We start from the raw sequence: 72,089 nt of genomic DNA on the forward strand, positions 1-72,089 counted from the left end.
TCATTATCAAAATGCACGAACCGTATGTGTATGTGCTTAAATTCTAAAAATGCTGCCATCCATATCCATGTCATTTCCAAAGCTTCTGAATTTCTAAATATTCTCCTAGAGAATACCTTGGTAAAAACAAAAGTAGAGAACTTCAGCGTCCAAAGCAGAACAGTGAAGTAAGAGTACTTGGTTGCACATGGGGTGTTGCAGCCTTGAAGTCATTGCTCTGTGACTCTGTATCACCTCGTGCATAAAGACCTGTACCAGAAAAGTGCTTAAGCACCTTCGATGCATCAGGTCTAGAAAACGTTGGATGCAAAGTGCTTTCAAATAATGCAGCATGTTTAGATGATTTCAAATAATGTAGGTCCAGTGGCTGCCTCTTGAGGTGGCTTTTAACAACAAGACTAGCATTCACCGCTCTATCCAAGCCATGACACTGTTTAGATGATTTCAGATCCTGAAGCAAGAGCACAAGGAGGAGCTCTCACCAAATCCTTCCGGATATACATTGATTAAGAGCCAGGTGTGTAGTCCTTGATTTGTTTCTGTTACTAGTTCTCCTGTCAATATGCTAGGTAGCTGGGTCGATGCAAAATTAAGCAGTTTTCCTTGCCATTACAAGCCAGGTATGGTGGTTGTTCTCTGGTTTTCCTTGTCTATTGAAAAAGTATACATCTGAAACATTATTTTCATCTTCACAAAAAAAAACATTATTTTCATCTTCGCAAAAAAAAACATTATTTTCATGCACATTAGACATTTTTCAACTACATGATGTACATTTTCTTAAATACACATCTTGAAGTCTACTTCTTTTCATACACATATTATATTTTACATAAGCATCTGAAACATTATTTTATACATGTTTAACATTTTCCAAATATATGATTAACATGTTTTTCAAATACATTTTTGATATCTACTTTTTCAATAGATATTCTATGTTTTTCATATACATCTGAAACAATATTGATATACACATCTTTTTAAATACATGTTTTTTCAAATCACTTTTTTGATGTTTTTTTTCATACACATTTGAACATTTTTCGTATACATTTGAGACATTATTTTTATGCACGTTAGACATTTTTCAGTTACATGTTGTACATTTCTCTTCTTAAATACATGTTTTGATGTCCACTTCTTTTGACACCCACCGTATATTTTTTGCATAAATTTGAAACACTATTTCTATAGAAATTTGACATTTTTCAAATACATGATTAACTTATTTTTCAAATATATTATTTGATTTCTACTTTTTCAATAGACATTGTATATTATTAATATACATCCAAAACATTAACTTTATACACATTTAACGTGTTTCAAATACATGATTTGCTTTCCAAATAACTATTTTTTATGAGTGCTTTTTTCATACACGTTGTACATTTTTCCTATAGACCTGAAATATTATTTGATACACAGGAGAAAATTTTCATATACATAATTAACATTTTTTTTCAAATACATGCTTTAAATCTACTTCTTTTCATACACATTGTATAATTTATATACATCTGGAACATTATTTTTCTACATGTTTAACATTTTTCAAAAATATGATTAATATTTTTTTTGAAATATAGATTTTGAAGCCTACTTTTTTTAATAGACATTGTACATTTTCATATACATCTGAAATTTTATTTTTATACACATTTATCATTTTTCAAATACAAGATTTTTTAAATAAGTATTTTGGATGTGTACTTTTTCATACACATAGTAAATGTTTTGTATACATCTAAAACAGTATTTCTATGCACATTTAGTATCTTCAAATACATGTGTCTAATACACGTTAATTTTTTTTGTGAATACACAATGAAACAGTTTAGTAAATCATATGGAAAATTATAAAATTCATGAAAATCTTAAAATAAATTGGATCAAAAAAAACATAGTGACAAAAAATGAAAAGGAAACTGATCCCGCTTGTTGGCTTGGGGGACGCTTGCTCGCTTATCGTCGTTCGTCTAGGCCGATGTACGCGAGCGCTCGCTTGTGCGGGAGCGGAATCATGGGCGGCGCTCCCTTAGCTATCGCGTTAAACGACATATACTCATGATCTTGTTGGGGAACGTAGCAATAATTCAAAAATTTCCTACGTGTCACCAAGATCCATCTATGGAGTCATCTAGCAACGAGGGAGGAGCGGATCTACATACCCTTGTAGATCGCGCGCGGAAGCGTTTAAGAGAACGGGGTTGATGGAGTCGTACTCGTCGTGATCCAAATCACCGATGATCCGAGCGCCGAACGGATGGCACCTCCGCGTTCAACACACGTACGGAGCAGCGACGTCTCCTCCTTCTTGATCCAGTAAGGGGGAAGGAGAGGTTGATGGAGATCCAACAGCACGACGGCGTGGTGGTGGAAGTAGCGGGATTCCAACAGGGCTTCGCCAAGCGCTGCGGGAGAAGGGAGATGTGTCATGGGAGGGAGAGGGAGGTGCCAGGGCTTAGGTATGGTTGCCCTCCCTTCTCCCCACTATATATAGGGCCAAGGGAGAGGGGGGAGGCGCAGCCTTGGCCCTTCCTCCAAGGAAGGGTGCGGCCAGGGGAGGAGTCCCTCCTCCCCAAGGCACCTCGGAGGTGCCTTCCCCTTTTAGGACTCTTCCTTTCCCTTTTCTCTTGGCGCATGGGCCTCTTGGGGCTGGTGCCCTTGGCCCATATAGGCCAAGGCGCACCCCCTACAGCCCATGTGGCCCCCCGGGGCAGGTGTCCCCACCCGGTGGACCCCCGGGACCCTCCCAGTGGTCCCGGTACAATACCGGTGACCCCGAAACTTGTCCCGATGGCCGAAATAGCACTTCCTATATATAATTCTTTACCTCCGGACCATTCCGGAACTCCTCGTGACGTCCGGGATCTCATCCGGGACTCCAAACAACTTTCGGGTTACCGCATACTAATATCTCTATAACCCTAGCGTCACCGAACCTGAAGTGTGTAGACCCTACGGGTTTGGGAGACATGCAGACATGACCGAGATGACTCTCCGGTCAATAACCAACTGCGGGATCTGGATACCCATGTTGGCTCCCACATGTTCCACGATGATCTCATCGGATGAACCACGATGTCAAGGACTTAATCAATCCCGCATACAATTCCCTTTGTCTATCGGTATGTTACTTGCCCGAGATTCGATCATCAGTATCCCGATACCTTGTTCATTCTCGTTACCGGCAAGTCTATTTACTCGTTCCGTAACACATCATCCCGTGATCAACTCCTTGATCACATTGTGCACATTATGATGATGTCCTACCGAGTGGGCCCAGAGATACCTCTCCGTTTACACGGAGTGACAAATCCCAGTCTCGATTCGTGCCAACCCAACAGACACTTTCGGAGATACCTGTAATGTACCTTTATAGCCACCCAGTTACGTTGTGACGTTTGGCACACCCAAAGCACTCCTACGGTATCCGGGAGTTGCACAATCTCATGGTCTAAGGAAATGATACTTGACATTAGAAAAGCTTTAGCATACGAACTACATGATCTTGTGCTAGGCTTAGGATTGGGTCTTGTCCATCACATCATTCTCCTAATGATGTGATCCCATTATCAACGACATCCAATGTCCATGGTCAGGAAACCGTAACCATCTATTGATCAACGAGCTAGTCAACTAGAGGCTTACTAGGGACATGGTGTTGTCTATGTATCCACACATGTATCTGAGTTTCCTATCAATACAATTCTAGCATGGATAATAAACGATTATCATGAACAAGGAAATATAATAATAATCAATTTATTATTTCCTCTAGGGCATATTTCCAACAGTCTCCCACTTGCACTAGAGTCAATAATCTAGTTCACATCGATATGTGATTAACACTCAAGGTCACATCCTCATGTGACTAACACCCAAAGAGTTTACTAGTGTCACTAAACTAGTTCACATCATCATGTGATTAAGACTCAATGAGTTCTGGGTTTGATCATGTTTTGCTGGTGAGAGAGGTTTTAGTCAACGGGTCTGCAACATTCAGATACGTATGTACTTCGCAAATCTCTATGTCATCTTGTAGATGCGGCTACTACGCCACATTTGGAGCTATTCCAAACAACTGTTCTACTATACGAACCCAGTTTACTACTCAGAATAATCTGGATTAGTGTCAAAGTTTGCATCGGCGTAACCCTTTACGACGAACTCTTTTACCACCTCCATAATCGAGAAAATTCCTTAGTCCACTAGTTACTAAGGATAACTTTGACCGCTGTCCTGTGATCCATTCTTGGATCACTCTTGTACCCCTTGACTGACTCATGGCAAGGCACACTTCAGGTGCGGTACACAGCATAGCATACTGTAGAGCCTATGTCTTAAGCATAGGGGACGACCTTCGTCCTTTCTCTCTATTCTGCCGTGGTCGAGCTTTAAGTCTTAACTTCATACCTTACAACTCAGGCAAGAACTCCTTCTTTGACTGATCCATCTTGAACACCTTCAAGATCATGTCAAGGTATGTGCTCATTTGAAAGTACCATTAAGCGTTTTGATCTATCCTTATAGATCTTGATGCTCAATGTTCAAGTAGCTTAATCCAGGCTTTCCATTGAAAAACACTTTCCAAATAACCCTATATGCTTTCCAGAAATTCTACGTCATTTCTGATCAACAATATGTCAACAACATATATTCATCAGAAATTCTATAGTGCTCCCACTCACTTCTTTGGAAATACAAGTTTCTCATAAACTTTGTATACACCCAAAATCTTTGATCATCTCATCAAAGCATACATTCCAACTCCGAGATGCCTACTCCAGTCCTTAGAAGGACTGCTGGAGCTTTGCATACTTATTAGCATCTCTCAGGATTGACAAAATCTTCCGGTTGTATCACATACAACCTTTCCTCAAGAAAATCGTCGAGGAAACAATGTTTTTTGACATCCTATCTGCAAGATTTCATAAATAATGCAGTAATCGCTAATATAATTCTAACAGACTCTTAGCATCGCTACGAGTGAGGAAGTCTCATCGTAGTCAACTCCTTGAACTTGTCGGAAAACTTCTTAACAACAAGTCGAGCTTTCTTAATGGTGACATTTACCATCATTGTCCGTCTTCCTTTTAAAATCCATCTGCACTCAACAGCCTTACGACCATCGAGCTGTTCTACCAAAGTCTACACTTTGTTTTCATACATGGATCCTCTCTCGGATTTTATAGCCTCGAGCCATTTATCAGAATCCGGGCCCACCATTGCTTCTCCATAGCTCGTAGGTTCATTGTTGTCTAGCAACATGACTTCCAAGACAGGATTACGTACCACTCTGAAGTAGTATGCATCCTTGTCATCCCACAAGGTTTGGTAGTGACTTGATCTGAAGTTTCATGATCACTATCACAAGCTTCCACTTCAATTGGTGTAGGTGCCACAGGAACAACTTCCTGTGCCCTGCCACACACTAGTTGAAGAGACGGTTTAATAACCTCATCAAGTCTCCACCATCCTCCCACTCAATTCTTTCGAGAGAAACTTTTCCTCGAGAAAGGACCCGATTCTAGAAACAATCCCTTATTGCTTTCGGATCTGAGACAGGAGGTATACCCAACTGTTTTGGGTGTCCTATGAAGATGTATTTATCCGCTTTGGGTTCGAGCTTATCAGCCTGAAACTTTTTCACATAAGCGTCGCAGCCCCAAACCTTTAAGAAATGACAGCTTAGGTTTCTCTAAACCATAGTTCATACGGTGTCATCTCATCGGAATTACGTGGTGCCCTATTCAAAGTGAATGTGGTTGTCTCTAATGCCTAACCCATAAACTATTGTGGTAATTCGATAAGAGACATCATGGTATGCATCATATCCAATAGGGTGCAGTTATGATGTTCGGACACACCATCACACTATGGTGTTCCAGGCTGTATTAGTTGTGAAACAATTTCCACAATGTCTTAATTTTGTGCCAAACTCGTAATTCAAATATTCATCTCTATGATCATATCATAGATATTTTATCCTCTTGTCACGACGATCTTTCAACTTCACCCTGAAATTACTTGAACCTTTCAATAATTCAGACTCGTGATTCATCAAGTAAATATACTCAACATCTACTCAAATCATCTGTGAAGTAAGAACATAACGATATCCACTACATGCCTCAGCACTCATTGGACTGCACACATCAAAATGTATTACTTCCAACAAGTTGCTTTCTAGTTCCATTTTACTGAAAATGAGGCTTTCAATCATCTTGCCCATGTGGTATGATTTGCATGTCTCAAGTGATTCAAAATCAAGTGAGTCCAAACGCTCCATTTGCATGGAGTTTCTTCATGCATATACACCAATAGACATGGTTCGCATGTCTCAAACTTTTCAAAAACGAGTGAGCCCAAAGATCCATCAACATGGAGCTTCTTCATGTGTTTTATACCAATATGACTTACTTGGCAGTGCCACAAGTAGGTGGTACTATCATTACTATCTTATATCTTTTGGCATGAACATGTGTATCACTATGATCGAGATTCAATGAACCATTCATTTTAGGTGCAAGACCATTGAAGATATTATTCAAATAAACAGAGTAACCGTTATTCTCTTTAAATGAATAACCGTATTGCGATAGACATAATCCAATCATGTCTATGCTCAACGCAAACACCAATCTCGATGGTAGAGGGAGCGTGCGATGCTTGATCATATCAACATTGGAAACACTTCCAACACATATCGTCAGCTCACCTTTAGCTAGTCTCCGTTTATTCCGTAGCTATTATTTTGAGTTACTAACACTTAGCAACTGAACCGGTATCTAATACCCTGGTGCTACTAGGAGTACTAGTAAAGTACACATCAACACAATGTATATCCAATATACTTCTATCGACCTTGCCAACCTTCTTATCTACCAAGTATCTAGGGTAATTCTGTTCCAGTGGCTATTCCCCTTATTATAGAAGCACTTAGTCTCGAGTTTGGGTTCAACCTTGGGTTTTTTCACTAGAGCAGCAGCTGAATTGCCGTTTCATGAAGTATCCCTTTGTTCCCTTGCCCTTCTTGAAACTAGTGGTTTCACCAACCATTAACAATTGATGCTCCTTCTTGATTTCTACTTTCGCGGTGTCAAACATCGCGAATATCTCAAGGATCATCATATATGTCCGTGATATATCATAGTTCATCACGAAGCTCTAGCAGCTTGGTGGTAATGACTTCGGAGAACCATCACTATTTCATCTGGAAGATCAACTCCCACTCGATTCAAGCGATTGTTGTACTCAGACAATCTGAGCACAAGCTCAACAATTGAGCTTTTCTCCTTAGTTTGTAGGCTAAGAAAATCCTCGGAGGTCTTATACCTCTTGACGCGGGCACGAGCCTGAAATCCCAATTTCAGCCCTCGAAACATCTCATATGTTTCGCGATGTTTCAAAACGTCTTCGGTGCCTCAACTCTAAACCGTTTAACTGAACTATCACGTAGTTATCAAAATGTGTATGTCAGATGTTCGCAACATCCACATACAACGTTCGAGGTTCAGCACAGTGAGCGGTGCATTAAGGACATAAGCCTTCTATGAAGCAATGAGGACAATCCTCAGTTTACGGACCTAGTCCGCATAATTGCTACTATCAACTTTCAACTAAATTTTCTCTAGGAACATATCCAAATAGTAGAACTGAAATGCGAGCTACGACATAATTTGCGAAGATCTTTTGACTATGTTCAGGATAATTAAGTTCATCTTATGAACTCCCACTCAGATAGACATCCCTCTAGTCATCTAAGTGATTACATGATCCGAGTCAACTAGGCCGTGTCCGATCATCACGTGAGACGGACTAGTCAACATCGCTGAACATCTTCATGTTGATCGTATCTACCATACGACTCATGCTCGACCTTTCGGTCTCTTGTGTTCCGAGGCCATGTCTGTACATGCTAGGCTCGTCAAGTCAACCTAAGTGTTTTGCATGTGTAAATCTGTCTTACACCCGTTGTATGTGAACGTAAGAATCTATCACACCCGATCATCACGTGGTGCTTCGAAACGACGAACTTTCGCAACGGTGCACAGTTAGGGGGAACACCTTCTTGAAATTTTAGTGAGGGATCATCTTATTTACTACCGTCGTTCTAAGTAAACAAGATGTATAAACATGATAAACATCACATGCAATCAAATAATAGTGACATGATATGGCCAATATCATATAGCTCCTTTGATCTCCATCTTGGGGCTCCATGATCATCTTGTCACCGGCATGACACCATGATCTCCATCATCATGATCTCTATCACCGTGTCTTCATGAAGTTGTCTCGTCAACTATTACTTCTACTACTATAGCTAACGGTTAGCAATAAAGTAAAGTAATTACATGACGTTTATGTTGACACGCAGGTCATAAATAAATTAAGACAACTCATATGGCTCCTGCCGGTTGTCATACTCATCGACTTGCAAGTCGTGATTCCTATTACAAGAACATGATCAATCTCATACATCATATATATCATTCATCACATCATTTGGCCATATCACATCACATAGCATACCCTGCAAAAACAAGTTAGACGTCCTCTAATTGTTGTTTGCATGTTTTACGTGGCTACTATGAGTTTCTAGCAAGAACGTTTCTTACCTACGCAAAAAACCACAACGTGATATGTCAATTGCTATTTACCCTTCATAAGGACCCTTTTCATCGAATCCGATCCGACTAAAGTGGGAGAGACAGACACCCGCTAGCCACCTTATGCAACTAGTGCATGTCAGTCGGTGGAACCGGTCTCACGTAAGCGTACGTGTAAGGTTGGTCTGGGCCGCTTCATACCACAATGCCACTGAATCAAGATTGGACTAGTAACGGTAAGCATATTGAACAAAATCAACGCCCACAACTACTTTGTGTTCTACTCGTACATAGAAACTACGCATAGACCTAGCTCATGATGCCACTGTTGGGGAACGTAGCAATAATTCAAAATTTTCCTACGTGTCACCAAGATCCATCTATGGAGTCATCTAGCAACGAGGGAGGAGTGGATCTACATACCCTTGTAGATCGCGCGCGGAAGCGTTCAAGAGAATGGGGTTGATGGAGTCGTACTCGTCGTGATCCAAATCACCGATGATCCTAGCGCCGAACGGACGGCACCTCCGCGTTCAACACACGTACGGAGCAGCGACGTCTCCTCCTTCTTGATCCAGCAAGGGGGAAGGAGAGGTTGATGGAGATCCAACAGCACGACGGCATGGTGGTGGAAGTAGCGGGATTCCAACAGGGCTTCGCCAAGCGCTGCGGGAGGAGGGAGATGTGTCATGGGAGGGAGAGGGAGGCGCCAGGGCTTAGGTATGGTTGCCCTCCCTTCCCCCCACTATATATAGGGCCAAAGGAGAGGGGGGAGGCGCAGCCTTGGCCCTTCCTCCAAGGAAGGGTGCGGCCAGGGGAGGAGTCCCTCCTCCCCAAGGCACCTCGGAGGTGCCTTCCCCTTTTAGGACTCTTCCTTTCCCTCTTCTCTTGGCGCATGGGCCTCTTGGGGCTGGTGCCCTTGGCCCATATAGGCCAAGGCGCACCCCCTACAGCCCATGTGGCCCCCCGGGGCAGGTGGCCCCACCCGGTGGACCCCCGGGACCCTTCCGGTGGTCCCTGTACAATACCGGTGACCCCGAAACTTGTCCCGATGGCCGAAATAGCACTGCCTATATATAATTCTTTACCTTCGGACCATTCCGGAACTCCTCGCGACGTCCGGGATCTCATCCGGGACTCCGAACAACTTTCGGGTTACCGCATACTAATATCTCTATAACCCTAGCGTCACCGAACCTTAAGTGTGTAGACCCTACGGGTTCGGGAGACATGCAGACATGACCGAGATGACTCTCCGGTCAATAACCAACAGCGGGATCTGGATACCCATGTTGGCTCCCACATGTTCCACGATGATCTCATCGAATGAACCACGATGTCAAGGACTTAATCAATCCCGCATACAATTCCCTTTGTCTATCTGTATGTTATTTGCGCGAGATTCGATCATCAGTATCCCGATACCTTGTTCAATCTCGTTACCGGCAAGTCTCTTTACTCGTTCCGTAACACATCATCCCGTGATCAATTCCTTGATCACATTGTGCACATTATGATGATGTCCTACCGAGTGGGCCCAGAGATACCTCTCCGTTTACACGGAGTGACAAATCCCAGTTTCGATTCGTGCCAACCCAACAGACACTTTCGGAGATACCTGTAATGTACCTTTATAGCCACCCAGTTACGTTGTGACGTTTGGCACACCCAAAGCACTCCTACGGTATCCGGGAGTTGCACAATCTCATGGTCTAAGGAAATGATACTTGACATTAGAAAAGCTTTAGCATACGAACTACATGATCTTGTGCTAGGCTTAGGATTGGGTCTTGTCCATCACATCATTCTCCTAATGATGTGATCCCGTTATCAACGGCATCCAATGTCCATGGTCAGGAAACCGTAACCATCTATTGATCAACGAGCTAGTCAACTAGAGGCTTACTAGGGACATGGTGTTGTCTATGTATCCACACATGTATCTGAGTTTTCTATCAATACAATTCTAGCATGGATAATAAACGATTATCATGAACAAGGAAATATAATAATAATCAATTTATTATTGCCTCTAGGGCATATTTCCAACAGATCTATGATGCAGGACGACACAATTACAATGCTCAGGAGAAGGTGCGGAAGAGTCGAGCTTGACCAGTGGGCGCCCTACGGCTCGATGAGTAACACTGCCGTTAGGCTGGAACATGTAAAACGTCGATGTGTGTTTGATGAGGAGGCTAGAACCGGGGAACTGGCATGGTTCTATGTGACAAAAAGGGCCATCTCATGTTCTCTTCTTAGCCCTCTGGAAGCTGAGCTTGCCGCCTATATGGAGGGCATCGCAAAAAGCTACAAAACCTTTCATCGCCGAGAATGATTCCGGCTGCCCAAGCAATCATGCAAATTGAAGCTGGATCGCCAAATCCTAATATTGTTGGTGAGATCAAGTAACTCCTTCAATTAGATCATCAACATTTTATCACTGTGGTGCGCCATGGGTGCAACAATGTGGCTCATTGTCTTGCTTGGATAGAACACCCTAACATGAGAACTGTTGTGCCAGCGGCGGAGCTATGTGCACTGCTACAGGTGCTGTGCCCCCCCCCCCCCCCCCCAGCCCTCGCAAAAAAGTAGGAAGAATTTTTTTAGGGAGTGATTAGATTAGGAAAGTTATAGCCTTTGGCCCCCTCAAACATCCATGATTTATGTTTGGGACCCCCTGAGTATCTTGTCTAGCTCCACCATTGTGTTGTGCGGTTGGGTTCAGGCCAGAACGAGTGCAATTCCCATGGTTAAGTAATGAAGTTGTCGTTTCCTCACACAAATGTTTTCTTTTAGTTTAAATAAACTCTCCAGCTTGATTTTGGAGGAATCACTAATTAAGGTGTACCCTTTGCAAATGTCACCCCTATCTTTTTCGGCGTTGACAAGTAGCGCATTGCATGTGCGCCACTTGTGGCAATCTAGGTGTTTTCTTTTTTGTAGGTTCATTTATTTAAAAAAAATTATCTCCTAAACCAAGCACCTAAATCGTGAACTGTCTTCACCATTAGATTTTTCGTGTCGAGATGTTCGAAACTAGATCCATGTTAATAGGTTTCGACGAATTTTTTTCACAAAAAAACAAAAACAAAAAAGTACCTAAAAAGTATATCCGGTAAAAAAAATGAAAACTGAATGTACTGGCAACAAAAAAATGAATAATGAAAAAAATAAGAAAAAAAACAAAGCCCAAAAGCACGGTTGTGGTTTTTTTACTTTTTTCGAGAAGCACATTTTTTTTTGCATACTTGCGGAAGCAAATCTGTGCTTCTCCTGGAAGAACAATTTTTTTTTCAAGAAGCACAATGCAGAAACAAATCTATGGTTCCACAAGAAGTAAATATTTGCTTTCTCAGGGAAGCATTGTTTTTCTTTTCCTTTCCGAAAAGCAAATCTGCAAGCACATAAATTTCTCCTTTCCAAAAAGCGCAGTTGTGCTTTGGGGGAAAAATACTCCAATATCTAGTTATAACTAGAAAAAACTGAAAACACAAAAAACAAATAAAAACCATCTAATACCCATAAAATTACGTTAAAAAAATAAAAAACGAAATTCAGAAGAAGAGCCCAACACGCAAGGGGTAACCATTTGGGCCAGGGTTAACGATCTGACCCAACTAGGCTTGGGCCAGGCACTGAGGCACACCAACTTGGCCGGAGAGCGGGTCGACGGAGGGGCGAGGCAGGCGACTTTGCCGCCGGTGAGGGTTAGGGGTAGGACGATGCTTCGCCTCCCGCCCACCACCCACCGGCTGTACAGCGACTGGACCGCCCAGCCCGGCCAAGCCCCCACTCGCTTGCCGCGGCCACCACGAAGTGGATCCTCAGGCCCGGCGCCCGGCGGCGACGACGAGGTGAGCCAGCCATGATTTATCCTTGTAATCCATGGCAAATCTGAACCGAGTTTCTTTACCCATGAGCTCTACCTTGATTAAACACTCCCAAACAATTGCCATCCTGAGCTCCAATTGCCAGCGTCAGCCAAGGGAAATTGTTTGTTCTGATTTGATGCTGCTTCCACTGACGAAATGTGCGTGATTGCTTCTGGGGTTAGGAACAAGTGACATTGCTCAGATGCTTGTGACGTTGCTTTTGGGGTTAGGAACTCGGAACATTACTCAGAGGCTCCTGACATATATGATTGTTGCCCTTTGACATATTATTAATGATCCCTGCATCTTGTTACTAGTATTAGTGATGGTAGCTACCTGTGACAGATTCCAAATAAATGTACCTTTGACACATTTGGAATCCCTGAATGAATACATGTTTTTCTGCCCCTTCTTGTCAATATATGACCTCTGACAAAGGATAATTTCTTTGACCCTGTCTTTTATTTTCTTTGATTGATTGATGTTCTGTTTTCGAGTTTTATGTTTGGTCAGTCGACTCATGTTGGGCTCATAGCTAGATCTTTGACTTAATCATAACCGATAGCCTGCAAAGGGTTTCTCATTATTTGGTTGCGTAATAGGAAGCCCTGATGTTGAGCCTGCACCTGCACAGATGTGGTAGATTTTGACGCCATCATCACCGACACAAATGATGTGGCTCCGTTTACTGAAGAAAGAGCTTGAATTCTGGCTGTTGCTTGCCTCAAGCTGCTGTGGGTTACTGGAACCATGTTGCTGCCGAGCAGCCAGAGATCGTCTCATTGCTGTCACCCTTCACCTTGTGTGAAGTAGAGTGGCACCAACAATCGGCGCCATATCAGTGCCACCGACCTGCGACAATGCCTGCCCCCTCCCCCCGTTGTCCCGAATGGAAATCAGAGGTAGTTGCTGATATGCTTATTTTTATTTTTCTGTTCTGCCATTAACTAGTATATATATCAGATTTGATGAAGGATTAATTTAGAGATGCATTCATGTCATTCCGAAAATAAAGTGCGTAAAAATCTTTATACCCTTCCCAATTATTGCTCTCAAGTTGCCAGCAACCATACCTTGGATCAGCTAGCTGTAAGCTGTCCAGTCAATATTCTGAAGCAGGACACATTGCGTTTGTGTTATGGCAAATCGACTCTGAATTTCAGTCTCTCAAATGTAATCAAATTTGGGTCTCAGATTTCCACCATTTCTTTTGCTTTTGGATTCTGTATGTATATAGCTTAGTTCATTGCTCCTGCATACTTTTCTGAATATAGCCTTATTTACCTAACAGTGTGTAATTCAGAAATCCTTGTAAGCCTCCATTTCTACTGCTCCTCATGATCAATATAGCTTAATTATCCACTATTTGTGCATACGTTGCCAACCTTCAGAATCTCTAAATCTTCTCCTAGAAAACAAAACCAAAGGAGGGCCCACTATTTGAAGCAGAAAACTGAAGCAAGAGAACTTGGTTGCCCGGAATTGCACATGGGTAAGCTGTCCAAGGCTTGAAGCTATTCCTCTGTGATTCTGTATCAGTGTGTGCATGCCACAGTATGGATTGCACCTTTAACGCATCAATTTTAATGCAGAGGTCCATGAACGAAGTGATTGGTGGAATAATAATTGAGCTTCAGCCACCACGAGAAGACTGGCGTTGACTTGAGATGGCTTGCCTTCCCTGCTCTCTATCTCTCTCCAAGAAATTAAACTATTTTGATCATCTCATATCCTGAAGTGCACAAAATTGTGAGTCCATAGTCCATACTACTCTGAGATTTCCACCATACTCTTGCTATCGCAGGTGCTTGGCTGCTGGAATGATCGAAAAGAGACGGAGCAATAGACCAAGGAATTTATGTACAGAGAGGTGGGCAAGAATATAACCGTTCCTTTGAATTAATGGTTGCTCTGTCAAAGCATTCCTTTTAATCTCTGTGAGCATATATAGCTTAGTTTGCTGCTAGTGGGTTAGCTACTATACTGCTCAGGCATATCTGAATGTATCCTTATTATTGTTATTACTTAACAGTGGGTGTTTCACAAACTGTATGTGCATGTGCTTAAAATTCTAAACATGCTGCCATCCATGTTATTTCCAAACCTTCAGAATTACTAAATCTTCTCCTAGAGAATACCTTGTTAAAAACAAAACAAAACAAAACAAAAAAGTAGAGACACATTATGGACTCTGAAGCAAGCAGGCAGAACCTTGGTAGGCAGTAGGCTGTTGAAGGCTTGAAGGCATTGGCTCTGTGCCTCGCCTCTGTATCACTGTGTGCATGCCGTGCCACAGTCTGGAGACCTATATCATCACAGTGCTATGAAGCAGCACCTTTAATGCGTGGGGCCACGGGCACACGGGCGCAGAGCCGGAAAATAATTGAGCTTCAGCCACCACGAGAAGGCTAGCTTGCATTGACTTGACTTGGAGCTTCAGCTGGCTGCATCCCCTCTTGAGATGGCTTCCATTCTCTGCTCTCACCAAGCCATGGCTCTGCTCTCGTGATTTCAGATCCTGAAGCAAGCCCACAAGGAGGAGGCCACCAGCACCACAGGTCCAGATCTACATCGATTACAGGTCAGGTTCGTTGCCCTTAATTTCGTTTTCAGTGTTGCTCCTGGGTATCTTGATCGATGCAATAATCATCAGTTTTCCTTTGCCATTACAAGCCAGGTATGGTGGCTGTTCTTTAGATCTGATGGGTACCTCAAGTTGAAGATCGAAGCCAGCTACTCTACTTGTCATCAACAACAAGCCTAGCACACTCAGCCACACCAAGCCATGACTCCAGCTGCTCTCACCAATCCATGACTCCATGGTTAAGCTTCAATGACAACCTCAACAGCCCCAAGTCATTAGGTCTAGTTTTTTTGTGAGGATCCATGAGATTATTCTGATGGTTTCAGATTCGCAAATGCACAAGGAGGTCGCCAACATTTCGAGGCAGGTATGTCATCCTTCCTAATTTTCTCTCTATCTTAGGTTGCACTAAGAACGATATATCTCCCTTGGTGCAAGCAGAAAACACACCTGCTGCAACTTTTGTACTTAGCAAGCTTAGTATACTTTGTGACTAATGCATTGTCATTTATTCCAGCACCAGTAAGCACGATAAAGATTTCTCTTGGAAGGACGAGCTTCTTAATTTGTGACGACGCCAAGGTCTGGCGAGCGGGAAGGTATGTTCAGGTTTTAGTTACCGTCCATCATTTCCCTTGGATTCACAAATAATCTGGAATTAAATCTGTAGCATAGTTGTTCATAGTGCTCATTACTGGTGACATACTTAGCAGTTAGCACATTATATGCTCTTGCATTGTAGTTACCATAATGTTGGAATTTCTAGCCTTGCAAAGTCAACATTCTTGTTTTTCTTTGAACCTGCTGTTCCTACCATACTGTCCTAGCTCGCGCGCTGCTCCCTTTGCTTGGTGATGAATCTTCTCAAATCTGAATTGGGGCAACTCCTGGAGTAACAGCCTGTTTCCTTTATAATGAAGCGGATCGCAGAAAGATTTCTCTCGTTGACTACTGGACTGCAGTTTCTCTGCACAACCACAGGGGTATTATAGACCAAGTAAGAGCCTTGGTTTCCTCTGCACTTATGCACCAGTTACCTGAATTCCAGGCAGATAGGGTTACTCTCGCAAGTAAAGCCTGGTTAAAAATAATCCCGCAAAAAAAAGCCGTTAAAAAAGTCCGACCCTTATCTCCTTCCTCGGCCCACTAGAACGATCCAGCTGAAAATTTGAATACACACATCGCGTATGTCGTTATGGCCTGGACTACAGACTTATCAACACCTCTTTCCCAATACGTTTACAGATTCTCTCCTTCACCAACCGGAATTCCAAGATACTTTTCTTCGAAGCCGACTGTTTCCACTGTTGAGATAAGACGCCACAGCTGCTCCTTCAGCTTCTGAACATTTATTTCCCAAAAGCAGTGAGCATTTTGCCGGGCTTAACAGCACATCTGCAGCAGATTCTGGATACATTCTTGTTGTGTGAGGATCTCCTAAAGTACCTTTTAACTAAAATCGCTTTCGTTAAAGTTTATTGATTTCTCCTAGTGACTCCTATGACATTATATTATTTCTTTCCTATTCATTTTCTTGATTCAATACATCTTTCTTTCTTGCAACTCAATCAACAACTCTAAGCTATTAGGTATATGTAGAGGAAAGTATGGAACTGTCAACTTAGCCATCTCTTTCAAATTAGAATATTCAATATTCATTGGTGAGCTGGCCTGGCAAGTAGATTGGTTCCCAGTGTTACCGAAAAAGGCTTTCGCCCCGCTTTATATATAAAGCAATGATCAACAGCATCCGATACAAGCGCACACCCTCACAACACACGCACACACGCACCCAAGGCAGGATACATAAGCGATGAGCGCAGCAACACCAACCCAGGCACTACACTAAGAGGTGAAGCCGCATATGACAAACCGTGGGCTCCAAGGCGGCGCCTTCAGGAAGGGAATGACACCGGAGCGCCGCCACCGCCCGATCCGAGGATCAGAGTTTCCCCTAGAGCACCACGACGGGCAATGAGAGCCGCGATGACGCCTTCAAGAAGGGAACGAGTTTCGCCGCCGCCGGTCCGTCCGAAGATAGAGCAGGTTTTCACCCCGACACCACTCACTGCCACCGAACGCCACACCCCGGCTACCACGCCACCCACACGGACGTGGCAACCGGGCAGCGCCAACCCATGGGCTCTGCCCATGAGCACCGCGGAACCACCACCAGGGCCGCCGCCCCGGCATCCAAGACCTTGGCACCACCTCACCCGAGATCCGCCGCTACCCCAACCAAAGCACATGGACGGCCCCCAATGCCGAGACCCAATAGGCCGGCAAAACTTGGCCTTCATCGACCCGTGTTGTGGCATTGGGCGCGAGACGAGCATGGTCCTGCTGCTGGGCGCGAGACGAGCGCAGTCCTGCTGCCAGGCGTGAGACGAGGTTAGTCCTGCTGCCGGGCGTGAGGCGAGCTCGGTCATGCTGCCAGGTGCGAGACAAGTGATGGACCACAGCGGGGGAGGGCCAGCCCTTTGACGAAGATAGCGGCCGGACGCCGCGAAGATGGCTCGAAGGTCGAACCAGGCCGCCTACAAATGCACTGACGCCAGAAATCCAGCCGCCGCCGCAGGCAACCCGTCGAGCCGCCGTGGTGCCGACGCGACGAAGAGAAGCCTCCACCAGAGGGCTGAGCCGCCACCGCCCACAGTCGGAGCAGCAGCCACGCCGGGCCAGTGCCCCAAACCGCGCCGCCCACCGGAAATCGCCAGATCCGGCCGGCACGCTCCGCCACCACCGCCACCAAGCCGCTGTTGCACCGACCCCCTCGATGTCAGCAGCCGCCACCCGACGCCCAGGGCCGCCGGGTCGCGTCGCCCGCAGCCCTCGCCGCAGGAGCCCCGTCGCACCAGATCCGCCGCCACGGCTGGGCCCCACGCGACCCACCACCAGCCGCGCCGCCGGCCATGTGGCCACCACCCAGCGCCGCCAGCACGCCAGGCGACGTTGCGCTGGGGCGCCCGACACCCACGCCGCGCCCCCAGCCGAAGAGAAGGACCTGCGCCGCTCCTCTGCACGCGGGGGGACCAAAAGGCCCCGCCGCCGCCAGCCCGGGCGAGCTTTGCCTGGCCAGGCCCTCTGGCGGCGGCGGGGGAGGAGGAGGGAGGAGGGAGTACTCGGGGGCGGCCGCGCCGGAAGCCCTCCCCGCCGCCTCGCGGGGGCGGCGCGGGAGGGAGAGGTTAGGTCGGGAGGGAGAGGTTCAGAGGGAGAGGTTAGGTCCGTTTCCAGTGTTTTACTTGGTTAAAATTTCAATATTATGTGCATTTTGACTTGCTATGCCCCTTAGGAAAGCAGAGCATGCATTGTCACTTATTTGGTCAAGTTCACTCGTTCTTGTCAGCTATGAACATGAATTTTTCTTCCGTTGACTATAGGACAGTGCCAAGTGTTTTTAATTGTCACAGATGTGCATGTCGTAAGAACAGTTTTGTTTGATTATGTGGGTTAGAGTTATATAGGTTAACAGTATGAAATAATAGTGTAGGGGGATTGCTTTGAGGTTGTTCTGAATTCACTTTTCTATTGTGGTTGGAGAGTTTTGGCAAGTGCTTGCTACTAGCACAACGCCCTAACAGTTTGATTTAATTAAACAACTATAGCTATTTGATCCATACATCTAGAAATATTATTAGATAGATATTGAGAAAGTTACCTGTTACAGTCACATTAGCCAGCTATTGAAAGTAGAATATTCATATCGGGTGAGCTAACATGTATATCAGATATCTTTCCTCTTTGACTTGCTCGGTTCAAATTGAAACATTTGGGCCATTTTAAGCTCAGCTGCCCCTGTACGGAAGAGCATGTACGATCGGTCATTTGGTTCATTGTCACTTGTGGTGGTCAGTTAGTAACATTAAGTTTGCTGCAGTGGACTATTGCACAGTCCCATGTGTTTTAAATTTCTCATTGACCTGCCTGTTCGAAGTACATCTTTGCTTGGTTGGGTGGGTTAGAGTTAGCTACGTTAACAACAATTAATAAGAGTTTGGGACGATTTCTTGGAAATGTTCTGTTTATTTAACTTTTTCATTGTGGTTGGAGAATTTTGAAGTGTTTCGGCAAGTGCTTGGTACTAGCAGAATGCACTAACGGTTTAACTAATACAGCACTCACTTCATTTTGCAGTGGCCATTCTATTGATATTTGAGTAAGTATACAACTAGGCAACCACCCATCAGAAGCCAGGTATCCTGGTGGTTCTCTGGTTTTGATGTGTAAAAGGAAGGAGGATTCTTCAAGTTGAAGATCAGATCCAGCTACGTTTCATCAACAAAAAGCTAGCACGCTCTCAGTCGTACCCATGGCTACATGAGGGTTCAGGATCTCCATGGTTAAGCTTCGATGACAAGTTGACAATCTCAACGGCCAAGTCATGAGGTCTTGTTTTTTGTCAGGATCCACGAGATTATTCCAATTGTTTCAGATTCAGAAATGCATGAGGTAACCAACATTGATTGGATCTAAGCCATTACGAGGCAGGTGTGTCATCCTTCCTTTATTTTTTAGCTGTCTTAGGCTGTCCTCGTAACAATTTCCCTTGGTGCAAACAAAAACCACTCCTGTTGTATCTTTTGAAGTTAGCAAAAAGAAAGTATACTTCGTGACTAATGAATTGTTGTTTCTTCCAGCACTGTAAGAACAATAAAATTATCTCCTGGAAGGACGAGTTTCTTAATTTGTGACGATGACAAGGTCTTGCAAGCAGGAAGGTATGTTTAGGTTTTAGTTGCCGCCTATTCTTTCACAAATAATCTGGAATTAATCTGTAGTATAGTTGTTCATAATGATATATTTATTTCTCCTAATGATTCCTGATGCAATATAGCTTTGTTTACTTATTCATTTTCTTGACTGCAATACATATTTCTTGCAACTCTACCAACAACTATAGCTATTTATTTGTTTGTCCATACATCTGGAAATAAGTATTTGTGAATATGAAGGAAAGTATGGAACTAACTCTCTGAAAGTGAAACATTTATTTCGGCAATCTGGCAGGTATGCCGGATTGGTTCCCTCTTTGCCTTTGTTCAAATTTCAATATTTTGGGCATTTTAACCTGAGATGTTCCTATACAGAAGCGTTGAGTTTGGGCCTTTGGGGCATTTTAACCTGAGATGTTCCTATACAGAAGCATGGCTAGTTATTTGGTCGAGTATCCCTCTTGTCAAGTAATAACATCAAATTTGCCGCAGTTGACTATAGCACAGTCCCAAGTGTTCTTAAATTCTCATGGACCTGCCTGTCGTAAGAACTGTTTTGTTGGATCATGTGGGTTAGAATTAGATAGGTTAACAACATGAAATAAGAGTTTAGGAGGATTACTTTAATGACTTCTGCTTATACTTTTCCATTATGGCTGGAGAGTTTTGAAATGTTTTGGCAAGTGCTTACTACTACCAGAATGCACTAGCAGATTAATTAATGCATCACTTACTTCATTTTGCAGTGAACTTTCTGATGATACCGAGGAAAGTATACAACTAGGACGCCACCAACCAACGAGGCATTAGAAAACCTCAGGAAGTAATGGCGGAGATTGTGATCCTTCTAGCCATTAAAAAGATTGGAATTGCCTTGGCAAAAGGAGCGGCAGACCAGGCCAGTGTGCAGTTTGCGAAGTACGGGGCACAACTACTGGAGCTACATGGTAGCATGGGTCGTGTTGCCAGGGAGCTTCGGGTAATGCATGATGTTCTTTATCAAATGGACATTCGAAACCGCAGCAATCAAGTATATGAGGGCTGGTTAGAGGAGGTGCGCAAAGTAGCACATGTGATGGAGGACATGGTGGATGAGTACTTGTATTTAGTTGGCCGAGAACATGATATAGGTTGTTGTTTCTTCCTGAACAAAGGGTTCAAAAAGCCAAGATCACTGCTTTGTTTGAATCAGATAGCTCTCAGAGTGAAGGAAATGGAGAAATACCTTTTGCACCTGTCAGAGACAAAAAACCGTTGGGTTCCCATGATAAATAATGGGGATTCTAGCAACCTCAGTTACATTGTCAAGAGATCCCAAGATCTAGCAAACATTTCACGCTCCCTTGATGAAGAAGATCTAGTGGGGGTGGATAAAAACAGAGAAAAACTCGAGCAGTGGTTGGAAAGTGATGATCTGGAATGCTCTGTGATAGCTCTGCTTGGAATGGGTGGTCTTGGTAAAACTGCTTTAGCTGCAAATGTCTACAAGAAGGAGAGGGAGAAATTCCAGTGCTACGCCTGGGTCTCCATCTCTCAAACTTATTCTAGAGAAGATGTCTTGAAAAATATGATCAAAGAACTTTTTAAAGATAATGCCAGTGTTCTATCTAGCACTCTGGCTATGGACATCATGAGCCTTGAAGAGACACTAAAGAAATATCTGGAGCAAAGGAAGTACTTTATCATATTGGATGATGTTTGGGATCTGCAAGCATTTGATGATTTGTCAAGGATGTTTATTCATAATGATAAGGGCAGTAGAGTGATGCTCACAACAAGGGAAGCCCGCGTTGCTGCACTTGCCTCTCAAGGACGTATCTTAGCACTGGAAGCTTTACCAGAAGACAAGGCATGGGATCTCTTTTGTAAGAAAGCCTTTCCAAGAGATACAAATCATGAGTGTCCTACAGAATTGAAGCCATCATCCAAGGAAATAGTTAGCAAGTGCAAAGGCTTGCCTCTTGCTATTGTGTCAGTTGGTAGCCTCTTGCGTGTGCGTGAGAAAACCGTGGAAGAATGGAGAAGAATAAATGACCAACTAAGCTGGGAGATAATTAACAATTCAAGGCTGGATCACATAAGGAATGTTTTGCATCTGAGCTTCATCTACCTCCCAACATACTTAAAAAGTTGTTTTCTGTACTGCAGCTTATTTCCAGAAGACTATCATTTTAGAAGGAAACAACTTGTACGGTTATGGACAGCAGATGGGCTCATCGGGGAGAGGGGTGAAAGCACACTAGAAGAAGTGGCAGAAGACTGCCTGAAGGAGTTGGTTGACAGAAACATGCTACAACTTGTTGAGAGGAACTCATTTGGTAGGATGAAGACATTCAGAATGCACGATCTCTTACGTGAGCTGGCAGTAGATTTGTGCCAGAAGAACTGTTTTGGTGTTAGTTATGAGGATGAGTGTGGGGGGTCTCTTGAGATGGATGGACGTCGGTTGGTGCTTCACAAACTAAAGAAGGATATTGAGCAGCCATTTTTCAATATGCACCAACTTCGGACTGTCATTACACTGGGCGGCAGCAAGTCACCATTCAATCTACTTCCTTTGTTGTGTAATGAGTCGAGATATATGACAGTGCTTGAATTAAGTGGTCTGCCCATCAAGAAGATTCCAGATGCTATTGGGGATCTTTTTAATCTCCGCCATTTGGGTTTGCGTGGTACAAAAGTGAAGATGCTTCCGAAATCAGTTGAGAAGCTTTCAAATCTGTTGACACTGGACCTTTATGGATCTGACATACATGAGTTACCTAGTGGGATTGTGAAACTGAAGAGGCTCAGACACTTATTTGCTGAGAGAGTAACTGATCCAGAAGGAAGAGAGTTTAAATGTCGCAGTGGTATGTACATCCCCAATGGTCTTGGAAATCTAACAAACTTGCATACACTACAAGCATTGGAAGCACAAGATGAGTCAATTAGACATTTAGGGGAGTTGAGGCAACTGAGAAGCTTGAGGTTATGGAATGTGAAGGGGATCTACTGTCAACGCATCACCGAGTCTCTAGGTCAGATGCGGTACTTGTCCTACCTATCTGTGGGTGCAGGTGATGAGAACGAAGTTCTCTTGTTGAATGTCTGCCTGCCAAGCCTGCAAAAGCTAACTTTGAGAGGACGACTAGCAGAAGGGGCGTTAGACGAATCTGCTCTCTTCCAAGCTGGTAGGGGGCTGAACTTGTATGAATTGCATCTATCTTGGTCCCAGCTGAGAGAAGACCCCCTGCCATCCCTTTCTCGGTTGTCAAACTTGGCATATCTAGATCTCACCAGAGCATACAATGGAGAGCAGTTGGTATTTCTCATGGGCTGTTTTCCCAAGCTAAAGGTTCTCTATCTATATGACATGCCTAATCTGAATCGCCTAGAGATACAGCAAGGTGCCATGGTGAGCCTGGAAAGATTAATCTTAGCCAACCTCAGCAGCATGACGGAGGTTCCACCTGGCATAAGTTCCTCCTGCCCCTCCAGTTTCTATTCTTCCAGGAAATCACCAGCGACTTCCTAACATCGTTGCGCCAATGTTCTGCAATTGAAGGGAAGTTCCAGTATACTCGCCGACGGCGTTGACTTGCCACACTGGTCGGAAATGTGCACCTACGCAAGGTACAGCCACTCACCTGCAAATTACAAATTAGTACCACTACTCTTTGTTTCCTGGTCTCTAATCATACTGCTCTAACATGTTGGTCTATTTTTTTGGTTATGTAGGTCACCGGCCGGAAGGAAGAAGCTTTCATTATTTGGGCCGCATCCAGATTCGATTCAGTGAGTTGAGGAGTTTCCTCTGCTGTTTCAAAACGTACCCTTGGCTGCCAGGACGAGGTACCTTTGACTGTCCTGCTGCACCCCTGTCAATCTGCTTTGCTCCATTTCTGCTATCAATCTGCTTGCTCTGCTGCGTATGACGGTGCTTCACTTGTGCTACTGCCTCTGTTTACTGCTACTGTTACTGTTCGTCTGCTTTGCTTGTCGTATTTTCTGCCAATTATTGTAAGACTCAGACTAAGTCGTGTTTCCATTTTCAGACCCTTTTTTTTTCTGCATTACCTGTGTTGAACTATGTACTGATGTTTGTTCGTGTGTGCTTGTTGTGAAGTGGTATGTACTGTACGTTATTTCAGCTGTGGCTGCTAAATAAAAGACTTTGGTTTGTGATTCATAATTCCCAGCTATTCATTCCCTTTCGAAGAATTAGCTTGTGATCGGTTAATGCACAGGTATTCATTCTGAATGTAGAACTGAGGGGCCATATGTATCTGACGAAGGCTACAGCATCATGTATGTCGCATCAATTGTTTCCGGGACAGCTGCTTCTTAGTTGATGTTTATTACTACCTAGTTTGTCTGAATGTCGTTTCAGCTGAGAGCCATCAGCTGTCCCAGATTATGCCTTCTCCTTGCCGGCCTGATTTGCGTACCTAGATGTCCTCCCTGTGTCGTTCATCCAACATGAGAAAGTGCAACACAAGAATGTGTTGTCTTTGAACCTTCTGTTGCATAAGAATCCGAAAGGACAAACCTGACCATGAAGACAGTGATTCTTGAACTTAGCAACTACAACAGGCGTGAAAGGAACTGAAGAAACACAAATTCTACACCTATATTGCAGGGATATGGACACCACGAACGCCAATTTTTCGAAAATGCAGATACGGTGTTACGCTTCTGTGTTAATCAATGATTTCATCAGAAAACATATTTAGCGACAAGAGGTGTCTAGGAAGTCTCACACATGCCACCCCTTTGCAAACCTACACAGTACCATGCATAAGTTCAATTGACACCGTCAGATTGCACTTACGGTGATTATACAGTCAAGTTGGCTCACCAGTCTGGCAGACAGTACCAAGCCTCAACTTTCAACTGTTCTTTTCCAACATATGTAGTATTTATGAAGATTTATCTCCACCGTTGAAAGTAGTTTATGTAACTTTTAACTAATGATGACAGTACTGATGTGCAAAATATCTAGATTCAGACAGCAAAGCTGAACCCGTTGCAGTTCTGCAGGGTCGTACATACGGCTGCAATCTCAACCACAAAAGCCAGCTAGTTATCACCAGAATTGCTTGCACTCCTAACCAAATTAGATCTCGATCAGATACAGCAATCAATCAAACTCCCATGCTAGCTATACTCCAAAGAGGGAAAAACTCTTTGACTTAACAATAGCTGATTGTCTGGAAAGTGTTTCTCATTACTGGTTGCATAATAGGAATCCTGAAGCGGTAACGCCTTGAGGCTGAGCCTGCATCAGTATATGTGCCAGTAGGGTCGGATGCCGTCATTGGGTCATTGCTGAAGAGAAAATAGTGTGTCACCATATGCTGAAAAAAGAGGTTGTGGTTGTTGCTCACCTCACTTTGCTGCAGGCAATGGGCAACATGCCACTGCTGAGCATCTGGACTTCGCCCCGTTAATTTCACACTCGACTTCGCCCCGTTGCAGGCAATGTTGCTGTATCCGATCGATCTACCGGCTGTGAATTGCTGGCGCATTTAGGAGTGCAAGTAATTCCGGTCCAGGTGATAATTAGTTTTTTTGCTGTTCAGATGGTAGGGTCCAGATTTGTATGCAAAATTCAGCTTTTCAGAACCCTAGGTTGTTTTGCAGATCAGTAAGATTGGCTTACAGTTCTAGTATTCAGGTGGAGATAAATAATCTTCAGAAACTTATCTGACTGGTGAGCCAAACATTTTTTCTATCATAATATCAGAATTCTTGGTTGTTTGTTCCTCGAGAGGAGTATGCAGTGAAGGCAAAGACCCCTATCTGAATTATATGCACCTTTCGATTTCTGCTGATTACTGAAAATGAAGGATCATGCTTGATTACTGTTGAAGCACCGAGTTTAATGAGCCGCATTGACAGTGGATTGACTGTCAGTAATATCTGAATGGGGGAGCGATGATGCACTGCATCGCCAAGGTGAACCAGCCGTCACAAACAACATTGTTATATACAGTGTTGCAATATATGTTTCAGTCCCATATCTGTTGGTGGTTATTCATGAGCAGGGGCAAGCAGATGCTGAGGGTTTCGCCACCGCCGATGGTTAGGATAGGAGAATGCTTCGTCTCAGGCCGAGCTGGCGGCGACCAGGAAAGCCAGCCTAATCCCCTGCTAGCGAAATGGCCCCTACACAATCAAAAAAGGAAAAGAAAAAGAAATGGCCCTTACACTGCAGATATCCTTGTCTTTTATGTGTTCTTCTTAGGACGTGTGAGTGAGATTTGAACTCACATGCGTAAAAAAAAAGGAATTTGAACTCACAAATCTGAACCCAATTATGCCTCTGTACCCATGAGCTCGACGCCTCGACCTTAATTAAGCATCCTCCAAGGCATTGCCATATGGAGCTGTTGGCTTCGGTTGCCGGCATTAAGCAGGGGAAATCATTTTGTTTGATTTGCCTAGTATTTATTAACCATATATCGCCGGCCCTGAATGATGTACCTGATTCAGCATCTTCGGTTGCCCATTTTGTATCACTTTACCTGCACTGTTAACAGGTTTCCATGAGGTCAGGTTGACCTTATCAACCATGCCGGCCAGCTCCAACTGTCATGATTGATTATTGGCAGGGATGCCAAGTTGTCTATTTAGAAAAATATTCTCACCGGTGACTTGTGAGCAGATATCTATATGTTATAGGACGGCAACGTTTGATACTAAAGATTCTTCGGGCTGTCCTGCTCCCTCAAGGTTTTGTAAGAGCTATTGGGTTGGTCGGAAACACACATGAAGATTGCAAGAGCTTAGGCTAGTTCTTGTTGGCTTCAACAAGGCTAGCATTCCCCACTCACCAAGGCATCACAATGTTTTGATGATTTCAAATTGTGAAGTGCACAGATCCAAGTCTGGGCTGGTTCTTGTTGGCTTCAACAAGGCTAGTGCTGGATCTACATCGATTTCAATCTAGGTGCGTTGCCCTTATTTTGGTTTTCTTCCTAGTTCCCTTGTGAATATCCTAGCTTGCACCTGTGTATGACTATCACCCCAGCGTAGTCGATGCAAAGTAAGCAACTTTCCTTGCCCTTAACTCATGTTTTTTGTTTTATTAATGGGTAACAGGAACAAGGAGGACAGCTCAATTTGAAGATCAAACCCAGCAACTTGTCATCAGCAAGCTCGCACACTCGCAGTCAGACCCATGTCTCCATGGAAGTTCAGGATCTCCATATGACTATTATCCTATTCTAATGGATTGATATTATGACTGCACAAGGACTTAACCAATCCGATCGGATCTAAGCCATTACGAAACTGGTGCGCCATCCTTCCCTGCCTATTTGGCTATCTTAGGTTGTACTTGGAACTACCTTGCTCACTGCAAAAAAAAAAAACTTCCTTAAAGTGAACATGAAGACCCCTTTTAATTTAAATAGTTTCAGTTACAACAATAATATAATGATCTCCGAGTGACTCCTATTGAATTATAGCACTGTTTTTCTTCATTTTCTTGATTGTGATACTTATTTCTTGCAGCTTAATCAACAAATAAAGCTATTTTCTGTCCATACACCGGGAGACACTATTAGATACATGTTGAAGAAAATATGGGACTAAGTTATCCGACAATAGTAAACTCTCTGAATGTAGCCTATTCATATTAGTGGGAATCTAATCCCTCTTTGCCTCGATTCAATTTCAACATTTCATGACATATTAACCCTCTGTTGAAGCACATAATGCATGTCAGTTATTGTTTCCTGCAGTTAATAACATTTCCAGTTTGTCATAGTTAACTATAGCACAACCCGTAGTGTTTTAAATTACTCATGGACATGCCTGTCATAAGAGACATTTTCTTTGGTAATGTAAGTTAGAATTACATAGGTTAATAATATACCCAATGCTGAAAGTTCCCACACAAGCTGGGGCCTAGGGAAGAGTATTAGATAGGATAATATAATACTATGAAATAATATTTTGGAAGGATTGCTTAAAAAAGTTCAGATTAATTCATTTCCATTCTGGTTGGAGAGTTTTCAAGTTTTTTGGCAAGTGCTTGGTAGTAGCAAAATGCAATAAGTTTTTAACTAATGCATCACTTGCTTCATTTCGCAGTGGTCATTCTGATAATATTGAGGAAAATATACAACTAGTCCATCACCCAAAAGAGAGATACTAGCCATTCCCAAAGTAATGGCAGAGATTGTGATTCTTCTAGCCATTAAAAAGATCGGAATTGCCTTGGCAAAGGGAGCAACAGACCAGGCTAGTGTCCAGCTTATGAAGTATGGCACGCAACTACTTGAGCTACAGGGCAGCATGAGCCGGGTTGCTAGGAAGCTTCGCTTAATCCATGATGTTCTCTGTCAAATGGACATTCGAAACCGCAACAATCAAATATATGAGGGCTGGTTGGAGGACGTACGGAAAGTAGCACATGTAATGGAGGGCATGGTGGATGAGTACTTGTATGTAGTGTTGGGGAACGTAGTAATTTCAAAAAATTTCCTACGCACACGCAAGATCATGGTGATGCATAGCAACGAGAGGGGAGAGTGTTGTCTACGTACCCTCGTAGACCGTAAGCGGAAGCGTTATATCAACGCGGTTGATGTAGTCGAACGTCTTCACGATCCGACCGATCCAAGTACCGAAAGCACGGCACCTCCGAGTTCTGCACACGTACGGCTCGGTGATGTCCTCGCCTTCTCGATCTAGCAAGAGGGGCGAAGTAGTAGATGAGTTCCGGCAGCACGACGGCATGGTGACAGTGTTGGTGAAGAACAATCTCCGCAGGGCTTCGCCTAAGCACTACGAAAACTATGACGGAGGATAAACTAGAGGGAACGGGGTTGCCGGCACACGGCTTGGTGTTTCTTGATGTCTCTTTGGTGCTAGCCCTGCCCCTCTATTTATATGTTGAGCCCTGGGGTCGAAACTTGGAGTAAAAGCCTCCACAAAGTCGGTTTCACCCGAAAGGCAAGAGTCCTTCTCGGACTCCAGGGCCAGATGCCAGGGTTCCTGGCGTCTGGACCCAGACGCCAGGGACCCTGGCGTCTGGCCCCTGGACTCTGCAAAACTTCCTTTTGCGCTTTCCAAAAACCTTGTGGGCTTTCCCCTTTGGCCCAAATAAAGTGTTCTCGTATCCAAACATTTCGGGAAACATCCGGAACCCCTTCCGGTGATTTCCGGAACCCTTCCGGTGACCAAACACTATTATCCATATATCAAACTTTGTCTCCGGACCATTCCGGAGTTCCTCGTCATGTCCGTGATCTCATCCCGGACTCCGAACAACATTCGGTCACCAACATACATAACTCACATAGTACTATATCGTCAACGAACGTTAAGCGTGCGGACCCTACGGGTTCGAGAACTATGTAGACATGACCGAGACACCTCTCTGGTCAATAACCAATAGCGGGACCTGGATGCCCATATTGGCTCCTACATATTCTACGAAGATCTTTATCGGTCAGACCGCATAACAACATACGTTGTTCCCTTTGTCATCGGTATGTTACTTGCCCGAGATTCGATCGTCGGTATCCAATACCTAGTTCAATCTCGTTACCGGCAAGTCTCTTTACTCGTTCCGTAATACATCATCTTGCAACTAACTCATTAGTTGTAATGCTTGCAAGGCTTATGTGATGTGCATTACCGAGAGGGCCCGGAGATACCTCTCCGACAATCGGAGTGACAAATCCTAATCTCGAAATACGCCAACCCAACATGTACCTTTGGAGACACCTGTAGAGCACCTTTATAATCACCCAGTTACGTTGTGACGTTTGGTAGCACACAAAGTGTTCCTCCGGCAAACGGGAGTTGCATAATCTCATAGTCACAGGAACATGTATAAGTCATGAATAAAGCAATAGCAACATACTAAACGATCGGGTGCTAAGCTAATGGAATGGGTCATGTCAATCAGATCATTCACCTAATGATGTGATCCCGTTAATCAAATAACAACTCTTTGTCTATGGTTAGGAAACATAACCATCTTTGATTAACGAGCTAGTCAAGTAGAGGCATACTAGTGACACTCTGTTTGTCTATGTATTCACACATGTATTATGTTTCCAGTTAATACAATTATAGCATGAATAATAAACATTTATCATGAAATAAGGAAATAAATAATAGCTTTATTATTGCCTCTAGGGCATATTTCCTTCATGTAGTTGGTCAGGAACATGATATAGGTTGTTCCTTTTTCCCGAAGAAAGTGTTTCAAAAGCCAATATCTCTGCTTTCTTTGAACCGGATAGCTTTCAAGGTGAAGGAAATTGAGAAAGACCTTTCACACCTGTCAGAGGCAAAAATCCGTTTGGTTCCCATGATAAACATCAGGGATACTAGCAACTTGAATTACATTGTCAAGAGATCCCACGATCTGGCTAACATTTCACGCTCCCTTTATGAAGAAGATCTAGTGGGAATTGATAAAAATAGAGAAAAGCTCGAGCAGTGGTTGGCAAGTGATGATATGGAATGCTCTGTGATAGCTTTTCTTGGAATGGGAGGACTTGGTAAGACAGCTTTAGCTGCTAATGTCTATAGGACACAGAGAGTAAAATTCCAATGCCATGCCTGGGTTGCGATCTCTCAAACTTATTCTAGAGAAGACGTATTGAGGAATATAGTCAAAGAACTTTCAATAAACGAAGCCAATGTTCTATCAAACACTCTGACTATGGATATCACAAGTCTTGAAGAAACACTGAGGAAATTTCTAGAGAAAAATAAGTATTTGATCATATTGGATGATGTGTGGACTACAGAAGCATTTGATGACTTATCTAGGATGCTTATTCATAATGATAAGGGCAGTAGACTGATAATCACAACAAGGGAAGGCCATGTTGCTGCACTTGCCTCTAGGGGACATATCTTAGCACTAGAAGTTTTAGCAGAAGACAAGGCATGGGATCTATTTTGTAAGAAATCATTTCCAGGAGAAGCAAATCATGATTGTCCTACAAAATTGAAGTCTTTGTCCAAAGAAATAGTTATCAAGTGCAAAGGCTTGCCCCTTGTTGTCGTGTTAGTTGGTGGCCTTTTGCGTGTGCATGAGAAAACTGTGGAGGAATGGAGAAGAATAAATGTCCAGTTGAGTTGGGAGATAATTAATAATTTGAGGCTTGACCATGTAAGGAATGTTTTGCATCTGAGCTTCATCTACCTCCCAACACACTTGAAAAGTTGTTTCATGTACTGCAGTTTATTTCCAGAAGACTATTTCTTTAAACGGAAACAAATTATACGGTTATGGATAGCCGAGGGGTTCATTGAGGAGAGGGGTGAAAGCACATTAGAAGAAGTGGCAGAGGGCTATCTAAAAGAGTTGATTGATAGAAACATGCTACAACTTGTTGAGAGGAACTCATTTGGTAGGATAAAAGAATTCAGGATGCATGATATATTGCGTGAATTGGCTATTGATTTGTGCCAGAAGAACTGTTTTGGTGTTACATATGAGGTTAAATGTGGGGGCTCTCTTCAGGTTGTTGGACGCCGATTGGTACTTCCATACATAAAATATGATATTCAACAGTCATTTTCTAGTTTGCACCAACTTCGAACTATCATTACATTGGGCAATAGCAAGTCATCATTCACTCTACTACCACTGCTATGCATGGAGTCAAGATATATGACGGTGCTAGAATTAAGTGGTCTACCCATTGAGAAGATTCCAGATGTTATTGGAGATCTTTTTAATCTCCACCATTTGGGTTTGCGTAATTCAAAGGTGAAGATGCTCCCAAAGTCTATTGAGAAGCTTTCAAATTTGTTGACACTGGACCTTTGTAAATCTGACATACATGAATTGCCTAGTGGGATTGTGAAACTGAAGAAGCTCAGGCACTTATTTGTTGAGAAAATAAATGATCCGGATTGGAGAAACATTAATCATCTCAGTGGCATGTGTATACCCAATGGAGTCGGGAATCTGACAAACCTGCAGACACTACAAGCATTGGAAGCACAAGATGAGTCACTTAGACATTTAGGGGAGCTGAGACAACTAAGAAGCTTGAGGTTATTGAATGTGAAGGGAATCTACTGTGGACGCATCTGTGAATCTCTAGTTCATATGCGGCATTTGTCCTTGCTATCGGTGAATGCAAGTGATGAGAATGAGGTTCTCCTATTGAATGTTTTCCTGCCAAGCCTGCAAAAGCTAAGATTGAGAGGACGGCTAGCGCAAGGGGCGTTAGATGAGTCTCCTATCTTCCAAGTTGTTGGAGGCCAGAACTTGTATGAGTTAGTTCTATCTTTTTCACAGCTGAGAGAAGACCCCTTGCCATCCCTTTCTTGGTTGTCAAACTTGACGCGCCTACATTTCACTAGAGCATACACAGGAGAGCATTTGAAATTTCTCACGGGGTGGTTTCCCAAGCTAAAGGTTCTCTCTCTAACAGACCTGCCTAATTTGAAATATCTAGAGATACAGGAAGGTGCCATGGGGTGTCTGGAAAATTTGTTTTTAATCAAGCTCACTAGCATGACCGAGGTCCCACTTGGCATTGAGTTCCTCATGCCTCTTGAGTATCTAGGCTTCCACGAAATCACCGGCGAGTTCCTGACATTGCTGCGCCATTGTTCTGCAATTCGAGGGACGCGGTTGAGGTATTCACTCCGAGATTGACCTACTGCTGCTCTGGAAACATGTGGGTACGTAACTTGCCACTAAACAACCAACTAGTACCCCTACTTGTTTTCTCCTTCAACTAGTTTTTAGATGTTTGATGTGATATGATGTTGGTTTATGTAGGTGTCACTGGCCAGAAGGAAGATGCTTCGCAATGCTGTTCATTACGGCAGATCAAGGAAAATGAAGGATTTGATTCCAGTAGTAGTATATGTTCCGGATGCAGAGTATCTACTACACACGTCCGCGTTTCCTCTGCTTCTTCGAGCTGTACTATTGCATGTCTGCTCTGAGTTCCACCTCCGCCGTTACTGCCCGCATTTACCACTGATACTAATGCTTATGTAGTTGATTGTCAAGTCTGGTAATGTTGCCTATTGGTTAATTGTGGATGTGGCTTTTTGTAGAAATGCGAGTTGTGCTTCCTGTTCAGACTAATTTCCAATTATGTACTATTTGTGTCCTTGGTTTGTGATTCGTACTTATCAGGTGTTCATTTTCATTGTGATGTGGTTACAGACTTTAGGTGTTGTAACTTTCTAGTTTTAGGGATTCTTGAAATGGTACCAGACTACCAGTGCATATGTGCCTGCCTGTTGTGCTTCCCATTCAGACTATTTTTCTGATTTGTTTCAATTATGTACTGCTATTTGTGTGCTTGGTTTGCGATTCATAATGATCAGGTCTTTGTTTTTTGTTGGGATATGGTAACTGCCTTCAGGTGTTGTAACTTACTAGTTTACGGGATCCTTCAAATGGTATCAGCACATATGTGAGTGCCTATTGTTTCCTAGCAAGCCCATGTGGCTCTGATGTTATTCTTCAGGACTTCTTCAGGTTGAACTCACTAAAACATTTAGCATGCACTTGAATACACATATGCTTCACTTAGTTTGAAACAAGTCGACTGATGATTACCTCTAAATTATCAGTCCACCAACCTGATTAGTTGAGCCTGTTTGTCAACCATTATGACTGACATGTGGAGAGCAATGCAATTTGCAGCTATATGTATTGAACATCATATTAGTTTTCTTCTAAAAGCTATAGGAAAGTAGTCCTATTCTTTTGTTCAGTTTTGAACACAAGTGATGATAGCCTATTATTCCAGGGTAGAACATTAGTTTTATTCTACTTCTGTTCAGTTTTGAAAATAACTTGTGATGGCAGGCATACTCTACTTGTTACTGTAATTTCTTTAGTCTCGCACGCTTTGCTGTGAGTTGTAGAACAACTTTTGGCCTCTTGCCGCTTAGTGGGGGTTAGCGAAATCTTGAATTGTTATATTTTTTCCAAATGAACATGAGCTTGTTCAGTTCTGCATAGAACTTGTGATGCACTGAATCTTCATATTTCGCTGTGTTCTCCCCCGCCTTTGCACTACTACTAGCCCTTGGCATTCCTTTTCAGAGTCACTAGTACTAGCCATTGTGATTCCTTTTGATTGGTCTGTGTACATTGTGGCTTAAATGGTCACAAACGCATCACTACAAGTGTTGCTGATGGTACAGGTCCTACAGGATAGTTAATTGTTTTAATTTATCAAGGTTCAGTCAGGGTCTCTTGTCTTTGAAATCTTTTACTTTTGCACGAACCATGCTACTTTTTTCATATGCAAACGCATGCTTTTGCAGCTGTGGGTCCGTCATTTGCAAACTAGTAAATAACTAGAAATGATGATGCCAAAATATTAGATCTAGGAATCACCTTCCTCCTCCCGATCTCCTACTCCTCCTGACTTCCTCCTCCTTCTCCTCCAGACCTCCTCCTCCTCCCGTTCTCCTCCACCCGCGCTTACCCCTCGCGTCACTCCCCATGGCGATGCTAGGGGCCCAGCCCTGGCACCGCCAAAAAATCGCCGACCTAGGAGCTCCCTACCGCCGATGCGCCGACGTTGGCTATGGTGGCGCACTGGTGCGGCTAGTGCGGTGCCAGCGGGGAGGCAGCGATCGTCGCCCACATGGCCTGTAGAGAGCTCACGCGTGCTTCTCTGGCCAATGGTTGGAGGTGGTGTTCCATGGATTTGATTCCCCCTGAATCCATCGTCGGTCTGACTCGTCGCCGGCCGACGATGCGTAGAGGGGTCAACGAGGGATGCTGGAGTTCCCCGTCGGCGTTTCGGCCTCCACGGCACGGCTCCGTGTGGATTTAGCAAGTTGCTGGTTCTGAGTGGCGCAACTGCTGCTGAAAAGCGTGCCGATTTCGGTCATGGCAGACGATGGCGATGTCTTAGGCGCCATTCCATATCGAAGACATTGTTGTTAATCATTGTCGCCTTGTTCGTTTGCTCCTAGGAAAACTCTAGATCCAAGTCTCCTGAGTCAGATGATAACAGCTTCGGTGTCGTTCTCCCTCCTGGGGCATCATTTTGGAGTAGGTGCTGGCCGGAGAGGCCAATAGATGGAGTGGTGTTGCATTTACAACATCGACAATGGTGGGTCTCGGCGACGGGCGTGTGTTGATGGACGTACGCATGATGGTGGAGCTATCTGGTGTCATGGTGGCATAGACGGCAGTACGTACCAAACGCATAGATCCGAGGGCCTGGAGCGTGCCATGGTGCCATCTACGCAGGGCACGGCCGGACATGCTCGAGGTGCGCCCCGCCTAGCGCAACTGAACCAGCCCACAGGGGTCCGAAGAGGCTGACAGGCAGGTCCGGCTGGCCCGTCGGGCATGACTTAAACCGTCTAATGATGGTGCCCCATTGCGTGCCTGCGGTCCACGTCCACCCATCATGGACTGCCAAGGTGGATCGCATGGGTGCGCGCTGTCAGGGTAGATCGGAAAGCAGCATGACACGTGACCTGGAAATGCTGGCGTGGATGGCACTCTCGCCTGTGAAGCCCCCCAAGAGGCAGGTACTCCAGCATCCTTTATAGGATTATAACAAGTTTGATTGTGCACAGCGACATGCTGATCATGGAATTGTTGTAGAAAGCACAGTAAGGCTTCGGTCAGCTATGCCGGGGTCCCATGGCCATGAACGCAACGGGTCATGTAGCATTGCCAAATGATATGCCTTACATTGGATTGATGAAGCAATAGTTGATCCTACCGTTGCTTAAACCCAACTAAATGTGATATAGATTCAAAGAAGAGAGAGAGAGAGAGAGAGAGAGAGAGAGAGAGAGAGGAGAGAGAGAGAGAGAGCTGGCTACTGGAGACTGGATCAATGAAGGAACACACACTGGCATTAACATTCTCAAAAGTTACTTTGTATGCAACATGTTATAGGGTTTGATGTACGTATAATACAAACCAGACGATAGGGAAGAAGTTTTTTCATGTACCTTTTTGCCAGATCCTTGATCTTTTGTGAAGAGTCGATACTCCTCTTTGTGAAAAAACATTTTATGGATATCTCGATAATTGATCAGGGTAACCCGGAGAAAGCATCCTCAGTTGTCACGTGTGTACCACGTGGGAGAGGATAAACATGACACGTCCAGATACAACAATTACTGTATCACGTCCGGTGATTGCTAAAATATCTCCATTCATCTTTGTCAGAGTTTGGAAATGATTTATCTCCCTCGGTATGGAGTTTGTGTTACCATTATCCACAAGGCATAATTCTTCTTCCATCAGTTTGTGTTAGTTGGAAGTTTCTCACGTTTACATGAGAAAACCATGGAAGAATGGAAAAGAATAAATGACTAATTGAGTTGGAAATTAATTAATAATTCAAGTCTCAGTGACAAGAATGTTTTGCATCTAAGTTTCGTATATCTTCCAACACAGTTGAAAAGTTGTTTCTTGTGTTGTAGCTTATTTCCAGAAGAGTATAGTTTCAAAAGGAAACAACTTGTACTGTTATGGATAGCCGAGGGCTTCGTCGTGGAGAGGGCGGAAGCAAATTAGGAGAAGTCAACTGGCTGAAGGAGTTGATTGACATAAACATGCTACAACTTGTTGAGAGAAACACATTTGGTAGGATGAGGAGATTCAAAACACATGATACATTATGTGAATTGGCGGTGTACTTGTGCCAGAAGAACTATTTTGGTGTTACTTGTGACGGTAGATGTGGGGGGTCTCTTGAGATGGATGGACGACGCTTGGTACTCCACAAACTAAAGATAGATAATCATCAGCACTTTGTGGCATACGCCATCTTTGTATGGTAATTACACTGGACAATAGCATGCTATTGAGGGTCGAGGCCCTTCTTATGCAACACCTCCTCCAGGAAATCCCATCTAACCCGGTCCTATGCCTTCTCAAAGTCGATATTCAGAGTGAACACTTCCTCTGCGAGGCACATAAAAATCACGCGGATCAAGAATTCGGTGCAACAGAGGCTACCAAACAAGCTAAAGCTGCATTGCGTGGGCCTGACTGGATAATTCGGTTTGCGTGCATCCGCACAAACTAGGCACGCGGATAGATTTTAGAAGAGAAGCACAGAACATGGTAGGATGCAGCCTGTTGGTCCTGTCTACTCTAGGTAGGAGGTACACGCATCGGCATGCAACAGCTAGCTCACCCTGAAAACCCTCGTGGACACGCCGTATACCTAGCTAGACGATGCGACCCGCCGAGTAGTTTCCGGCGAGGTGCGCTCCAAGCTACCAGAGACTGGATCAACGACGGAACAAACACACACACACATGCAGGGGAATCGATCCAACGTGCAGCCGTATGGTAGCTAGTACAGGTACAGCACGGTATTGGAAGTAATACACAAATAAGTCAGGCAATGGTTTCCTCTCGTAGCACCAGCTGCCTCATCCTCCTTGTGTTGGTCGTCTTCATGGCTTCCTTCGTTGATCCGCTGCAGGCAGCCAAAACCACGGCCCACTGGGTTAACCCTGTTGCCAAGATGGCTTACACCGTCGTTGCTCGCGCTTCTTCTTCCTCTGCCGGGGGCGGCGGCGGCGGTGGCGGGCGGCGGCTCCTAAAGTTCTCCGCATTTGGAAGCTAAGCGTTAGCATAGATAGCTATGCCCAGCGACTAATCCTACTTCTCTTCAGCTCGATGGTAACCAGCCTGCCTGCGTGTGCCCTTTCGTCCATTTGTAATTTCTTTATGTGTTGCTTACTACTACTACGTACCTGTGATTTTTTCTTGTAATCTTTATTCGCGTTTCACATACCCGTTCACAATTTGTGCTTGTAATTTTTACTATTTGTGTGATTTGAATTGCCGTGTTTAATAAATTATTATCATAACAGCGTTACACCATTTTCTATTGTTTTTCCTTTTCGTATAAGAGAGAGGAGTAAATTGCAAATCTACCACTTTTGGTGCTACCGGTCCAAAAAAAAAAACCCAGCACAATACTAAATTACTAAAACCTAACAAAAAGCTATCACTTTTGGAGTAATCCGTCTGAAACCGGTACCACTTTCTGTTGAGGACCTTTTTAACCGATTTAAACCTGACTATTATGACAGACCTGACCCACCACAAGGTCAAATCCGTCCCGTCGACTGTTACTGCTCTGGACATCTGTGCGTGTTGTTTTCCTCTCTGGATCGTCCCCCTTTGTTTGCTTGGGCATGTGCGCACATACACTTGGATCATCATGATAATGTTGCATACCTTAGCCACTACAGTATACAAAATACATACATGTCCTTAATTTTGGGACAGAGTGGAAGAGGAATTCAACATATAAAACTCTTACCGAAAAATCGGTGAACTTTTTCTAATTCGTGAGATTTTTTCAAACATGCGAACAGGTTTTCTATTTCACAAATTTTGAAATGCTAAAAGAGCCGTTCTGGTTTTTTCTCACTGTGCCAACTCTGAGCTGGGGCTGGAAGCGCGAGTGAGCTGGGGCTGGGCTGGGCTGGGAAGCGAGTGAGCGAGCCGGGGATAGGTGGATTGGCCCATTTGCGCGTGCATGTGAGCGCCAGCTGCGGTTGCTAGCGCCACAAGCACCGATTAGGAGCTCCCGCCCCCGACCCCCTCGGACCGTCCGTACAGCTAATGGACCGTCTTGCCCTGCCCAGCGTGGCCGAGCCCCATCCTTGCTCGCTGCGGGCTGCCGACCTCCGGCCCGGCCACCACCACGACGTAAGCCAGCCAACCTTGATTTATCCTTGCAAACCATGAGCTCAAACTTAACTACCAAACTCGAACGAGAATTTGCAATTAGTAAATCTGAACAGATTTTTGTAAGCTTGATCTATTCCTAAACGGACCACATGCAGGTCTTAAACCGAACTCCTGCTTGACGCATGACATGCAAGCCGTATACTACTAGTACACCTGATTTACCTAATATGACCTGAAAGCCTGGCCTTCCTCAAGGAGATGTGGCTACAGGTGTTGGTATCTATATTTCTCTTCCCTCGGAGCAGGGAGAAATTAATATTCAAATTCAGGCCTCCGCTTCCTCTATATCCACTCCTTTGCAGGCTGAATCTATTGCTCTTGTTTCTGCTGCTAATATAACTTCTTAGCTCAATATTATGCATGCCACTTTTCTAACTGACTGTCTTACTCTTGCTAAATATGCTCCTTTAGCCAACATCTTGGATCCCTCTATTCCTTGAAATATCAGAAAAGATCTTGCCAATTTTTTCAAACATTCTGCAGCTCTTAATCCTAAAGTGTTTCATATTGCTAGAGAAGTTAATGGAGTTGCCCATAACCATGCTCACCAGGTTTTCAGAGCGAATAGGGATACTCAGATTTGTTGCTTTGCTCGTAATCACTCTTCTAATTCTTGCAATGTTGTATCCCTTCTTTCTAATTTTCAAATTCCTGCTATTAAGATTCACACAGTGCAGTGTTACTAGCTCTTTGTTTCTCGGTTGTCTATTTCTTCTCTGTTCAAGATACTCTGCTTCATTTGTTTGTGTAGTATTTCAGTTGCAGGGATGGACTTCTTCAGGTGCATGGAGACTTGCTGGTGAATCTGCAGGCTAAGCCAACGATTTTGGAGCTCGGCATGACTACTATCTCTATGTTTTGAGTTCTCTATCTTCTTCAGAACTTGATGCAAGCTATTGGAGCCCAATTTCACTCTGAAGCTGTTGGTCCGGCTGCTCTTGGTGTTGTTTCCATGGTGTATCTATGCTCTTTGAGTAGCAGAAGGGCAGTTCATGTCATCTTCTTCTTTAGGCTGCCTTATCATGTTTAGTCATGTGGTTCATCAGAAGGGATTATGCTCCCTTGATGTCTTCTCCGACTTCTATTCCGCTCTTCTTTCTCAGATTCTGTAGTCTATTTTTCTCTTTCTTGTAAGCAGTTAATCATGATGTACACTGAATTTGAGCTGAATATATTGGCACTTGTTGGTGCCTTTCTCTGTTAAAAAAAAAACTAATCTGACTGAATCCTAGAAGAACTAGTACTCTTTGCAAACCATGACATGGACTGCTACTAGTACACGTGTGCACGCATGAACATGTAATAACCATAACTCATGTAACCAAAGCTCACATGTAACGAAACTCAAGATTACCGCTAACAGAACTCGCATATCAGTGCCTGTCTTCTCTTCCCCTGCCTCATTTGTCACCACTTCCACACCCATGAAAACACGATGCCAGTGTCTGTCCTCTCTTCCCCTGCCTCCGGTAAGGCCTCCAAATCCAGCGTCATATCCCAGTACGTCATTGGACAGGCCATGCAAAATATTTTCCGCTTCGCTGGCAAAGGCTTGCAAAAACAATTATTTTTTGCGGAAATTGCGAAAGCAAATTTGGAACGCTGCAAATGTTGATTATCGACATCACATTCTTTTGCGCACACCTCTCTTGTGCTGATTTAATCACAAAGGATGAAGGGCAACGTAAGAGAACTCAGCCTTTTTGCACCATCCAAGATCAGCTACTTGTCAACTTAATTGCAGGCCTGTTCAACATTTCAGATAGGAATCTAGCATAGCAAAAGATTTCAATAGTAGTTTGTGAGGGACGCGTACTGATAGTAATCGTAGGGTATTTTATATTGTACTGAAGTTAGTATAGTAGATGGTACCTGAGTACCTGACCCGTCTCTTGTCCTGGCCGGCCGTGGTTCTGGTGCTAGAAAAAATCATGCACATGATTCGCTGCTGTCCTTAGTTTTCATGAGTGTTCTTTAGTCATGAGTGCCTGAGTCAAGACGTTTCGTGAAAATATTTGTTGCTACATTTTGTTGGTCACTGAAAATGACATGCGACAATGACATTTATCGATTTTTAAAAGTGGAGTTAGGAAGATAATAGAGACCAGTTATGCGGTAGCTAGGGCCTCAGCACTTATATTTGCCTAAGGCTCTGTCGGCATTTCGTATTGTTTCCTAAGCAGAAACCTATATCTAGATCAGTAGATGCCTCTCATGTTTATTAATGTCCGTCGGCCCTTTTGCCACGGTTGTTGCACTAAATAATTATTAAGCTCATGCAGTGTAAACAAGCCGGATTATACATAAACAGAATTGCACAACAAAGGGGCCAAACTCTCTAGAGAATATCCCCACACAAAGGAAAAAAGAATACTCTGTGGAGAATATAGTAACCTGTTAAAGGGAAGATGTTATCAAAGCACAGGTAATATTTAATGTGCAATTTTGTCTTACAGGGAAAAAGAAGAAATCAACCGAGTGCTTCCATTCTAGCCGGCCGAAGACCAAGTATTGCCTTGATTGTTAGAGAGTAAGATAGTGTTGACTGTTGACTGGGGAGTAATGTGTTGTGACTACTGAAAGCAACTTGGCCGGCCGGTGCAGAAATCAACAGAAAATATGTTATTGTTTCCATGTGAGCTAGCGATTGTGACCAGTTGCTGATATATACAGTATAAGGGAAGGGCACTAACCAAGTTGATCATCTGCGAGAAGAACAACGTTAACAACAACAAGAAGCAGCTATAGCCAGCCATGAACATCATCCTGCCCCTCCTGCTCAGTGGGCTCGCACCGTTCCTGGCGGCTGCAGATGTATTCTGCGACAATCTCAAAGTAGTCGCCACCACCCTTCCCAATAACACATCCTCCTCTCCAGTACACATGGGCACGGCCACCGTCGGCAAAGCCCCCGACACGGTCTACGCTCTCGCGCTCTGCCGTGACCCTGTCCTCAACGACTCCGACTGCACCGACTGCATCGTCGAGACGTTCGAAACTATTCTGAACTCTACGCCACCGACACAGGAGCAGTGCTTCAAGGAGGCCTACTACGATGGCGGCTGTACCATCATCTACTCCGACCACATCCTGGGGCCCTCCGATACCACGGGAGGAAAAGACGACGTGATATTTCAGAGTTGGAACGTCAAGAATGTCACCGCCGGTGGTGACGCGAACCAAGTCGACCTCATTACTGGCCACATTCGCGACCTTCTGGTAGGGACTGCGGAAAAGGCGGCTAGCATGACGCCGATGCGGTTCGCCACTGGCGTCACTTACACCGGCACGAACTTTCCGTTGGTGTACTCCTTAGCGCAGTGCACGCCGGACCTGTCCCCCGGCGACTGTTTGTCGTGCCTCCATCTTCTCCTAGACCAGCTCAACTTCAGCATCTCTCTACATATTGGTGGACGGATGGGTGTCACCCGATGTTATTTCAGGTATGAGGCGTATAAGTTCTACTACGGAGAACCCACGCTGTTGCCATCGTCGCCGCCGCCAGCTCCGACTCCGAAAAAGGCCCCCAAACACAGGGGTAAGAACCGATGCATGGTTGCTCGCATAATTTTGCATGAGAGCTAAGCTAACGTTGTTTTATTCGCCGGCGAACACCCGACTTAACTCTCCTGTCATCATGTTCACAAAAGGTCATATAAGCAAGCTGTTGGCGATTCCCATAGTCTTGGCTCCTCTAGCAGCAGCAGCTTTTCTCTGCTTCAACTTTTTCTATCGTCGACTCACTAGACAAAGAAGAGGTATATAGGGTTCTTAGTTACTGGTTATATTGTTTAAATCATTTCCAGTAATACCAATATTAATTAGAATAAACATAACTAAAAAGAGATTACACCACCTCTCAATCATATCTTTATTTACGAAATGTAAATTCCCTGTTAAATTTATGCTCTGTACAGTGATGAGATTACAAGAAACAAGATGTGTTCAGAATTTGGAGGGAGACGAACAACTAGTTTGGCAAGGGAAGAATTCAGAGTTATTGGTGTTTCGATTTGAGCAGCTACTGGATGCCACAAATAATTTTTCAGAAGAGAACAAACTTGGACAAGGTGGCTTCGGTGCTGTCTACAAGGTAACTTAGTATGTGCGTATTGGATTTTCATCATTTGTTGGGAACAATTGAATAGCCTAACATGATTGTACGGATTGGAGTTATCATATTTGTTATATAATGGGCCCTTTTATTTGTACAACGAGCTAATCAATAGTACAAGTTGTGTGGCCTCTGCAACAACATGGTGGCAAAGCATTGAGGGTACAGGCAACCAAAATGCCTGACCAAACCCAAAAGTTTAAAAGGAAAAAAAGATCATTGCCCAAAACAGTCATGTTAAAGATCACTGTCACCTGTGAACCAATCTGTGGTTGGATGGTTAGAGGGACGGTGGTATCCTCAGCCCACCAGGGTTGAAGTCCTGGTGCTCGCATTATTCCTGAATTTATTTCATGATTTCCAGCTATGCGCTTTCAGTGGGAGGAGACTTTCCCGTCAAGGACGAGGCGCCTACGGTGACTTCGTAAATATCAAGATTATATGCCAGCTCAGTCTCTCGTGGGTGCTCATAGGGGTAGGGTGTGCATGTGTGCGTTCATAAGGGTGAGTGTATGCCCGTATGTATGAGCACTTACGTCTGTACTCTGTTAAAAAAAGATGACTATCACCTAAAACATGCTTGGCTCATGGAAAAACTACAATTCCCACAGCAAACATGAAGAAGCAATGCCAGTCAACACCAATCTTGCAAAACTACAAAAGTAATTTGCAGCCCTACATTCTTCTTAGCACCGGAGCCTAGCATTTGCAAATAGAGAGGAGGACTAGTGTTTAAATTAGGAAGAGTCTAACTTTTCAAGGTATTTTTTCCCAGGGTAAGCTTCCTGAGGGCTTGGGGATAGCGGTTAAAAGGCTTGCTTCTCATTCAGGCCAAGGATTCATAGAGTTCAAAAACGAGGTACAGTTCATAGCCAAACTCCAACATAGGAATCTGGTTAAACTATTGGGATGTTGCTCCGAAGAACCTGAGAAAATATTGGTCTATGAATATTTACCAAACAAAAGTTTGGACTTCTTCATATTCGGTATGCACTTGGATTTCTTCCTTTATTTTACATATTGTTTGTTGACAAATCGGAATTCCATTTATTCACTTTAGTTGCGCATCTTATAGTCCCATGAGTATTGTTTCATATTCTACACAATTGGCCTGTAAAATCATTTGTACTCGGTAAGGTGTTTTCCCTTGTCATATTTATGTCTAATTGATGTGCAGAAGAAAAAAGAAGAGCTTTATTGGACTGGTCCAAACTTTTAACAATAATTGAAGGAATAGCTCATGGACTTCTCTACCTACATAAGCACTCCCGGTTGCGTGTCATACATCGAGATCTAAAACCAAGCAACATCCTCTTGGACAACGAAATGAATCCAAAAATTTCAGATTTTGGGCTAGCAAAAATATTCAGTTCAACAAACCCCGATGGAAACACTACAAGGAGAGTGGTTGGTACATAGTATGTATCAAGGAAATAAATTCATTTATAAACATTGATATTAAAATCCAATCGTATTCAATAATTTTGACATGCATCGTCTACCATTTTAGTGGCTATATGGCTCCCGAGTATGCTTCGAAGGGTGTCTTCTCTATTAAATCCGACATCTTCAGCTTTGGTGTTGTTATTCTCGAGATCCTCAGCGGAAAACGAAATTCTCGTCGCCAACAATGTGGAGATTACATTAATCTTCTTGGATACGTGAGCTTTTACACATACCTCAATTAAGCATGTGAAGCTAAATATTATTTTCAGCTGCTTCACAACTGGTGTTGTGTTATTACAATGGAAACAGGCATGGAAATTATGGGACGAGGGAAGGTGGATTGATCTTGTTGATGCATCATTGGTTCCCAAGAGTCAATCACAGAAGATGATGAGGTGCATTAACATAGCATTACTGTGTACGCAAGAAAATGCATCTGATCGACCAACCATGTCAGATATTGTTGCAATGTTAAGTAGTGAGAGTATGATCATTGCTAAGCCTAAGCAACCTGCATATTTCAATGTAAGGGTGGGAGCTGAAGAGCCATCCGCTGCTCTTGAGTCATGCAGTATTAATAGTATGACGATATCTATCACAATGCCAAGATAGTGTTTTCCCCATACATTATGTGGCTTTTACTCCACTAATATAGTATTCATGCTACCCTCATTGTATAGTTAGTAAGATAAGGTGGTGTTCCAAATGTGAGATTATTAACTTAAATAGTACTTTTACCTAAAGATTTGAATTATGGTTCTTTGTTTTCCTTGTTACCTTTGATTTTATATCTAAAACATTTCATTCACATTTTGGATAGTGAACATAGAAACATGATGAACAATTATAGATGGTGAGTTAGTGACAAATTTATTTTTCTGAAGGGAATATTAGAACCACATGATGATTAAATCCAGCTTGAGAATGTATTTCTATCTTTAGAAAAACATGTGAAATGACCATTTTTCTATTATTTAATCAAACGTGTTCACATCTCATAACCTTTTTAGAAGATGGCAACATGATAACATACACTACCATAGCTGAACTAGCAAATGAGCAGATCGTTTTTGTATGAACCTTTTGATTCGATGATACTTAAAACAATTGTGTTGAGAAACATAGCTGAAAAAGAAAAATCATGCCTACAAATCATCCCAGGCAACGGTCCTGCTTGGGTTTTCGAGATCTGCACTTTTTCAATCTTGCAATGTTGGGAAAGCATGGCTGGCGCCTTATGACTAAACCCGAGTCTTTGTCTGCAAGTGTGTTGAAAGGAAAATATTACCCTCATATAGACTTCCAGTAGGCAATGGTCCCTACTCGATCGCCGGCAAACTGAAGGTAATGTTGCTGTTTGGGACGCCCTGGATGTGGGCCTGATCCATCGAGTGGGAGATGGTACTAGCATCTCAACATGGATGGATAATTAGATTCCGAATACTTCTTTGAAACCGATCGGGTGGACATGGACTATTCCATTGGAAAAAAATTGGATCTTATTGATAACTACACGGGTAACAGGGATGTGGATGTTATTCGTGCAAATTTCTTGCAACCGGATGTGGAAGCAATCCCGAACATGCCATTAAATCCGGCCGGTGTAGAGGATACTTTGGCTTGGGATTTTCAGAGGTCGGGTGTCTAATCTTTAAAATGAGTTTATCGCTCTCCGATGTCTCGTAACAGGCGGAGCTCTCTAGAAGAAGAGACGATTACAGAATCTTCAACAGCAAGTAAACATATGTGGACTACTTTATGGAAACTTAACGTGGTTCCAAACTTTCAGGTCTTTTGGTGTGGAGTACTTCGAGGTATACTCCCAGATTCCGTCAACTTGCATTATAGACGCATTAATCATATTGGCTAGTGTGACATTTGCAAGGCTATGGATGATGATATGATGCATGCGCATGTCACCTACACGCATGCAAATAAGTTCTGGATTACAACAAGGGATCAATTTCAGCTTCACCTCCCCCAGCTGCATCCACACACTTGGGTTAGTGATATCTTGTTAGATCTTATGTTCACTCAAGATGAAAAATGCAGATCATCAGCATTATGCATATGATATGGTCGTCGCAACCGTCGCACGAATGACCGTGATGGATATGACCCTGCGCAAGCTATCAAATAGGTTTATGAGACAGTACTGGCTATTTTGGACATGTCATCTTCTTGGAAGAAGCTGGCACCCAACTAGAACTATAGGCCGCATGATCCATGGTGGGTCACTATTAACGCTGATGGGGCGTTAATTGTTGATGACACGAAGAGAGGGGGGAGAGTTGGCTTGATCACACCTAGCATTCCTTGGAGCTTGGAGCTTGGATCTTGGAGGAAGCCTTTGTAAAGGTTTGTTGGGTCCATTCAAAGCTGAATCATTAGCTCTTCATGATGGCATGATCTTTTCTCAACTTCATGGCTGTTCACATGTGAGGATGGAGTTCACAACTTGGATTTAGTGAATGTATGGAAATCACGCGGCAACACAAGATTGGATGCACACACCTATCTAGAGGGATTTACGGGAGATCGGAGCAACTTTTTCTTCTCTCTTGGTTACTCATGTCTGTTGGGTGGCTAATATGCCAGCCCATCATTGTGCTCGTTTTGCCTGTACACTTGATGCGACTAAGAGTTGGCCTAATGCAAGCCCTGAGTTTCTTATTTCTTGCCTGTGGGCGGACAGTAACCGTATGTTAGTTCCTTAATAAAGCTCCCTGCAAAAAAAACCGTTTTTTAGAATTCAACAACGCAAATGAATTTGGACTATTAAGGAAACTTTGTGCCCCCATTGGGCCATAGGACATGCATGCATGCACGTGAGGGATATGTGTGGGCTGATTTTGGGAATCAGTCTATGGTAGTTAGTAAATGTGCTAGGATTAGTGTTATCTTATTCTAGCACGTTATTCCAAGCAGAAAACTGCTCACAGTGTGCAGGGCCGGCCCTAAGGGGGTGGCAGGGGTGCGCCGCCCAGGTCCCCCCAAATCTAGGGGCCCCCTCCAGGGTTCGCAAGGAGCCCATGGCCCAGACCATAAGGAGGCATCGACCTAGACGCACGGAGAAATCCCTGTTTTCCTTCTTCCCGTCACGAGTTCGCCGCTTTGCAACGATCCTATTCCCCCGAGGGCCCCGATCGCGAGTCGCGACGCCGATGTAGATCTCTCTCTGCCATGCGGTCGGCTGGTCTTCCTCCAAGTCCCCGGTCCCGTTGTGTTGTCCCCCATTCGTGAGATGCATCTCATGTGCAAGACGAAGCCACCCCACTTATAAGGTCATCCCCAACCTCCTCTTTCTAGTTGGTCACGTTCATATGATGCAGCAGCAGTCAGATCTTAGAAGGTCTCGCATATGATGCAGTACAAAATTTTAATTTTGTGTGCCCGTTGCTCTATTTCTTACTTCAATATGGACTTTCTCGACACAACACCAATCGCCTTATCTATTGAAAAAGTTGCCTGCTATGTGTTCGACTGTCGTTCTTTGCATTCTCTCTCGAAATCATCATGACTGCAAATTTAACTTAAAAATTGGAAGAAGGTCTCAGCTATACACACATAACTTCAATCCAAACATGGTTATATAATAAAGCCACTCAGACTCCCGTAGCAGTCGGGTAGGTAAATGAGCTTTTATTGTTGCAAATGAAGCTTTTAAACTTTAAACCTTTCATCTTGATGTTTGCCCTCTATCAGGTATTCGATTTGTCTAATTAAGTAAAGGAATACACTATTTACAATTTTCGTTTTATTTTGGAACAATAGACAATAATAAGTTAGGTAAAGGAATGAATCTAAAAAGAAATGAGATTATTATTTTGATCTTTATAGTAGGGGCCCCGGGTTGTAATTTCGCCCTGGGCCCTCAAAATATCAGGACCGGCCTTGACAGTGTGCTTTGGTCCTGGTGATTCGATTTGCCCGCTGAATATGCCCAGACGGAGAGAGTACTTTATATGCATTATTATTTACACTACTACAAATCAACTACTACACCAATGAAATCTCTTGAGATTCGTATTACAAGTGCATGTGCAATTGAGAGTCAGGCCTCACCTATTGCGGGTCTATTGCTATCTACTTGTTTCCATGACATCAAAAATAAAATTTTGGTTCATATATACTCTAGAAACTGCATCAATATCTTGTAGTTGTGGGTCTAATTTGGTCAAACTGAGTAATGGTGACTGGTTCTTCATTGCCTTCCACTAAATTTAAGTATGCTGGGTGCTTAGGCTCAGGTAGGAACATATGTTTGTTACTGAGCATTGCAACAACATCCAATGTTGTTGGTCGGTCAACTGCACTCTCTTGTACGCATAATAGTGCAATATTAATGCACCTCGTCATTTCACCTGAGTGACACTGCGGGAGCAACGATGCATCAATCAGTTCGATCCATCTTCCTTCTTCCCATCGATGCCAAGCCTAATTTAAATTTCATCACATAGCCATGTAGGAAATAAAATAATGAAGCAATATTTTTCTTGATATATGGGTGTCAATTAACTCACATATGCAAGTATATTGATAAAATCTTTGCATTGACAGCCACTGAAATTTCTTTTCCCGCTAAGGATCTCAAGAGTCAGAACACCGAAGCTAAATACATCAGATTTGATAGAGAAGAGCCCTTCAGAAGCATACTCTGGAGCCATGTAGCCACTAAAATTATGCGATGATATATGTTCAGTTAGTAGATGTTTGATTTATGATATAATGTTCAGAAGTGAACTAATTGAACTAATTGATCGTAAACTTACTGTGTACCAACCACTCTTCTTGTAGTGTTTTCTTCGCTATCATTTGAGCTGAATATTTTTGCTATTCCGAAATCAGAAATTTTTGGATTCATTTCGTTGTCCAATAGAATGTTGCTTGGTTTAAGGTCTCTATGTATGACACGCAGCCGAGAGTGCTTATGTAGATAAACAAGTCCTTCGGCTACTCCTTCAATTATTGCGAGACGTTTCTTCCAATCCAATAAATCTTTTGTATTTTCATCTATGCATGAATTAAGCATTAGTATAATGGAAGAAGGAACATCTTATGAAACAGTCAAAAGCTAGAGAACTAAGTTATCTTGGAAGCACAATAATGCATATGCTTTTGATGTAAACAATGTTCTTAGATGTTCTCACCATTTTTTAGGCATGATTGTCATTAAAGTATCTCACCTATTATGAATTTCAAAGTGCAAATACGTACCAAAGATGAAGAAGTCCAAGCTTTTGTTTGGCATGTATTCATATACCAGTATTTTCTCATCTCCTTCTGAGCAACATCCCAACAGCCTAACCAAATTCCTGTGTTGAAGTTTGGCTATGAGTTGAACTTCATTTTTAAACTCCTCAAAACCTTGTACTGAATGAGAAGCAAGTCTCTTAACTGCTATTTCCATCTCCGCAGCAAAGTGGCCCTGAGAGGAAAAGATGTTTAGTGATACTGAGGTGTAGTTGGGTTTACTTTAAATATAAAAGAATAGTTCACAATACATGAAATCAATTTTACCACATTTGATCAACATTCTTCCTCTTATTTACTGCTTGTAAATACGACAAGGTTATCTTGTGAAGCTCATATATTTTCTTTGTTATGATCTACTTCCAAAAGTTGACAGATATATATAACGCATTATAAATTGATGATTACATAAAGGCATTATATTTACATATGGAGAGGCTACACATGGAACTCGGTTTATACCATAAGTCGATTTTATTTGCACCTTTATCAAATCTTATTTAATTTCCAATAATCATATTTTAGAAGTTGTAGATATCATTTTCACTAAATTATGGTGTCATGATCAGACAGTCCTAGGATCAGAAATATCATCTCCGTTCCGAATTATAAGACGTTTTGGATATTTCAGCATGGACTACATACAAACTGAAATGAGGGAATAAACGCACTAAAATGGGTCTATATACATTATATTCAAAAAATAAATAAAATAGAACATCTTATAATTCGGAACGGCGGGAGTAGCACATACTCCCTCTGTAAACTAATATAAGAGCTTTTAGAATACTATTTAATATAAGAAACGCTCGTATATTAGTTTACGGAGGAAGTATTATTTATGTAGTGCACCTTATATACAGGACCAAATCCACCTTCTCCAAGTTTGTTTTCTTCGGAAAAGTTATTTGTAGCCTGCAATATCTGATGAAAGTCCAAGACCAAAAACTCAGGGAACTCTGCTTCCATTTCCCAAACTAGCACGTCTCCTGCTTGCAACGTGTGCGTTGGCTTTTCTGGTAATCTCAGTTTACCTGAAAGTTTCAGAATTAAAGCAATCGATCTCTTTAATTATGGCTCGTCCATAGTTGCGGCCTATACGTTTTGATGGGTATTTCATTAACATAATCAACTCACCTTTTCTGTTTCTTCTGAGACGGCGGTAGTAAACAATGAAGTAGAAAGCAACTAGTCCAACAAGTGCAGCTACACATATGGCAATTATCCACGGTGCGATTCCTTTCCCTTTAATAAAATTATTAAAAATATTTGGTGAGTAATCAGTTGGTCTTTTTTTCACGATCCATTCATTTGTTTAGACACGCATCTTGATGGGAGCATAAACCAAATCAATTCAAAGGAGGTGTTGATCACATGCTCTTGCCTGTCGAAGATGGAGATGGAGCGATCTGCCGCATGGGTTTGCCTTCGTAGAACCAAAACGACTCGAACCTGATGTTGCAGCGCAGCACGAGGATCCGCCCTCCCTTGCGCACCGACGTGGTGGCGTTGACCATGCCGATGATCCGCTGGAGGCACGCCAGGCAATCGTCGGCGGACAGGTCCGGCGTGCACTGTGCCAGGGAGTAGAGCTTCTCGGTGGTGGGGCCAATTGGGTCCATGACCGCGGTGGCGAACCGTCTCTCCGTGGCAGCCGCGTCATCCACCGTCCCCGCCAGCAAGTCGTGGATGGCGGCGGTGACGATGCCAGCGTCGCCAGAGATGATGTCCCCCTTCCAAGATTCGACGAGCGTGCCGTTCTCGGTGATATTGGGTGGGGTGAGGAAGTCATCGCTCGAGAAGCTTAGGACGCAGTCGTCGTAGTAGATGGTCGCGCGCTGGATATTCGTCGGGCACGTCTGGAACGATGCCGCGATGCAGCCTCTACACGCGGTGGCGTTGATGTCGCCGCGGCAGAGCGCGAGCCCGTAGACCACGTCGGGGGCTTGGCCGGCGGTTGCGGTGGCGAAGAGTCGCGAGGAGGAGAAGGCGTTGCTTGGGAGAGTGTCGGCGAGGATGGCAAGGTTAGACTGGTAGGTACTGCTGGCCGTGTCGTTGCCGCAGAGCTGCGCCGTCGCCGTTACCGACGACGGCATGAGGAGCAGGAGCAGGACGACACCCAGCATGCTCAGCTAACCGCGACACAGGAACGCGCGCTTTCTTCCTGGCCTAATTGGCTTTCACTTGGAAAAATTCCATGTCGACGCTTTCACTTGGGAGTTTAATACTGAGTGGCTGCCGGCCGGCGAGTTGTCTTCGGACGGGACCGGGAGTCCACAACTTTGAAACCATCCACCACGTACGGCGTCACCAGTTTCCTTTTTCTTTTCTGATATTTATAATGTAGCACGAGTGATACACGTACAATGAGCATAATATCTTGCTTTTGCGTAACTAAGATGCACACAGCCAACGATACAACACATGCACATAAGGATCAAACTGACAAAGAGCAAAGTTATATAACCAAAGCTATATATACCTAGATGGAAAGAAAAAAACTGAAGCGATCCGAACAGCGATTGCCATCATAGATCGACACCGACCATCGTTTGACAACAGAAGAAACTATGACAAGGGTTCTTCAAAAGAAATGTGTTCAAGAAGGAAATGGCACATAAGTGTCGCCCTCGCCAGATCCTCCACCGGAGATGAGATCGAAGGTTTTCAACCTAAAGTTCAAGTCCGAGCCAACTTGAAGAAATACCTTCAACTCGATGTAGATGCCAAAAAAAAGCCCCGCGTCGTGCGCCTGGGCAACACGGCGGCCAACTGATCCTTTTTTTGGCGGCCCTCTTCCCAAGTGTCCCCTCCTCGCCGCTGCAGGGAGTCCATGCCTGGGATGACCATGGGGCCGACAATGGCAGCGGGGCTTCGTTCTTGCTGCTGTTCGACAATCTTTGGCAATGCACATGCGACGGTGTAACCCCAATGATGTGGCTATGGCGTCAACAGTTCGTGGCTCGGCAGGGGCAGCACATGCCTTAGAGCATGGTTAATAATATAGCCAGCTGATGACTATAATATGTTATCATGTGATCTATAGCAAATGTAATAGTCAACCGTGTAATAGTTAACTATAAGCAATTACTACTACCATCCCTCCATAATATTAGAACGTTTTTTAAGCTAACATAGCTTGAAAAACATTCATATATTATGAGACGAAGGGAGTATTTTATTAATATATGACCCACCTTTCATTCTCATATAGCTTCTTGGAGCTTGTGCTAGACCCAACTTTAAGTCTACAACCCGCTTCTTTTTTCTCTCATCTCCCCTCTCTTCCAACCCATCAACAATATAATAATTAAATCCTTATTGCCCGTTTACATCATCTTATTATACTTGCTCTTACTAATCCCTGATAGCGTCGGCTTGTAGGAGGTTCCTAAGTGGCAGAGGGAAGGGAAGTGATCCGGCATGGCCACCAAGTCCTGGATCTAGAGAACCTGCTCATCAAGCCGGGGGTACACCAAAATATTTATATCAAACACAATAAAATATTTAAAGCCATGGTTCACAAAGAAAAACCAAATTGTGGGGCCAACAAAGTGATCCCATTCCGTCCGGCCCGTCCGTGACCCCATTCCGTCCGGCCCGTCCGTTTGGGGCAAAACAGACAGACCCCACGGCCCAGTGCGTGACGGCCTGGACCCATCTTGTCCGTTTTGTGTCCGGCCCGACCCATTTCGAGCGAAACCATGCGCCCGATTTGGGTCTAGGCAGACAGCGAATGGACGCGCCGCTCGTCCGCATCGGGGCCGCGTAGCAGGCGGCCACCTACCTCCCACCACCCAACATAAATGTGCACGCGCGGTCGGCCGTACCTGTCATCCGCCCAGGCATGCGGTAGGTGTCCTTCTTAAATGGGAAGTTGTGGACCGGTCGCAGTCCACGCTCCCACTTCAGTCGCCGCGGCCTCCTCAAAACCTGACACCCAAACCCTAGCTCTCCCTTCCCCTTCCTCGAGCTCGCCGGCCACCGACAGCCATGGTGTGGTGGAACACCGGCCACAAGGGGGCGCACGACCACGAGGCTGGCTCGTCCTCGGGTCGCCGCCGCTGCGACGTCAAAGCAGAGGCCGCATCACCCCCACGGCATGCCTCACGGAGGGCCCCCGCGCCTGCCCCATTCACCATTGACCCTAAGGCCGGCGGCGAGCGCGCCCGACAGTACATCCTGCTACTTCTTGAGTTTGCATTGGTTTTTCCCTTGAAGAGAAAAGGGTGATGCAACAAAGTAGAGTAAGTATTTCCCTAAGCTTTTGAGAACCAAGGCATCAATCCAGTAGGAGACAACGCTCAAGTCATCGAATACCTGCACAAACGAATACCAACCTTGCACCCAATGCGATAAAGGGGTTGTCAATCCCTTCACGGTTATTTGCAACGTGAGATCTGATAGAGATGATAAACAATAAAGTAATATTTTTGGTATTTTTGGTTTATGAAACGGAAAGTAAAAGCTTGCAAAGTAAAGGAAAAAGGAAACTGAAATTGTAGATCGGAAACTTATATGATGGAAAATAGACCCGGAGGCCATAGGTTTCACTAGAGGCTTCTCTCAAGATAGGAATTATTACGGTGGGTGAACAAATTACTGCCGAGCAATTGATAGAAAAGCGCAAAGTTATGACGATATCTAAGGCAATGATCATGAATATAGGCATCACGTCTGTGTCAAGTAGAATGAAACGATTCTGCATCTACTACTATTACTCCACACAATAACCGCTATCCAGCATGCATCTAGAGTATTAAGTTCATAAAGAACGGAGTAACGCATTAAGCAAGATGACATGATGCAGAGGAATTAACTCAAGCAATATGATGAAAACCCCATCTTTTTATCCTCGATGGCAACAATACAATACGTGCCTTGCTGCCCCTACTATCACTGGGAAAGCACACCGCAAGATAGAACCCAAAGCTAAGCACTTCTTCCATTGCAAGCAAAACAAATCTAGTTGGGCAAACCAAATCGATAGTTCGAAGAGACTTGCAAAGATATGGAATCGTGCATATAAGAATTCAGAGAAGATTCAAATAATATTCATAGATAAGCTGACCATAAATCTACAATTCATCGGATCTCGGCAAACACACCACAAAAGAGTATTACACCGAATAGATCTCCAAGAACATCGAGGAGAACTTTGTATTGAGAATCAAAGAGAGAGAAGAAATCATCTAGCTACTAGCAATGGACCCATAGGTCTGTGGTAAACTACTCACGCTTCATTGGAGAGGCAATGGTGTTGATGTAGAAGCCCTCGGTGATCAAATCCCCCTCCGGCAGGACGCCGGAAAAGGCCCCAAGATGGGATTTCACGGGTAAAGAAGGTTGCGGTGGCGGAAAAGTTGTTTCGTTGCTCCCCTGGATGTTTTTGGCATATAAGAGTATATATAGGAGGAAGATCTAGGTCAGGAGATCAACGAGGGGCCCACAAGGTCGGGGGGCACGCCCTCCACCCTTGTGGCCGCTTCGAGGCTCCTATGACTTGCACTCCAAGTCTCCTGGGTGTCTTCTGGTCCAAGAAAAATTATCGCGAAAGTTTTATTCCGTTTGGACTCCGTTTGTTAATCCTTTTCTACGAAACTCTAAAACAAGGAAAAACAGAAACTGGCACTGGGCTCTAGGTTAATAGGTTAGTCCCAGAAATCATATAAAATAGCATATTAATGCATATAAAACATTCAAAACAGATAATATAATAGCATTGAACAATCAAAAAGTGTAGATAGGTTGGAGACGTATCACATCCATGCGGATGTTTGCCATCGTTATTGGGAGACGAGGACGCCGCTCCCCTGGAGCGACGTTCACCTCCCCAATAACTGGCATCTGTTTGCGGACCGGGTGGCGATCCCGTCGGTCCCGACGAGCGGCCGTGTGCGCCGTGAGGAGATCGAACACCGCCGCCGCCTCCTGCCAGACGACCTCTACTACGACCCCAGGTACGCCGTCGACTCCGCCCTCTGGGACACGTGGTTTCGGGACGAGCACGACACGCGGCGCGCGTCCTTCTTTCCTGACACCTCATCGGGGCCGCGGCGGCCACGTGAGCGCCGCGCGCGTGCTTCGAGCCCTCCCCACGTGTGCGGGCGTACGCGGGTGCGCGACATCACGCCGATGCCGTCGCCGTCGCTTTCGCCCTTTCCGTCACCACCACCACCTCCTCGCATGACAGAGGATGAGGAGGCACAGCTCCTTCAACGTGTCATGGAAGACTCCATGAACACGCACGATGAGCGCCAATGGGAGGGCCTGGAGACCATGATTTCCCTCTCTGCAGCCGGCGACGTGGCCCTGCCGGAGCTGGAGATGAGGGAGGAGGGGCTGGAGGAGTGATACGTCTCCGTCGTATCTACTTTTCCAAACATTTTTTCTCTTGTTTTGGACTCTAACTTACATGATTTGAATGGAACTAACCCGGACTGACGCTGTTTTCAGGAGAATTGCCATGATGTTATTTTATGTGCAGAAAACAAAAGTTCTCGGAATGACCTCAAACTCCACGGAATATCTTATAAAAAATAATAAAAAAATCCTCGCCAAAGATGAAGACTAGGGAGCCCATACCCTATCCACGAGGGTGGGGGGTGCGCCCCCCTAGGGCGCGCCCCCTACCTCATGGGCCCCCTGGAGAGTTTCCGACGCCAACTCCAACTCTGTATATTTGCTTTCGGGGAGAAAAAAAGAGAAGAGAAGAAATCATCACGTTTTACGACACGGAGCCTCCGCCAAGCCCTAAAAGCTCTCGGGAGGGCTGATCTGAAGTCCGTTCGGGGCTCCGGAGAGGGGGATTCATCGCCGTCGTCATCATCAACCATCCTCCATCACCAATTTCATGATGCTCATCGCCGTGCGTGAGTAATTCCATCGTAGGCTTGCTGGACGGTGATGGGTTGGATGAGACGGTGATGGGTTGGATGAGATCTATCATGTAATCGAGTTAGTTTTGTTAGGGTTTGATCCCTAGTATCCATTATGTTCTGAGATTGATGTTGCTATGACTTTGCTATGCTTAATGCTAGTCACTAGGGCCCGAGTGCCATGATTTCAGATCTGAACCTATTATGTTTTCATGAATATATGTGAGTTATTGATCGTATCTTGTAAGTCTATAGTCACCTACTATGTGTTATGATCCGGCAACCCCGAAGTGACAATAATCGGGACCACTCCCGTTGATGACCTTAGTTTGAGGAGTTCATGTATTCACTATGTGCTAATGCTTTGTTCCGGTTCTCTATTAAAAGGAGGCCTTAATATCCCTTAGTTTCCATTAGGACCCCGCTGCCACGGGATGGTCGGACAAAAGATGTCATGCAAGTTCTTTTCCATAAGCATGTATGACTATATTCGGAATACATGCCTACATTACATTGATGAATTGGAGCTAGTTCTGTGTCACCCTAGGTTATGACTGTTACATGATGAACCACATCCGGCATAAGTATCCATCACCGATCCGATGCCTACGAGCATTCCATCTACTGGTTTACGCTTATTTACTTTTCGGTTGTTACTGTTACAATCACTACAAAATACCAAAAAATATTACTTTTGCTTTCATTACTCTTTTGTTACCGTTACCACTACTATCATATTACTGTGCTACTAAACACTTTGCTGCAGATATTAAGTTTCTAGGTGTGGTTGAATTGACAACTCAGCTGCTAATACTTGAGAATATTCTTTGGCTCCCCTTGTGACAAATCAATAAATTTGGGTTGAATACTCTACCCTCAAAAACTGTTGCGATCCCCTATACTTGTGGGTTATCAAGACCTTTTTATGGCGCCGTTGCCGGGGAGCATAGCTCTATTCTCAGAGTCACTTGGGATTTATATCTGCTGGACACTATGAGGAACTTGAAAGACGAGAAAACAAAAATTTATCCCTCAACTACGAGGGGAGGTAAGGAACTGCCATCTAGCTCTGCACTTGATTCACCTTCTGTTATGAGTAAGCCTTGCGACACCTAAACCTGCTTCTGCTATTCGTTCCGATATGTCGCATGTTATTGATGATGCCACTTCTGCTATGCATGATACTTATGATGAAACTACTTCTATGCTTGAAACTACTATGCCCCTTCGTGAATTTCTTGATGAACAAATTTCTAGGGCTAGAGAGAAAGAAATTATTGAATCTGATAATATTGATGAAAATGATGACGAGGATAGGCCTGTTATTCCTAAAGGTTACATTTTTGATAAAGAGGCTTCAGCTGCTATTTTAGCTTGCAACGATAACGATGAGATTAGAAGGTTAATAGCTAAATGGAACAAAGAATCACTTAGAGATAAAATGAGGCCTGATCCTGCTTTTGCTACTTCACCTATTTGTGTTCCCGATAAGGATTATGAATTCTCTGTTGATCCTGATATAATTACTTTCGTTGAATCTGATCCTTTCCATGGCTATGAATCTGAAACTGTTGTGGCACATCTTACTAAATTAAATGATATAGCCACCCTATTCACTAATGATGAGAGATCTCGCTACTTTTATATACTTAAAATATTTCCGTTCTCATTAAAGGGTGATGCTAAGATATGGTTTAATTCTCTTGATCCTGGTTGTGTGCGTAGTCCCTAGGATATGATTTGTTACTTCTCTGCTAAATATTTCCCTGCTCATAAGAAACAAGCTGCTTTAAAGGAAATATACAACTTTGTGCAAATTAAAGAAGAGATTCTCCCACAAGCTTGGGGTAGGCTTCTCAAGTTACTTAATGCTTTTCCTGATCATCCTCTTAAGAAAAATGAAATAATTGATATCTTTTATAATGGACTAACTGATGCTTCCAGAGATTACCTAGATAGTTGTGCTGGTTCTCTTTTCAGGGAAAGAACACCGGATGAAGCTGAAATTTTATTGAATAATATGTTGACAAATGAAAATAATTGGGCACCTACTAAGCCAGCTCCTGAGCCAGCTCCTGCTCCAATTACTGAGCTTATCCCTAAGCCAACTCCGAAGAAGAGAGGTGTTCTATTTCTCAGTCCTGAAGATATGCAAGAAGCAAAGAAATCTATGAAAGAAAAAGGTATTAAAGCTGAAGATGTTAATAATTTACCTCCTATTGAAGAAATACAAGGTCTTAATTTACCGCTTGTTGAAGAAACATATGATCTTAATCCTTTATTTATTGAAGAACCTCCTGATCCCGATAAACCGACACAGGTAGTAAAGGTAAATTCTCTCTATAGATATGATAAAGCTGAAATCCCTCCTACTAAAATTGCTAGTCAGTGTTTGGATGAGTTTGATAACTTTATGTTTAAGCAAGAAGAATTCAATGCTTATTTTGGTAGACAATTAAAACAAAATGCTTATATGATTAAACACTTGGGTGATTATATGGCTAATATTAGAGGTGAACTAAAACTTGTTAGCAAACATGCTTCTATGGTTACCACTCAAGTAGAACAAGTACTTAAGGCTCAAAAAGAATTGCTCGATGAAATGAATAGTAAGAAAAATGATTTTGCTGTTAGAGTGGCTACTAGAACTGGTAGAATGACTCAGGAACCTTTGTATCTTGAAGGCCACCCTAAGAGAATTGAGCAGGATTCTCAGAGAAATAATATTGATGCTCCTAGTTCTTCCAAACGGAAGAAAAAGAAAAATGATAGGACTTTGCAAACTTCTGGTGAACCTATTGCTGAACCACCTGAGAATCCAAATGATATATCTATTTCTGATGCTGAAACACAATCTGGTAATGAATATGAACCTAGTGAAAATGTTAATGATGATGTTCATGATGATGCTCAACCTAGTAATGATAATGATGTAGAGATTGAACCTGTTGTTGATCTTGATAACCCACAATCAAAGAATCAACGTTATGATAAGAGAGACTTTGTTGCTAGGAAACATAGTAAAGAAAGAGAACCATGGGTTCAGAAACCCATGCCTTTTCCTCCCAAACCATCCAAGAAAAAGGATGATGAGGATTTTGAGCGCTTTGCTGAAATGATTAGACCTATCTTTTTACGTATGCGATTGACTGATGTGCTCAAAACTAATCCTTATGCTAAATATATGAAGGATATCATTACTAATAATAGAAAGATACCGGAAGCTGAAATTACCACCATTGTCGGTGTCAAAACCGGCGGATCTCGGGTAGGGGGTCCCGAACTGTGCGTCTAGGCGGATGGTAACAGGAGACAAGGGACACGATGTTTTTACCCAGGTTCGGGCCCTCTCGATGGAGGTAAAACCCTACTCCTGCTTGATTAATATTGATGATATGGGTAGTACAAGAGTAGATCTACCACGAGATCAAGGAGGCTAAACCCTAGAAGCTAGCCTATGGTATGATTGTTGTTCGTCCTACGGACTAAAACCCTCCGGTTTATATAGACGCGGGAGAGGGCTAGGGTTACACAGAGTCGATTACAATGGTAGGAGATCTACATATCCGTATCGCCAAGCTTGCCTTCCATGCCAAGGAAAGTCCCTTCCGGACACTGGACGAAGTCTTCAATCTTGTATCTTCATAGTCCAGGAGTCCGGCCGAAGGTATAGTCCGGCTATCCGGACATCCCCTAATCCAGGACTCCCTCAGTAGACCCCGAACCAGGCTTCAATGATGACGAGTCCGGCGCGTAGATTGTCTTTGGCATTGCAAGGAGGGTTCTCCTCCAAATTCCGTGTACCTGTTGACTAATGTCCGGTTTCTTGTAAATGTAGCGCTCCTTGGCTTCTACGCCCAATAAGGGTCGTCTTCCACGTGTCAAACGAATACGAAAAGTCAGGATGTTTTCACATTTACACCCCTAGCCGCGTAAATGAGCCGCCTATTTAAAGGGACGAGGATTTAGATCCAAACCACACCTTCTCCCCTTCGCGAGTATTCATCAGAGCGTATCCGACAGAGGTCCATTCCACCATGGCCAGCCGTCGCAGCTCCTCCTCTCGCCCAGCCCTCAGCCTGGAGATTGGGAGAGATGCTCCATCCCGCATAGCGAGCTAGTGACGCTCCAGACCAAGGGATTTCTCCCCCGGCCTATATGGTCCCGGTTTGAGCCGGACTTGCCACCTATAATGGCGGAGAGCAAGCGAAGAGCACCCCCAATCCCTCCAAAGGAGAGCGGGTATGCCTTATCCCTTATTTAATAAGAGGGCTCGGATTTCCAATTCATCCGTTTCTCCGGGGGCTCCTGGAGTTCTATGGCCTCCAGCTGCACAATCTCACGCCTGCCTCCATATTGCATATCGCGGGCTTCGTAGCCCTTTGCGAGCTGTTTTTGGGTGTCGAGACTCATTTCGCGCTGTGGAAGAAGCTATTCTGTCTTGTGCCCCGTTCTCAAAAGGGGTCAATATATCAAGTGGGCGGAGCCGAAGTGTGGCGCATCGCCGGGACCGGATATCTATCCAGAACCCCAAAGAAGGCGTCCGAGGACTGGCCTTCGGAATGGTTTTATATAGAGGACGTCCCGTTGTCGGATCCTGTTCGGATTGGCCTTCCTGAGTTCGACAGTGCTCCCCTGAAGAAGCGCATAAGCTGGCGTCCACGGAGCCCTCAGAGGGAAAGTGACAAGGACGTTCTTTACCTGATGGGCCGGATAAGATTGTTAGCTCATTCCGGACTGACCATGATCGGGGTCATGGACGCATGCATCATGCGGGGGGTGCAACCGCTACAGTATAGAGGCCACCCCATGTGGGACTTCAACGGAGAGGACGACGCCACCCGCCACGGCCGTAAGGGGCCGGAATCGGCTGCCACTCTAATAAAGATCTTGTTCGCTTTGTACAAGGGAGAAGGAGGAATTTCTCCGCGTCAACCCATAGGGTGGATTTACTATGTACAATCCTCCAAGTTGGGTAAGTGGACACTTTTACTTGCCCATCCGTTTTATATTCCCATTGTTAAATATATAGTCTAACGACTTCAATGCAGGAACTGCGCCAGGCTGTTAAAGAACTAAACAGCCCTCCTCCACAACCCGAGGATCCGGGACGGTCCCTCGACCCGGCCTCCCAAGAGGATCTGGACTTATCTGTGGAGCTGATTGATGGGGTGTTTCACCAATTGAGCAAGGACAACGCCTTGGTGGCCATTACGGTCGATTACCCAGGGCTACTCCCAGCCTCACAGGTAACTGAGACCGAAGTCCCAGCACCTTGAAAAGGGATCCATCCTCGCATGTTTTCGATTTCGTATAACAACCGTGGTTTGCAGGGGAGGTTCTTGAGATGGGAGGCCGAGCCTGCGGCGACTAGCCAACGAGGGGCTGCAAGGCCCCGTGGGCTGAAAAGAAGTGCAGTCCGGACTGAGACGCCGGCGCAAAGGTATAGCACGCCATCTAATTCCCAGGTGTTATTCCTTCAAGGCATATTAACGCTCGTGCTTTCTTCAGGACAAAGAGACCTCGCCGGACTATATCCGGAGAGGTTGCCAATCGCGCCTCCACCAGCCAGGCTCCAAAGCCTGGTCCAGAGGCGGAGGCGAGCACGAGGCGCGCACCGGACGCTCCTCCGACAGAGGATGCGGACAGGCTGTCTGCCACCAATTCCGAGGTGGAGAGTGCCATGAACCACAGGCGTCGCCGGACAGTTTGTCGCGACGCTTGTTTCTCCTAAGAGGCATTGGATGCCTTCAATTCGGGAGATGCGTACCTCCGTGCCGCTCAAAATGGTCTAGCTAGAGCCACGGAGCAATATGTAAAAGACATACGGGTGAGAAAATTTAATGGTTATATATATCAGTAGCCCCCGAGACTTGAAACAGATATATATCAGTAGCCCCCGAGACTTGAAACAGTTAGAATAACTGATTTAAGGATCATTTAATGCAGGTTCTTGCGGAAAAGAACACCCAACTGTCCCAGGAGCTAGAAGAGTGCAGAGCCCAACTTGAGGCCGCACTAGCCGCGGAAGGGGAGCCCAAGGAGACCCCCTCTGGTAATATACGCTTCGAAAGATAAGTATTTTGCGAAGTGCGGCGTGGGTGCAAATCTGATAAATGAAATTGCAGATGGCACCGGATTAAATCCGGAAAAGCAACAACTCCTACGCCAGCTGAAGGCTGGTGAGAGCGTGCTGACAAAGGTGAGGCGGGAGAAGAACAATCTCCAAGATGCCAATACCAAGCTGGGTGTTGAACTGAAGGATGTTCGTGCCCAGCTGTCGCACTCCGTTAAGGAGAAACAACGGGTTCGACGCAGCATATTTAGTAAGTGCTTAAACGAACTTTGAAAAAAGAGTTCGGTGAGGAAGTCGACTAACAGAGTAATGTCTGTAGATATGCTAACAGGTCGTCCTGCAGAGGAAATGCCCGGTTCTACGGGTGACCTTCTTCCCGAGCTCTCACAACTGCACGAGCGAGTTCGGCAGGTGATGCAAGGCGTCACCCAGGCCTTCTGGCCATCCGTCTCCATGCCCGAAGGCCTTGGAGAGCTTGCAGAGAAGCTGAAGGGAGCGCGGCGGCGCTTCCGATTGTGGAAGATATCAGCCTGCCGTCAAGGCGCCAGGGAGGCCTGGGCCATGGTGAAGACGCGGTACACGAAGGCTGACCCAAACCACATGGCCGAGGTCGGACCTGTGGGGCCCGATGGGATGGAGATCCCTGTGAGCTTAGTATACGGCCAAGTAGAATTGGCCGCAAAGTATTCCCAACAGGACTGTAAACTAGACAGCCTATTAGATGGTATTGAAGAGGAATACAACCAGTCTGATTGACTATGTAATTTTAATTGACATGTGTAATGCCTTCTAGCTGGATTTTAGATCGTTTGTCATGGCCGGCCTTTTCGCTTCAACCTCGGGACCTGACGGTCCGAGTGTGTCTGAATACCCTTGCGGTTATATAAGAACCGGGGTATGCATGGAGACTAGGCATAGGGGTCATTAGTGCTTGAACAGACAAGTGCCCAACTAGTTATGTTATATTACATGGTTAGTAAGAAACATCTTCCAGGTAGAATAGTTCCGTTAGGGGTTCCTTTCCCTAGGAGGCATGCCCTAAAGTGCATGTCCATTCTGCGAAAAGAGACGCAGGAAAAACATCTGGGGGCGCGTAAATAAATAAGTGAAAAATCATCTTTAGTTCACCGACCGAATATTGCCTTAAGAACGCTAGCTTTGGGCTTCACCCAGTCTGAGGTACACATCCGGCTGACCCGGTAGTAACAATCATAGAGGTGCTCCCTTTACCACCTAGCCGAACAATCGGGAATGTAGGGGTAAGCACAGGAGCCAGGCAACCCAGCTTGGCCAAAACTTAAGTCATATCGATGCATATAATGGTGAATAAAAGGTACATGCGGAAGTGTGACACATGTGTTGGGCATGAAGCCCATATAAATAAGCTTCTATTAAAGAAGCCCCCAGGTCTAATGAGCGCGGATAGTGTTGGAAATATGCCTATTTCCTTGTTCATGATAATCGTTTATTATCCATGCTAGAATTGTATTGATAGGAAACTCAGATACATGTGTGGATACATAGACAACACCATGTCCCTAGTAAGCCTCTAGTTGACTAGCTCATTGATCAATAGATGGTTACGGTTTCCTGACCATGGACATTGGATGCCGTTGATAACGGGATCACATCATTAGGAGAATGATGTGATGGACAAGACCCAATCCTAAGCCTAGCACAAGATCATGTAGTTTGTATGCTAAAGCTTTTCTAATGTCAAGTATCATTTCCTTAGACCATGAGATTGTGCAACTCCCGGATACCGTAGGAGTGCTTTGGGTGTGCCAAACATCACAACGTAACTGGGTGGCTATAAAGGTACACTACAGGTATCTCCGAAAGTGTCTGTTGGGTTGGCGCGAATCGAGACTGGGATTTGTCACTCCGTGTAAACGGAGAGGTATCTCTGGGCCCACTCGGTAGGGCATCATCATAATGTGCACAATGTGATCAAGGAGTTGATCACGGGATGATGTGTTACGGAACGAGTAAAGAGACTTTCCGGTAACGAGATTGAACAAGGTATCGGGATACCAACAATCGAATCTCGGGCAAGTATCGTACCGATAGACAAAGGGAATTGCATACGGGATTGATTAAGTCCTTGACATCATGGTTCATCCGATGAGATCATCGTGGAACATGTGGGAGCCAACATGGGTATCCAGATCCCACTGTTGGTTATTGACCGGAGAACATCTCGGTCATGTCTACATGGTTCCCGAACCCGTAGGGTCTACACACTTAAGGTTCGGTGACGCTAGGGTTGTAGGGATATGTATATGCAGTAACCCGAATGTGGTTCAGAGTCCCGGATGAGATCCCGGATGTCACGAGGAGTTCCGGAATGGTCTGGAGGTAAAGAATTATATATAGGAAGTGCTATTCCGGCCATCGGGACAAGTTTCGGGGTCACCGGTATTGTACCGGGACCACCGGAAGGGTCCCGGGGGTCCAGCGGGTGGGGCCACCTATCCCGGAAAGCCCCATGGGCTGAAGTGGGAAGGGATCCAGCCCAAAGTGGGCTGGGGCACCACTTCCCCCTAGGGCCCATGCGCCTAGGGTGGGGGAAACCCTAAAGGAAGAGTCCTAGAAGGGGAACGCACCTCCTAGGTGCCTTGGGGAGGAGGGATTCCTCCCTTGGCCGCCGCCCCCCTAGGAGATTGGATCTCCTAGGGCCGGCGCCCCCCCCCTAGGCCCCGTATATATAGTGGGGGGAAGGGAGGACCTCTCACCCTTGCCTTTGGTGCCTCTCTCTCCCTCTCCAACACCTCCTCCTCCTCCATAGTGCTTGGCGAAGCCCTGCCGGAGTACTGCAGCTCCACCACCACCACGCTGTCGTGCTGCTGTTGGAGCCATCTCCATCAACCTCTCCTTTCCCCTTGTTGGATCAAGAAGGAGGATACGTCGCTGCTCCATACGTGTGTTGAACGTGGAGGTGCCGTCCGTTTGGCGCTAGGATCATCGGTGATTTGGATCACGACGAGTACGACTCCATCAACCCCGTTCTCTTGAACGCTTCTGCGCGCGATCTACAAGGGTATGTAGATCCACTCCTCCCTCGTTGCTAGATGACTCCATAGATAGATCTTGGTGACACGTAGGAAAATTTTGAATTTCTGCTACGTTCCCCAACAGTGGTATCAGAGCTAGGTCTATGCGTAGTTTCTATGCACGAGTAGAACACAAAGTAGTTGTGGGCGTTGATTTTGTTGAAGGAGCTTACCGTTACTAGTCCAATCTCGATTCGGTGGCATTGTGGGATGAAGCGGCCCGGACCGACCTTACACGTACTCTTACGTGAGACTGGTTCCACCGACTGACATGCACTAGTTGCATGAGGTGGCTAGCGGGTGTCTGTCTCTCCCACTTTAATCGGACCGGATTCGATGAAAAGGGTCCTTATCAAGGGTAAATAGCAATTGGCATATCATGTTGTGGTCTTTGCGTAGGTAAGAAACGTTCTTGCTAGAAACCCATAGCAGTCACGTAAAACATGCAAACAACAATTAGAGGACGTCTAACTTGTTTTTGCAGGGTATGCTATGTGATGTGATATGGCCAAAAGGATGTGATGAATGATATATGTGATGTATGAGATTGATCATGTTCTTGTAATAGGAATCACGACTTGCATGTCGATGAGTATGACAACCGGCAGGAGCCATAGGAGTTGTCTTAATTTATTTATGACCTGCGTGTCAACATAAACGTCATGTAATTACTTTACTTTATTGCTAACCGTTAGCTGTAGTAGTAGAAGTAATAAGTTGGCGAGACAACTTCATGGAGACACAATGATGGAGATCATGATGATGGAGATCATGGTGTCATGCCGGTGACGATGATGATCATGGAGCCCCAAGATGGAGATCAAAGGAGCTATATGATATTGGCCATATCATGTCACTATTATTTGATTGCATGTGATGTTTATCATGTTTATACATCTTGTTTACTTAGAACGATGGTAGTAAATAAGATGATCCCTCACTAAAATTTCAAGAAGGTGTTCCCCCTAACTGTGCACCGTTGCGAAAGTTCGTCGTTTCGAAGCACCACGTGATGATCGGGTGTGATAGATTCTTACGTTCACATACAACGGGTGTAAGCCAGATTTACACACGCGAAACACTTAGGTTGACTTGACGAGCCTAGCATGTACAGACATGGCCTCAGAACACAAGAGACTGAAAGGTCGAGCATGAGTCGTATGGTAGATACGATCAACATGAAGATGTTCACCGATGTTGACTAGTCCGTCTCACGTGATGATCGGACACGGCCTAGTTGACTTGGATCATGTAATCACTTAGATGACTAGAGGGATGTCTACCTAAGTGGGAGTTCATAAGATGAACTTAATTATCCTGAACATAGTCAAAAGGTCTTCGCAAATTATGTCGTAGCTCGCGTTTCAGTTCTACTGTTTAGTTATGTTCCTAGAGAAATTTAGTTGAAAGTTGATAGTAGCAATTATGCGGACTAGGTCCGTAAACTGAGGATTGTCCTCATTGCTTCATAGAAGGCTTATGTCCTTAATGCACCGCTCAGTGTGCTGAACCTTGAACGTTGTCTGTGGAAGTTGCGAACATCTGACATACACATTTTGATAACTACGTGATAGTTTAGTTAAGCGGCTTAGAGTTGAGGCACCGAAGACGTTTTGAAACGTCGCGAAACATATGAGATGTTTCGAGGGCTGAAATTGGGATTTCAGGCTCGTGCCCACGTCAAGAGATATAAGACCTCCGACGATTTTCTTAGCCTGCAAACTAAGGAGAAAAGCTCAATTGTTGTGCTTGTGCTCAGATTGTCTTAGTACAACAATCGCTTGAATCGAGTGGGAGTTGATCTTCCAGATGAAATAGTGATGGTTCTCCGAAATCATTACCACCAAGCTGCTAGAGCTTCATGATGAACTATGATATATCAGGGACATATATGATGATCCTTGAGATATTCGCAATGTTTGACACCGCGAAAGTAGAAATCAAGAAGGAGCATCAATTGTTGATGGTTGGTGAAACCACTAGTTTCAAGAAGGGCAAGGGAACAAAGGGATACTTCATGAAATGGCAATTCAGCTGCTGCTCTAGTGAAGAAACCCAAGGTTGAACCCAAACCCGAGACTGAGTGCTTCTGTAATAAGGGGAACAGCCACTGGAGCAGAATTACCCTAGATAGATGAGAAGGCTGGCAAGGTCGATAGAAGTATATTGGATATACATTGTGTTGATGTGTACTTTACTAGTACTCCTAGTAGCACCAGGGTATTAGATACCGGTTCGGTTGCTAAGTGTTAGTAACTCGGAACAAAAGGCTATGGAATAAACGGAGACTAGCTAAAGGTGAGCTAACGATATGTGTTGGAAGTGTTTCCAATGTTCATATGATCAAGCATCGCACGCTCCCTCTACCATCGAGATTGGCGTTTGCGTTGAGCATAGACATGATTGGATTATGTCTATCGCAATATGGTTATTCATTTAAGGAGAATAACGGTTACTCTGTTTATTTGAATAATACCTTCAATGGTCTTGCACCTAAAATGAATGGTTCATTGAATCTCGATCATAGTGATACACATGTTCATGCCAAAAGATATAAGATAGTAATGATAGTACCACCTACTTGTGGCACTGCCACTTAAGTCATATCGGTATAAAACGCATGAAGAAGCTCCATGTTGATGGATCTTTGGGCTCACTCGTTTTTGAAAAGTTTGAGACATGCGAACCATGTCTATTGGTGTATATGCATGAAGAAACTCCATGCAAATGGACCGTTTTGACTCACTTGATTTTGAATCACTTGAGACATGCAAATCATACCACATGGGCAAGATGACTGAAAGCCTCGTTTTCAGTAAAATGGAACTAGAAAGCAACTTGTTGGAAGTAATACATTTTGATGTGTGCAGTCCAATGAGTGCTAAGGCGTGTAGTGGATATCGTTATGTTCTTACTTCACAGATGATTTGAGTGGATGTTGAGTATATTTACTTGATGAATCACGAGTCTGAATTATTGAAAGGTTCAAGTAATTTCAGGGTGAAGTTGAAAGATCGTCATGACAAGAGGATAAAAGATCTATGATATGATCATAGAGATGAATATCTGAATTACGAGTTTGGCACAGAATTAAGACATTGTGGAAATTGTTTCACAACTAATACAGCCTGGAACACCGTAGCGTGATGGTGTGTCTGAACATCATAACTGCACCCTATTGGATATGATGCATACCATGATGTCTCTTATCGAATTACCACAATAGTTTATGGGTTAGGCATTAGAGACAACCACATTCACTTTAAATAGGGCACCATGTAATTCCGATGAGATGACTCCATATGAACTATGGTTTAGAGAAACCTAAGCTGTCATTTCTTAGAAGTTTGGGGCTGCGACGCTTATGTGAAAAGTTGCAGGCTGATAAGCTCGAACCCAAAGCGGATAAATGCATCTTCATAGGACACCCAAAACAGTTGGGTATACCTCCTGTCTCAGAACCGAAAGCAATAAGGGATTGTTTCTAGAATCGGGTCCTTGCTCGAGGAAAAGTTTCTCTCGAAAGAATTGAGTGGGAGGATGGTGGAGACTTGATGAGGTTATTGAACCGTCTCTTCAACTAGTGTGTGGCAGGGCACAGGAAGTTGTTCCTGTGGCACCTACACCAATTGAAGTGGAAGCTTATGATAGTGATCATGAAACTTCAGATCAAGTCACTACCAAACCTCGTGGGATGACAAGGATGCGTACTACTTCAGAGTGGTACGTAATCCTATCTTGGAAGTCATGTTGCTAGACAACAATGAACCTACGAGCTATGGAGAAGCGATGGTGGGCCCGGATTCCGATAAATGGCTCGAGGCCATAAAATCCGAGAGAGGATCCATGTATGAAAACAAAGTGTAGACTTTGGAAGAACTACTTGATGGTCGTAAGGCTGTTAGGTACATATGGATTTTAAAAGGAAGACAGACAATGATGGTAAATGTCACCATTAAAAAGCTCAACTTGTTGTTAAGATGTTTTTCGACAAGTTCAAGGAGTTGACTACGATGAGACTTTCTCACTCGTAGCGATGCTAAGAGTCTGTTGGAATTATATTAGCAATTACTGCATTATTGAAATCTTGCAGATAGGATGTCAAAACATTGTTTCCTCGACGATTTTCTTGAGGAAAGGTTGTATGTGATACAACCGGAAGGTTTTGTCAATCCTGAAAGATGCTACTAAGTATGCAAAGCTCCAGCAATCCTTCTGAGGACTGGAGTAATCATCTCGGAGTTGGAATGTATGCTTTGATGAGATGATCAAAGATTTTGGGTGTATACAAAGTTTATGAGAAACTTGTATTTCCAAAGAAGTGAGTGGGAGCACTATAGAATTTCTCATGAGTACATGTTGTTGACATATTGTGGATCAGAAATGACGTAGAATTTCTGGAAAGCATATAGGGTTTTTTGGAAAGTGTTTTTCAATGGAAAGCCTGGATTAAGCTACTTGAACATTGAGCATCAAGATCTATAAGGATAGATCAAAATGCTTAATGGTACTTTCAAATGAGCACATACCTTGACATGATCTTGAAGGTGTTCAAGATGGATCAGTCAAAGAAGGAGTTCTTGCCTGAGTTGTAAGGTATGAAGTTAAGACTTAAAGCTCGACCACGGCAGAATAGAGAGAAAGGACGAAGGTCGTCCCCTATGCTTAAGACATAGGCTCTACAATATGCTATGCTGTGTACCGCACCTGAAATGTGCCTTGCCATGAGTCAGTCAAGGGGTACAAGAGTGATCTAAGAATGGATCATAGGACAGCGGTCAAAGTTATCCTTAGTAACTAGTGGACTAAGGAATTTTCTCGATTATGGAGGTGGTAAAAGAGTTCGTCGTAAAGGGTTACACCGATGCAAACTTTGACACTAATCCAGATTATTCTGAGTAGTAAACTGGATTCGTATAGTAGAATAGTTATTTGGAATAGCTACAAATGTAGCGTAGTAGCTGCATCTACAAGATGACATAGAGATTTGCGAAGTACATACGGATCTGAAAGATTCAGACCCGTTGACTATAACATCTCTCACAAGCATAACATGATCAAACCCAGAACTCATCGAGTGTTAATCACATGGTAATGTGAACTAGATTATTGACTCTAGTAAACTCTTTGGGTGTTAGTCACATGGGGATGTGACCTTGAGTGTTAATCACATATCGATGTGAACTGGATTATTGACTCTAGTGCAAGTGGGAGACTGTTGGAAATATGCCCTAGAGGCAATAATAAATTGCTTATTATTATATTTCCTTGTTCATGATAATCGTTTATTATCCATGCTAGAATTGTATTGATAGGAAACTCAGATACATGTGTGGATACATAGACAACACCATGTCCCTAGTAAGCCTCTAGTTGACTAGCTCGTTGATCAATAGATGGTTACGGTTTCCTAACCATGGACATTGGATGTCGTTGATAACGGGATCACATCATTAGGAGAATGATGTGATGGACAAGACCCAATCCTAAGCCTAGCACAAGATCATGTAGTTTGTATGCTAAAGCTTTTCTAATGTCAAGTATCATTTCCTTAGACCATGAGATTGTGCAACTCCTGGATACCGTAGGAGTGCATTGGGTGTGCCAAACGTCACAACGTAACTGGGTGGCTATAAAGGTACACTACAGGTATCTCCGAAAGTGTCTGTTGGGTTGGCGCGAATCGAGACTGGGATTGGTCACTCCGTGTAAACGGAGAGGTATCTCTGGGCCCACTCGGTAGGGCATCATCATAATGTGCACAATGTGATCAAGGAGTTGATCACGGGATGATGTGTCACGGAACGAGTAAAGAGACTTTCCGGTAACGAGATTGAACAAGGTATCGGGATACCAACGATCAAATCTCGGGCAAGTATCGTACCGATAGACAAAGGGAATTGCATACGGGATTTATTAAGTCCTTGACATCATGGTTCATCCGATGAGATCATCGTGGAACATGTGGGAGCCAACATGGGTATCCAGATCCCGCTGTTGGTTATTGACCGGAGAACGTCTCGGTCATGTCTACATGGTTCCCGAACCCGTAGGGTCTACACACTTAAGGTTCGGTGACGCTAGGGTTGTAGGGATATGTATATGCAGTAACCCGAATGTTGTTCGGAGTCCCGGATGAGATCTTGGACGTCACGAGGAGTTTCGGAATGGTCCGGAGGTAAAGAATTATATATAGGAAGTGCTATTTCGGCCATCGGGACAAGTTTCGGGGTCACCGGTATTGTACCGGGACCACCGGAAGGGTCCCGGGGGTCCAGCGGGTGGGGCCACCTATCCCGGAGGGCCCCATGGGCTGAAATGGGAAGGGATCCAGCCCAAAGTGGGCTGGGGCACCACTTCCCCCTAGGGCCCATGCGCTTAGGGTGGGGGAAACCCTAAAGGAAGAGTCCTAGAAGGGGAGGGCACCTCCTAGGTGCCTTGGGGAGGAGGGATTCCTCCCTTGGCCACCACCCCCCTAGGAGATTGGATCTACTAGGGCCGGCGCCCCCCCTAGGCCCCCTATATATAGTGGGGGGAAGGGAGGACCTCTCACCCTTGCCTTTGGTGCCTCCCTCTCCCTCTCCAACACCTCCTCCTCCTCCATAGTGCTTGGCGAAGCCCTGCCGGAGTACTGCAGCTCCACCACCACCACGCCGTCGTGCTGCTGTTGGAGCCATCTCCATCAACCTCTCCTTCCCCCTTGCTGGATCAAGAAGGAGGAGATGTCGCTGCTCCGTACGTGTGTTTAACGCGGAGGTGCCGTCCGTTCGGTGCTAG

General features: G+C 44.3%; 3 protein-coding genes, 1 long non-coding RNA gene and 1 pseudogene across 4 annotated transcripts; 4 read left to right on the plus strand and 1 right to left on the minus strand.

Moving 5' to 3' along the window:
* Positions 1 to 14,888: 14,888 nt before the first annotated feature.
* LOC123147149 (disease resistance protein RPM1-like) lies at positions 14,889 to 23,403 on the plus strand (annotated as a pseudogene).
* A 2,862-nt stretch (positions 23,404 to 26,265) lies between these two features.
* LOC123147150 (uncharacterized) lies at positions 26,266 to 27,480 on the plus strand. Its single transcript, XR_006473067.1, has 3 exons — positions 26,266 to 26,726; positions 26,879 to 27,073; positions 27,293 to 27,480. It is a non-coding gene; the product is annotated as an uncharacterized lncRNA (long non-coding RNA).
* A 427-nt stretch (positions 27,481 to 27,907) lies between these two features.
* On the plus strand, positions 27,908 to 32,423 carry LOC123147151 (disease resistance protein RPM1). Its single transcript, XM_044566383.1, has 4 exons — positions 27,908 to 28,246; positions 29,961 to 30,291; positions 30,463 to 31,142; positions 31,275 to 32,423. The coding sequence occupies exons 1-4, from the start codon at positions 27,953 to 27,955 to the stop codon at positions 32,421 to 32,423; spliced, it is 2,454 nt and encodes an 817-aa protein (XP_044422318.1). The 5' UTR covers positions 27,908 to 27,952.
* An 8,823-nt stretch (positions 32,424 to 41,246) lies between these two features.
* LOC123147152 (cysteine-rich receptor-like protein kinase 5) lies at positions 41,247 to 44,664 on the plus strand. Its single transcript, XM_044566384.1, has 7 exons — positions 41,247 to 42,030; positions 42,143 to 42,254; positions 42,408 to 42,585; positions 43,382 to 43,592; positions 43,784 to 44,024; positions 44,117 to 44,267; positions 44,362 to 44,664. The coding sequence occupies exons 1-7, from the start codon at positions 41,247 to 41,249 to the stop codon at positions 44,662 to 44,664; spliced, it is 1,980 nt and encodes a 659-aa protein (XP_044422319.1).
* A 3,534-nt stretch (positions 44,665 to 48,198) lies between these two features.
* LOC123152859 (cysteine-rich receptor-like protein kinase 10) lies at positions 48,199 to 51,431 on the minus strand. Its single transcript, XM_044572264.1, has 7 exons — positions 50,684 to 51,431; positions 50,443 to 50,550; positions 50,158 to 50,339; positions 49,270 to 49,480; positions 48,825 to 49,065; positions 48,576 to 48,726; positions 48,199 to 48,489 (listed from the first exon to the last, which is right to left on the minus strand). The coding sequence occupies exons 1-7, from the start codon at positions 51,429 to 51,431 to the stop codon at positions 48,199 to 48,201; spliced, it is 1,932 nt and encodes a 643-aa protein (XP_044428199.1).
* Between the last annotated feature and the right edge of the window lie 20,658 nt (positions 51,432 to 72,089).

Source organism: Triticum aestivum, chromosome 7A (assembly GCF_018294505.1).
Source record: "Triticum aestivum cultivar Chinese Spring chromosome 7A, IWGSC CS RefSeq v2.1, whole genome shotgun sequence".
In the NCBI taxonomy this organism is placed as follows: Eukaryota; Viridiplantae; Streptophyta; class Magnoliopsida; order Poales; family Poaceae; genus Triticum; species Triticum aestivum.

Excerpts from the sequence above, each read along its gene's own strand:
- LOC123147151 (XM_044566383.1), top strand. The coding sequence starts at position 27,953 with ATGGCAGAGATTGTGATTCTTCTAGCCATTAAAAAGATCGGAATTGCC. Across the intron at positions 30,292-30,462 it reads GATAGCTTTTCTTGGAATGG|CTATGGATATCACAAGTCTT; the intron begins GAGGACTTGGTA and ends CAAACACTCTGA. Across the intron at positions 31,143-31,274 it reads ATAGAAACATGCTACAACTT|GTTGTTGGACGCCGATTGGT; the intron begins GTTGAGAGGAAC and ends GGCTCTCTTCAG.
- LOC123147152 (XM_044566384.1), top strand. The coding sequence starts at position 41,247 with ATGAACATCATCCTGCCCCTCCTGCTCAGTGGGCTCGCACCGTTCCTG. Across the intron at positions 42,586-43,381 it reads GCTTCGGTGCTGTCTACAAG|GGTAAGCTTCCTGAGGGCTT; the intron begins GTAACTTAGTAT and ends ATTTTTTCCCAG. Across the intron at positions 43,593-43,783 it reads TTTGGACTTCTTCATATTCG|AAGAAAAAAGAAGAGCTTTA; the intron begins GTATGCACTTGG and ends ATTGATGTGCAG.
- LOC123152859 (XM_044572264.1), bottom strand. The coding sequence starts at position 51,431 with ATGCTGGGTGTCGTCCTGCTCCTGCTCCTCATGCCGTCGTCGGTAACG. Across the intron at positions 50,551-50,683 it reads TCCATCTTCGACAGGCAAGA|GGAAAGGAATCGCACCGTGG; the intron begins GCATGTGATCAA and ends ATTTTATTAAAG. Across the intron at positions 49,481-50,157 it reads GATTTGGTCCTGTATATAAG|GGCCACTTTGCTGCGGAGAT; the intron begins GTGCACTACATA and ends TTTTCCTCTCAG.